At 47.4% G+C, this 71,690-nt stretch overlaps 1 protein-coding gene and 2 long non-coding RNA genes across 3 annotated transcripts; 1 reads left to right on the top strand and 2 right to left on the bottom strand.

The window, feature by feature from the left end:
- Nucleotides 1–11,279: 11,279 nt before the first annotated feature.
- On the bottom strand, nt 11,280–17,516 carry LOC133065622 (uncharacterized). The gene is made up of 3 exons (XR_009694920.1): nt 17,328–17,516; nt 14,662–14,844; nt 11,280–11,348 (listed from the first exon to the last, which is right to left on the bottom strand). It is a non-coding gene; the product is annotated as an uncharacterized LOC133065622 (long non-coding RNA).
- Nucleotides 17,517–24,931: 7,415 nt separating this feature from the next.
- Nucleotides 24,932–54,294, bottom strand: LOC133065621 (uncharacterized). Its single transcript, XR_009694919.1, has 3 exons — nt 54,228–54,294; nt 25,858–25,973; nt 24,932–25,015 (listed from the first exon to the last, which is right to left on the bottom strand). It is a non-coding gene; the product is annotated as an uncharacterized LOC133065621 (long non-coding RNA).
- Nucleotides 54,295–58,222: 3,928 nt separating this feature from the next.
- On the top strand, nt 58,223–59,725 carry POU3F3 (POU class 3 homeobox 3). Its single transcript, XM_061156326.1, has one exon. The coding sequence runs from the start codon at nt 58,223–58,225 to the stop codon at nt 59,723–59,725; it is 1,503 nt and encodes a 500-aa protein (XP_061012309.1).
- Nucleotides 59,726–71,690: the final 11,965 nt, after the last annotated feature.

Genomic DNA, 71,690 nt, shown 5'->3' with positions numbered 1-71,690 from the left:
GAAAAACCTGAACAAAATTTCGGCCACCTCAATAAATTCACTCAGCAGATTCGTCCCAGACATCAATTGATTTCAGATTTCTTTTTTACAGAGTGAAATCTTCTGCTCGTGTGGACAGAATGACTGCCTTACTATCCCAAGGTAGAAGCCGAAAGGGCTGCCTAAAATGACGCTGCACCCGGGAACTTCTGGTAATTCCAGGCACTGCGTTCTGGGTGGTGTTTATTCTGTGCCACCAACACCTGAGTGACTGAGAGTGAAATCAATCCAGGTTCTGTGTCTGGGGTTTCAGCGCTTTATGGACTGGCACGTGTGCCTGAGAAAAATCCGGGGAATGCTCGGCCTTTCATTCCTCCGAGAATTATGCCATTTTCCAAGAAAAGCTAAATAGCTCATTCCTGCCTCACCCCCTCTTCTTCCAGCCTGGTTTCCTGAGGATATTTTTTAGCCAGACTGGAGTGTGTTTTTTAATAAGCTGTTGGAAACTAAAAGAGCTTTAAACCGAAACTTCTACTGAATGATTCTTGAGTGCATCACCCAACGAAGAGAATTATCCTTGTTTCATTTGTCACAGACAAAAAACACATCCACAGGGACAGCGGCCACTCCGTGGCTTTTTACAGACAAATTCTCCAGAGGATAAACCAAAATCCATAGGAAATCTCTCATCACTCTTTCTGTGAGAAGCTAACTAATAAATACCATCAGGTAACGAAGCTGCTATTTTTTTTTTTTTCTTTCTGCATCCCTTTTATCATCAGGAGGAATGGGGAACTTCATATTTCAAGGGCTTTTTGCACAGGAAATCCTGGCATGGCTTTAACACACGCCGAGGTCCCTGGGGGGAAGTACAGAGTAACCCTGAAAACCTTGGGCAGAGCCGCAGAGTTGACCCGGATGGCGTCCATCGGGGCTTCCTAAGCACATAAACCACCCACCTAGGTGGGCGTGCTCCCGGCCGTCTGAGCCCTTGGACCTTGTTTCCAGAAGAGACGACGCCACAAACTGCAGAGCTCAGAGCCCAGATTCACTCCCCGAAATACAAACAAAAGCTTAAATCCAGACAAGGAAAATACTTGGTTTGGCTGAAGTGGACAGTTCAGCCCAGTGTGAACTGGGCAGGCTGAAGAGCCTGAGAATCTATAAAACTTTAGAAAAGACAGACCCTGGTCAGCAGAGGTGGCCTGGCCAGAGATGAAAGTGCTCCCCACCCCTAAGCTAAAGACAATGCCCCCTTAATACATCCCAAACGTTCATGGTGCTTCTGTATGTCAGAGAGACATAGTTTTTAACTTCACTTCTGTGTTTTATGTTCTCTATGGTTTTTTCCTTGGGCTTCTCTGGTGGCTCAGTGGTAAAGAATCTGCCTGCCAATGCAGGAGACTCAAGTTCGATCCCTGGGTTGGGAAGATTCCCTGCAGAAGGAAATGGCAACCCACTCCAGTATCCTTGCCTGGAAAAATCCCATGGACAGAGGAGCCTGATGGGCTATGGTCCATGAGGTCACAAAGAGTCAGACACAACTTAGTGACTGAACAACAACAACAATGGTTTTTTCATAGAGGTGCATTTTTTTTATAACTACTTCACTTTCACTTTTCACTTTCAGGCATTGGAGAAGGAAATGGCAACCCACTCCAGTGTTCTTGCCTGGAGAATCCCAAGGATGGGGAAGCCTGGTGGGCTGCCGTCTATGGGGTCACACAGAGTCGGACACGACTGAAGCGACTCAGCAGCAGTAGCAGGACAATAAAAAATTAAAATGACAACCTTTAAAAAAAGATAAAGCCTCACCCGGCAGGGCAGGAAGCAGGACCAGGGGTGGAGGAGGGTCTCCATGGCCACATTGAGGTGCTGGACACATTCGTGCAGGCCATGGAGGCCTTGCTGAACTGGCCTGTGGACGGGCCAGTCCTCGTTGCCCCCTGGAATCCGGATGGCACTGAGAGCTGGCCAAGCAGGGTCAGAGGACACATGAAATAAACACGTGTTTATTTCATCACACACAGTGATACACGTATAGTGGTGATGGACCGTCACGTGCCTTAGGAACGAGTCATGGAGTCACAGGGAACAATGCAGCCTGAAACCCGTGGACCTTTAGTCCAAAAATGTGCAGGTGACAAGGCGATGCCCTGGGCACGGAAGAGATGTGGGTCCCACAGCACTGCCTTCTGACCCCAGGGTGCCCTTCAAGCAGCCTTCAAGCAGGTGACCAGGGAGAACTTAACAAGCAGTCTGTTTATGGAAGGGTTCTTGGGATGAGCAGTTATCACCCCGGGCTGCAAGCAGCCTTGGGAGGATGGATTCCTAACCAACAGAAAAGTGACCATGTCACCCTCAGGCCATAAGAGGGGACGGTGCCATCATCACACTGAACCCACCATTCTGCTCCCCAGTTTAGGGGCAAACCCCGGGGGCAAAGAGGCTCCTGATACATTTCCGGTGTCCCTTCCCACATGACAGGGGGGTAAAGCGAGGGGTCCGAAGGGGCACGCGGAAGATGTCCAGCCCCCACAGGGCCGACTTTCCTTTCACCTTCTTTTCCCACCAGACCTTAGCTCCCAGAGGACCAGGATACAGTCTATCCCCTGCTGGGTCCCAAGTGCCCACAAGTGCCCACACACAGTGGGCACTCAGAGAGTATTTACCAAATGCCTGCAGAGGAGCAAAGAAGAAAACCACTCGCCCAGGACTTACAGCAAGTAGGTAACAGGCAGCATTTTATAAAAGGTAAAAATAGTCCTTAACAGGGTGTTTCCCTACGGTAAACCAGTTCTTACTTTGACCATTCTGCCCAGAGCAAAACACAGCAGACATATATAAGAAGAGAAATGAAAAAAAAAAAGAAGAAGAGAAATGGAAAAGCATAGAAGAGTTGCTGAAAAGATTATATTTATGCTTTGCTTGGAGTGAAGAAAAGTTTGGGGGAAAGGGACCAAAGAATTTTAAATGGCTTTTTAAAAAAAAATACAAGAAGTACGTCTTTCTCCTAACTTTCGGACCTGTGGTCTAGGAAGAAGGGGACGGTTGCCAGGATTATTAAAGAAACTCTGTGTTGAGCAGTGGAAAGATGTCAGGTTGTGGGTTTCTCTGCCACGGGAGGTTTTGGAGCCCAACGTTGTCTGGATTTGATGACAGGTAATGACATTAACTAATTACAAAACTAATCGCATTTGGAGCAGTGGAAGCTGAGATCATGATAAGCATAATCAAATCCCTGACTTCAGGGCTTCAGGAATGGGAGGATAAGCTTTCTCCCTTTGCAAAGCTTGACCAGATGCTTTTCAGAGCCCTTCGTCTGAGTGTTCTGGAAGCTGCAGACACCAATGAGGGTGGAAACCAGAATTCTGAACCATAGCACCCAGTGGTCTGCTTGGCATCAAGCAAGCACGGGGGTCCCAACTGGCTGAAGATGAGCCTTGCTGACCCCCTGCCATCCAGAGTTCCAACAAGGTAAGTGCCTGGCCCTCCACTTCCTCTCTCTTCCCCTAAAAGCCTGAAGACCCATGCCTCCTGACCCCCATCACTGGTTGGGTCATCTTGGACAAATTCCAACTCATTGGACCCTCTGCTTCTTCCTCTACAAGGCAGAGATCAAAATAGTGGTCCCACTTGCCTCAGCAAATTGACATGAGGATCCAGCGAAGTAGCATTTACTTTTTGTGTTCTGGGCTTCCCTAGTGGCTCAGACCGGTAAAGAACCCACCTGCGACACAGGAGACCCAGGTTCGATCCCTGGGTGGGGAAGATCCTCAGGAGAAGGAAATGGCAACCCACTCCAGTATTCTTGCCTGGGAAATCCCATGGACAGAGGAGCCTGGCAGGCTGCAGTCCGTTGGGTCCCAAAGAGTCGGACACAACTGAGCAACTAAGAGTTTTCAGGACTGTTACTGGATGGAACTAGTGACCATGGCATTTCCATGGCCCAGCTTCAGGCTCTGCTGAGTCCTTAAAGGGCTGGAGATGCTCTGAAGGAGGTCGGCTTCTTCTCTTTCCTCCTCCCAGGGAACCTGGGAAGGAAGAAGGAAGAAAGAAGGTGATGGAGGTGACTGACCACTAGAAAGGTGTCCAGCTTCTTTATTTTAAGGATTCTCACTTTCCTGATAATTGGAGTCTTCGTATCGTAGGTGTTTAGCCTATAATTTGACTCCCTCCTGTCATACATTTTGTATTTTATAGCAGTCTGTAACCCACAAGTGTTGAAAGTGTTAGTTGTTCGGTCTTGTCTGACTCTTTGTGACCCCATGGACTATAGCCCACCAGGCTCCTCTGTCCATGGGATCCTCCAGGCAAGAAGACCAGAGTGGGTTACTATTCCCTTCTCCAGAGGATCTTCCCGACCCAAGGATCAAACCTGGGTCCCTGTATTGCAGGCAGATTCTTTACTGTCTGAACTACCAGGGAACCCAACATTCCTAAAGCCTCCATGTAAAATTTGAAATGAAATCCTATATGTCTGTCAATCACTTGGAAAATGATCTATCCCTTCTTTTATGAATTCATCCCCCTCCCCACCAGTTAAAGCCATCCTCTGAGTTCAACTTCACTCTTCAGAAACCAAGCAATCACTTAAGAAAGGGGAAAACATTAAGAGATCCAGATTTCAATTAACTTGGCCATTGATTTTTGTGTAATTCTGGGGGCGGCATTATTCTTTGGGTAAGATGGGGGGAGGCAAAGAACTCATAGATTAATGAAGGTTCTAACGTGGGCAGTGCCAAGGGCTGGGATATCCGACATCGTGGTCCCCAGGCCCTGCCGAAAAGCAGAAATATTAGGAAAATAGTCTGGAAGAGAGGCCTGCTGCTGACCTACCCGTGACAGTGGTGGGTCTGCCGTTCACTGGGTGAGGAGGGCTTTCTTGTTACATTTTAATGTAATTCATGTATTTGGCATTTCACACAATTCCATCATTTTTCAGTTGGTCAATAAAGTATGCATCCATGTAACAATTTAATGTATTAACTTTTGACTGTACTTCATATCATGTACCTCTCTAGTCAAAGTGATGTTATAAACATTCAGTAACAATGAATCAGTGTTAATCCTAAATCCTTGAGGGCTTCCCTGGTGGTCCAGTGTTTAGGAATCAATCAGCCTGCCAGTGCAGGGGGCATGGGTTTGATCCTTGGTCCGTGAACAACTAAGCCCTCGAGCCACAACTACTGAGCCTGGAAGCTGCCACTGCCGAGCATGCGTGCTGCAGCTGCTGAAGCCGGCGCACCCGAGCCTGTGCTCCGCAACAAGGGCCACCGCCAGGAGAAGCCCTCACACCACAACCAAGAGCAGCCGCTGATCGCCGCAACCAGAGAAAAGCCCGAGCACAACAGTGCAGACCCGGTGCAGCCAAAACTAAAATAAACAAATAAATCTTTACAAAATAAAAATAAATCCTCGCTCCTCCACAATGTGCTTGAAAACACAAATTTTCTGACTCAAAAGCTCTAACATCTGTTAGGAAGAATTTTTCATGTGGGTTTGGAATCTTTGATTTCCCTCCCTTTATGAACCGCACTGGCTTTTGACCTCCAGACATCTGACTGCAAATATCTTTTCTTGTATTCCCATAGTTCTAGACAATGATTTTTGGAAGACAATAAATGTATTCACTGTAGATAAAGATAAATCACATATGTAACCAAACTTGATTGGTTTAGCTGCAACTGTTTCATAACTGTCACATGCGTATCCATCCTAACAAGGGACCAACGGGGTTAGCACATGCTCTCACACGTGCACACACACACATGTGCACACACACACGTGCACACACTACATAAATACCACAGAGGAAACCACTGATACAGATATAGTTTTTAATGCGTTGTGTCACTGACTGTCTTCTGGAGGAAAGAGCCTCTGTGAAAATAGATTTAAAACAACAGGCAGTTTAATCAGATAAGTACACCACATCTATCTCTGTCCCCTGGAAATATGATTTCAGCATAATGCCTGGGGGGAAGCTCACTGAAAGACGAGTCTTCTGAGCAGTAGAGTGAAAGCAACTGTCATGAGAAGCCTTTCCAGGGTAAGGCGATCTGCTGGTGTGATGACTGCGGGGAGGAAGATGATGATCACCATTATCAATAGGCAAACTGTTAGAACTGAGCAAAAGAAATAAGATGTGATTGCAAATGATACAGGCTTCCCAGGTGGCAAAACTGGTAAAGTAGTGCCAATGCAAGAGACCTAAGAGATGCGAGTTCAATCCCTGGGTCCGGAAGATCCCCTGGAGAAGGAAATGGCAACCCGCTCTAGTATTCTTGCCTGGAGAATCCCATGGACAGAGGAGCCTGGCGGGCCACAGTCCGGGGGTTGCAGAGTCAGACAGGACTGAAGTGACTGAGCACACATGCGCCCGGTGTCCCTTCAGGGAAGCGGTTGACCAATCAGAGGTGAGAACTGCAGATAAACTTTCTTCCTCTCCTCCCTCCTCCAGATCAGTCTCCCCTGAGACATCAGAGTTCGTGCTCTGGGAGAATGCACCTGCATTACTGCCCTGTGGCTGCTGTAACAAGCTACCCCAAACTTGGCGGCTCTCACAGTCTGCAACCAGCGCCACTGGCCCCCGTGGAGCTGTCGGCAGGGGCCGCACTCCTCGGGGGACTGCAGGGGAGGGTCCCTTCCTTGCCTCTTTGGGCACCTGGTGAGGCCCACATCCCTTGGCTGGTGGTCACACCATTACTGCCGCCTCTGCCTCGTGGTCACACTGCCGTCTTCTCTTCTGTGTATTGAATCTGCCTCTGTCTCTGCCTCTTCTTATTAAAAGGACAGTTACAACTGGATTTAGGACCTATGCAGATAATCCAGGGTTTTCCAGGTGGCTCTAGAGGTAAAGAACCCTCCTGCCAATGCAGGAGACACAGGTTCAATCTCCGGGTCAGGAAGATCCCCTGGAGGAGGAAATGGCAACCCACTCCAGTATTCTTGCCTGGGAAGTCCCATGGACAGAGCAGCCCGGCAAGCTACAGTCCGTGCGGTCACCAAAGAGTCGGATGTGACTGAGCACGCACACAGATTATTCAAGGTAACTCTCCATCTCAAGATCCTTCATCACATCCTATTCCTGGGTCGAACCTCCACAGAACAGACAGCATGTGAGCTTTTCCTCAAGCTGTCCTTTCTGAGGAACTCAAAATAATGCACATAAATCATCAAGAACTTTGCACACAGCAATGGGAGTAACGGCAGTAAGTAACAATAATAGTTCCCACCGTTTTCAATGAGATTTTACTTTTTTCGGGAGCCTTGCTAAATCGCTTAAAAATAGGCTTAGACGCTGTGGAAATGGAGGTCATCTATTTTGGTAGAATTTTACACTGTGTTGAAAGATTTATTTCCCCCCTCTACAAAACGTTTCCTGCGTGGTGACAATTTCTCAGTAGAATACCTGCTATAAGATTAGAATTAGAAAAAGAAGGGTTTTCCCACAGCAAATGGAAGTGAATTCACTTCATGGCAGGGAAGTTAAATAAATTGGTTAATGCTCACCAATTTCTTAGAGAGGAAACGTGTTATCTGTATCAGTGTTAAATCCTGAAATGAATATGCTTTTTGTGCTGAAACAAATTACGTTTCTGAGAACCGCACCATCCTGGGTCCTAGGAATATTGGAAGAGCAGCACAGCTTCAAGAGGGCAAGGGGAGAAGGGGGCGACAGAGGATGAGATGTTTGGATGGCATCACTGACTCAATGGACATGAGTTTGAGTGAGGTCCAGGAGACTGTGAAGGACAGGGAAGCCTGGTGCGCTGAAGTTCATGGGGTCACAAAGAGTTGGACACAACTGAGCGACTGAACAGCAGCAGCATGGTTTAAATGCTGGATTACAGGATCAGATGCCCCTCCTCCAAATTCAGACAGCAGGACTGTGAGTCACTGATGTGGGAGAAAGAGGAGAATGAGAAGGATTTTCTACTGTACTTCCCAGAGGTCTGTGCAGTTGACCGCTGTACCATGAAAGATTCTGGAGGGTTCACTTTGTTTTGTTTTTATGAGGCAACTTTATTTGCACCATTGTTTCAGAGAATCATGTGACTTTTAGATGCAAGCCTACCTGAAGAGCATAAGTAGCCAACAAGATTGACTATGGCTATCAGGGGAAATACTGGCAAATCTCCTACTGGGACACAACACATTCAGTATTCCGGTTCGAGCTGCTACCTCCTCACATATTTGCAAATCATCATGTCAAAAGTTACAAGACACATTACTGAAGGACTACAACGTGACTGAAGACTGCATGGGACAGTAAGGCCAAGTAAGTCCACGTCTGGCCTATTTAATATACATCATCTAAGTGAATGATTCATATTTGAAAATGTCTCTCATGGGGATTCCCTGGGACTTCATGTACAAAATAATGACTTTCAAAGTTTCCAAACCTAGACTGTCTCCATCCTGTAGCTGTTGGTGAAATCTGCTAGCAATATTTCATCTCTGTTCCCCTTTTCTTTCTTTATATGTAAACACACACATGCATATATACATACACACATATACACATACACACATATTCACATGTGTACATGTATATACATATGTACACATGTGTGTGCACATGTGCATGTATACATACGTGTACACATGCATGCATACTTACATGCATTGTGCACGTATATGTTGTGTGCCCTGTGCACACATGCATGCACATATGCATATGTGCACATGAACACACATATATGTGAGCATACACACACACAACCTAAAACAATGCCTCCAGCAACACGCTGTTGAGTGACAGGACTACTCTCCCTTCCCCACCCCATTTCTCTCTTTATGTCACAGATAAGGACCAAGCCCTTGGGCAACTAAGGAGAAACTGTGAGGGAATCTACTTCTGGAGGACTCCAGCCATAGGAGTCCAAGAACAAAACCATCCAAAGAGTCTTCCAACTCTTCTTTAAATAGTCATCACTCTCCCTGAAAAATTCAGCCCTTTTTCTAGTTAATAGCAGATGAATAAATATTGCTGAATAGTGAAGAAAAGAAAGAGGGAGGGAAGGAGGAAGAGACAAACTAACTGAAGAACTGAACATGCCTGAAACCATGGCCAAAAGTATGACATACAGATGCACATGGAGCCCTGGAAAACCAGCAAACAGCTTCTGGCGTTTCTACTGGCTTCAGTTCAGTTCAGTCACTCAGTCGTGTCTGACTCTTTGCAACCCCGTGGACTGCAGCGTGCCAGGCTTCCCTGTCTATCACCAACTCCCTGAGTTTACTCAAACTCATGTCCACTGAGTCGGTGATGCCATCCAACTATCTCATCCTCTGTCATCCCCTTGAGTGAGTGAAGTGAGTGAAGTCGCTCAGTCGTGTCCAACTCTTGGCGACCCCATGGACTGTAGCCTACCAGGCTCCTCCATCCATGGGATTTTCCAGGCAAGAATACTGGAGTGGGTTGCCATTTCCTTCTCCAGGAGATCTTCTCAACCCAGGGATTGAACCCGAGTCTCCAGCATTGTAGGCAGACGCTTTACCATCTGAGCCACCAGGGGAGTTGCATCCCCTTAATAGATCTTAAATAAACTGACTCTCATTTCTTCACATGGCAAATAGAGATAACACTTATTCACTGCTTTTATACATAGTATCTATGCCACATAGTATAAGACACTTCTATACATAGTATCTTATGACTGAGGAAACATTTGACCCCTACTGGAGTTCTCCACTTGACTCACCCACCCCCCACTGGCGGCAGAGGGGCCCATCTTTCCGCCTGAAGCAGAAGTTCACATGATGACCCTAGGCGTTTGTTTTTTTTAATTGAAGGTGATCACAGGTCTTGATGGACTTCCTTGGTGGCTCAGACTGTAAAGAATCCACCTGCAGGGTTTCCTGGGGGCTTAGTGGTAATGAATCCGCCTGCAGTGCAGGAGACATGGGTTCAGTCCCTGAGTCAGGAAGATCTTCTGGAGGAGAATCCACCTGCAATGTGGGAGATCTAAGTTCAATCCCTGGGTTGGGAAGATCCCCTCAAGGAGGGCATGGCAACCCACTCCAGTATTCTTGCCTGGAGAATCCCCATGGACAGAGAGGCCTGGAGGGCTACAGTCCATGGGGTCACAAAGAGTCAGACATGACTGAGCGACTAAGCACAGCATAGCACATAGGTCTTGAGGGAGGAGAAGATGGCAACCCACTGCAGTATTCTTGCCTGGAGAATCCCACAGAGGAGCCTGGAGGGCTACAGTCCATGGGGTCGCAAAGAGTCAGATATGACAGAGCAACAAAGCGCACATGCACACATAGGTCTTGAAGTGCTAATAAGGGTACACTCTGAGTCATCAACACTTCCCCCTCCAGGTCGCAGACAAAGGAAAGCCCAGCCACGATTCACTACCTGCCACCAAGACAATCATGGCAGAACCTGCTCTCAAACCATGACCTCTCACCCTGCATCCTTCTCACTTCCTGCTACCGGTGCACCTGTACTGATCACCCGAGACAAAAGCACATCACCAAAGGCCCTCAGCATCTCACCAAAGGAAGGCCACTAATCACATTCCTATAAACACATTTCTCAACATGGAGTAGACTTTTAGCAGATGCTCAGTGAATCAGATGGACTATATCAAGAGTCAGCAAACTTTTTCTGCAAAGAACCAGGTAGCAAATCTTTGAGGTTTTGTAGACAATGTGGTCTTTGTTGACACTGCTCCACGTTGTGTCCAAAAGCAGCCCTAGACAACACATCCACAAATGGCTATGGCCGTGGTGATCCCATGAAGCTTAACTTACAAAAGGAGGTAACAGGGACTTCCCTGGTGGTCCAGCGGTTAAGAATCTGCCTGCCAATGCAGGTGATCCCTGGTCCAGGAAATAAGATCCAACATGCCATGCAGCAACTAAGCCCATGTGCCCTGACTTCTGAGCTTACCGTCTAGAGTCTTTGAGCTGCAACGACTGAGGCTATGCACCGCAACTACTGAAGCCCGCACGCCATAGAGCCTGTGCTCTGTAGCAAGAGAAGCCACCGAGATGAGCAGGCCGTGCACCGCAAGTAGAGAGTAGCCCCTGCTCACTGCATCTAGAGAAAAGTCTGTGTAGCAACAAAGACCCAGTGCAGCCAAAAATAAATTAATAAATAATTTTTAAAAAAAAAAAGAGACAACAGGTCAGAGGTAGCCTGTGGGCCTTTGCCAAAACCCCAGGACTTACATCAGCTTTGGGGAAAGTGTTGATGTCAAAAACATCATTTTAAGTCTTCCTTTTAGAGGTCGGGTCCTGCCAGCTCTGAACAGTACATCCAGGCACTTCTGTCCCTGTTCCCATAATCCTCTTGTGAACACCCACTGGCTTCAGAGACATGGGGCTTTCACCCTTCACACACAGTTATTCTGGAAGACAAAACAGGGGCAGAAATTAAAACCAGAGCCCAGGTCTTTGTACCCTACCCAGCATATCAAGTGCCCCTCTTCAAATTGTCCTGGGTGAGCTGTGTACCTAACGAAGAAAATAGGACTATTCTTTCAGTTAATCGTCTTTTAGTAAGGGGGTGGTGGGGTGTGGGAGGGGGGGCAAATTTATTAAAGGCTCTTCTAAAATGCCAGCTGAAAAGGGAAAATGCTCCTTGGCACTAGGGAATCTTTTTCATGTGAAGTTACACGATCACTTCTCATTCTGTCTCTTAAGCACCGCGTGGCACCCATCCATGTATTAGGCTAATAACTGCACGAATCTAGTTAAAAAGAAGCAAGCAATTATTTTAATTAGAGGAGAACAAAAATAACACTCCTGGATTCTGGTTTAAGGGACAAGAAGGAAGTCGTCGGGGTTCAAAAAGATCTCACAAAATATTTTTGTGAAAGGAAAAATAATTAAGGCCAAATTTAGAATGGACTGGCAATACGTGGGCCAAATAAAATGAATGGCACCACTGTGCAGCTAAAACCCATTCATAGAGACAAGCCCCAGAAAGTCCATTTCTGTGTGATACCATTTGGAGGGTGTAGCCAATTTCACAAAGTGAAAGTACACGTCTAGTGGAGACTTCAGCAATCCTTGCGAACCTCTTACACAATCTCTTACAGAGTTTCTGTGTAAACTCTTTTATTAATAAGAGAAAAGGGGAAGGATCTTGGTCAGATGCCTTTTAAGCAGGATTTTTTTTTTTTTTTCATTAAAATTCTTAGAGTAAGTGGTTTGAATTTGTTACTCTGGAAAAATCTGTATAGGAAATCCTTGCTGCTAATCCATTCTACAGAAACGGATGCTATTGGAAGAGAGTTTTCACTATTTGAGTCGAATTTAGTCCGAGGAAGAGATTGCATTAGCAGATTTTCCATCGCCTGGGCCTTCTTGTCTCCCTTCTGGGCATGGCATTTGGGCCATCCTAGTCCACCTCAGGCTTCCAAAAAGATGAAATAAGGGAATTCCCTGGTGGTCCAGGAGTTAAGAATCTGCCTTGCAATGCAAGGAACATGAGTTCAATGCCTGGTCGCGGAACTAAGATCCCACATGCCTTGGAGCAACTAAGCCCGTTTGCACTGCAAAAGAAAGTTCATGTACCTCAACACAAGATTCTAGTAAGGTGGATGAACCTAGAGCCTATTATACAGAGTGAAGTAAGTCAGAGAAAAACAGATATGGTATGCTAACGCACAGATAGGGAATCTAGGAAGATAATTCAGCATAGTATACAGAGCAAAATGTCAGAAAGAGAAAAACAAATAGTGTATATGAACACATATATTGTAATTTAGAAATACAGTACTGATGAACCCATTTTCAGGGCAGCAATGGAGACACAGACATAGAGAACAGACCTGGGGACACGGTGGGGAAAGGAGAGGGTAGGACAAACGGGGAGAGCGGCACTGACATATACACACCGTGTGTAAGACAGAGCCGGCGGGAGCTGCCGTGTAACACGGGGGGCTCAGGCCGGCGGTCTGTGATGCCCAGAGCGGTGGGGTAGGAGGAGGGAACAGGACGGTTTTAGAGGGAGGGGAGGTGTGGATGCCTGTGGCTGATTCATATCGCTATGTCGCAGAAGCCAACACAAAAACATAAAGTAACTATCCTCCAGTTAAAAATAAATGAATTTTTTAAAAGATCCATACGACGCAAGGAAGATCCTGAGTGCCGCAACCAGGAGCCAAGACAGCCAAGTAGATAAATGAATAAAGTTGAAATGAAATGGAAGCCAGTCCCTAGTCAGTGTTGTCCCTTCTGTTTGAATTTATACGTGTTTATTGATCACCTGCTCTCCACCAGGCTGAGACCTGGACTCTGCCTGCCAAGAGCTCACCATCTCATCACAGAGATGAGGCACCGGCCAGGAGACCACACAAGCCCCAGCTGGGAGGGCTCAAGGGTTCTGGCCTGAGCTGATGGCTAAACGGTGGGTTGTCCAGGAGGAAGCCATGGACAGCCCATGCCTGGCAGGAAGAGCAACACAGACAAAGGTTGGCGCGAAAGGACCCCACGTGCACACCGGGAACCAAGGGCGGCTGGAGGTGCTGCAGGGGAGGGGGCAGGCTGGGGAGGACGGAAGAGCCGGCCAGAGCGGCTCCATGTGTGTGTGCGTGTGCGTGAGCCTGCACTTCACCTTGCAAAGCCACCGCGGAGCTCTCTACGGTGAAAAGCTGAGGGGGCCAGCTTTCTATGCTGTTTTCTGGTTGCTGTTGTTCTCTGGCTGTGCTGAATCTTCACTGCTGTCCGGGCTTTTATCTCTAGCTGTGATGAGCAGAGGCTCCTCTTCAGTTGCAGTGCTTGGGCTTCTCACTGCAGCGGCTTCTCTTGCTGGGGTGCACGGGCTCTGGGGTACATGGGCTCAGTAGTTGTGACTCTAGAGCACAGGCTCAATGGTTGTGGCACATGGACTTAGTTGCTCTGTGGCATGTGGGATCTTCCTGAACCAGGGATTGAATCCATGTCTCCTGCCTTGGCAGGTGTATCTTTACCACTGAGCCACCAGGGAAGCCCCACCCACTTTCCATTTTGGAGTGAGCACTTGGATGTCTGAGAAGAGGATGAAATGAAGACTGGGTGTACTAGAAATGCCATAGCCCAGAGGACCACAGCAAGTAGGTGTGGAGAGATGGGTGAGCTATGAGAGGCACAGTACTGAAGGAGATTAAAAAGAACAGGCCGGTGGAGCAGTGATCGAAGGTTCAAAAGGGGGAGATGAAATTGGTTTTGAAGATTCTCACTGGGATCAGGTGTTTATCTGAATGCTTGCCCTATGTCCAGAAAGTTGTCCTCTCACAGGTTCTTCTTCAAACCCAAGACGGACCTTGACAACGGGTCCTAGGATTGAGACTCAGTGACAAAGGTCAGCCTTGAGTACGTAAGCTTACTGCCAAGTGCCATGTAAGAGCGCCTGGAAAACAGTCTAACTCCTACTGACCTTTCCATGGGCTCTCCAGATGGTTCATCAGTAAAGAATCACCTATAATGCAGGAGACACAGGAGATAGGTCAGGAAGATGCCCTGGAGGAGGGCATGACTACCCACTCCAGTATGCTTGCCTGGGAAATCCCATGGACAGAGGAGCCTGGTGGGCTACAGTCCATGGTGTCCCAAAGAGTTGGATAGGACTGAGCATGCATGCAGGTGCAAAACTCACATGAAACCAGTTTTCTGCCAAAAGTCTAATTTGAAATATAGAGAAACCTGGAATGGAATATAATTGTGATGAATACTTACTGTGATGGTTGGCATGATGGGTTAACTTGATGGGGCTAAGGGAGGCCCAGAGAGCTGTTGAAACATATTTCTGGGTGTGTCTGTTGAGGGCGTTTCTGGAGGAGACTGGCCTTCGAATGGGTGGATGGAGTTAAAAGGATCACCCTCAACATTGCAGTGAGAAGCATGCCATTCACTGAACGTCTGCACAAGACAGAAAGACAGAGGAAGGGTGAGTTTTCTTTCTGCCTCACCTGGGACACCCGTCTTCTCCTGCCCTTGGACACAGGAGCTCCCAGTGCTCGGGCCTTCAGAATCCAACCAGGTATATGCTCATGTTCAATCACTTCAGTCATGTCCAACTCTTTGCAACTCTATGTATAGCACAGGTGTATTCCATTATCTTACAATAACTTTTCATGGAGCATACTCTATAAAAATACTGAATCACTGTGCCGTATATCTGAAACCAATATAATACTGTAAATCAACTCCACTTCAATTTAAAAAGAATCCAACCAGGACTTATACCACTGCCCATCCCCCAGTCCTCAACCCCCCAGTAGTCAGGCCTTCAGATTTGGACAAGGTTACACCGTTAGCTTTCCTGGCTCCCCGTTTGCTGACAGCAGATCAAGCAACTTCTTGGCCTCTGTAACTGTGCTAGCCAATTCCTATAGTAGGTCTGTTCTTACATATATATATATATATCTGCAGATATGCAATTGGTTCGTTTCTCTGGAGAAACCTGAGTAGTATACTCAGGACAGGTATTAGTTGCTCAGTCATATCTGAATCTTTGTGACCCCATGGACTGTATCCTACCAGGCTCCTCTGTTCATGGAATTCCCCAGGCAAGAGTACTGAAGTGGGTAGCCATTCCTTTCTCCAGGAGATCTTCCTGACCCAGGATTGATGCTAGGACAAACTACATATAATCACCATATTAGATTAGGAGGAAATGGAAACCCATTCCAATATTCTTGCCTGGCAAATCACATGGACAGAGGAGCCTGGTGAGCTATAGTCCATGGTGTTGTAAAGAGTCGGACACAAATGAGCACACACACATGTATTCATGTTTTAAGTTTTTAAAGAACGTAATGAGAATGCTTCTCAATTTGTTTTATGAGCTAGCTAAATCTTGGTAGCATACCTGGCAGGGATATTACACTAAAAAATAATTACAGGTAAATTTCTTTTATACATATTGTAAAAATTATCAAAACATGTGTTAGCACATAAAATAAATATCATAACCAAATTCAGTTTAGTCCAGAAATGCAAGGCTGGTTTGACATTCAAAAACTTCTTGTATAGTTCATCACATTAACAGAATAAATGGGAAAAACATAGGATCAGCCTATAAATAAGTGAGCACTTAATTTATGGGAAAAATGTTTCAGAGTACTGGAGAAAAGAAGTTCTTTCTATTAATGGTGCAAGGTAAGTGGATATGATGGAAGAATAAACAGACTTGATCCCAACATCACACCATATGTGAAAGTCACTACCATGTAGATTACAGATCTAAATGAGAAAGGTGAAATTATTGATATGATGTTTCCAGAAGATAATACACAAGAATATTTTCATGACCGTCAGGAAAGCAAAGCTTTCTTAAATATGACATAGGAAGCATTAACTATAAAGGAAAATATTGGTAAGTTAAAGTACAGTAAAATTAAAATCTTCCACTCAACCAAAGACACCATAAAGTGAGTGAAAAGTCAAGCTCAGGGTAGTATAAGACATTTGCAATATACATAAACAAAAAAGGATCATATTCAGAATATAAGTATCTCAGTAAGATACTTATAAATCTGAAAGAAAAGATGAACAATACAACAGAAAAATCAGCAGGACATTTGCAAAAGCCCATTCTCAGGATACCCAAATATGGGGAACACATGTAAATCCATGGCTGATTCATGTCAATGTATGGCAAAAACCACTACAATATTGTAAAGTAATTAGCCTTCAACTAATAAAAATAAATGGGAAAAAAAAGATACCCAAATAGCCAGTGTACATGAAAAGATGTTCAACTTATTAGTAAATCTGGTAAGTCAAATTAAAACCACAATGAAATTCAACTATGTACCCCCAGAGAGCCCAAAATCAAAAAGACTAAGAGAACCAAATATGAACGAGGAAGAAGAGCAGCATAACCCTCCCACTTGCTGGTGGGAATAGAAACTGACAAAATCCTTTGCAAAACTGACTTATTAAAGCCATGCCCTGCAACATAGTAGTTCCCTACACATGCAACAGAAATGCACGCACACACCCACCAAAGACATCCGCAAGAAAGCCCACAGCAGCCCTCTCTGAATTAGCCTAGAACTGAAACAACCCAAACATTGATCAGGAGTAAAATGATAAACTACTATTATAAAATAGTAAGCTATGCTATGTAACTGTGAGAATGGAAGGAAATACAACAGGGGAAAAAATACTATAATGACACCCAACAACATAGATATAGCTCACAAACATAATGTTGAAAAGATAAAGACAGACACAAAAGAACAGATACCATATGATTCCATTTATAGAGTGTTACTCAAGAAAAGAGAAAAACAATCTATGGGATCAGATATTAGGACGGTGGCTATCTCTGAGGAGGAAGAAGGGACACCATCACCTGGGGCCATCAGGGACAACGGCTAGGTTCTTTTTCTTACCTGGGGGTGGTTACTGGGATGCATTCCCACCAGGATAATCCGTGGAGTCACGTGTTTCTGCTCTTTGCAGCTTCCATATGTGGAGCCTCAATAAAGAATCCCCAAAATTTTCAAGTGTTGATTTCTTCAGTGAAGCACATGGAGGGACTAACACAGAAAATAGTGTAGAAGATCTTTTTTAAAACCAGTCTTGGGACTTTCTCGGTGGTCCAATGGCTAAGACTTCATGCTCCCAATGCAGGGGACCTGCATTTGATCCATGGTCAGGGAACTAGATGCCACATGCCAAAACTGAGAGTAACATGGTACAACTAAAAATCTCACATGCCCCAGTGAAGATCAAAGATCCTGACGGCCACAGCTTAGACCCGGCACAGCCAAATAAATAAATAGAATATGTCTTAAAAAATAGTAGTTTGCAGTTACCTGGGTTCAATGTGCCCTCCTGATGTTGGCTCCAGAGTAGAAAGTGGAAAGGACCACACATACACACCTGTGACTATAGGTCAGTTGGATCGGGAAAAGTGAATGCCTTTCCCTGAGGAACCATGAATAAAACTGGGACCCTCTGCAGTTGAGCAAAGAGGTGAGGAATGTATAAGGGGAAAAAAAAAATGAAAGAGCCGTTGTATGAAATTATGTCAACAATGAAGGACCTGGAGGAGACGCTTGTATTTCCAGCCTTATTATGTAAAGCGGGATTAAAAGGTAACAAATTGAGGCTGTCTAGGAGGAAATACTTTCTTAGGAAATGGATAATTAACCTCTAGCCAATGCTTTAGTAAAATCCAACTCCTCCCTTAAAAAAAAAAAAAAAGATGAGCTATTTATAGCAGCCGAAACAGCATCCACAGTTACATGGACTGCTATTATATTACAAAGACGCCTCTGCTTCCAGGCAAAAAAAAAAAAAAAAAACTGATAGCCAGCTGGGGTCAGGAAGGAAATTTTCCCTTTGGTGTGGGATTTCACAGCTCTGTTATCTAGTAGTGAACCATCCAGGCACTGTCTGGCATTTGCACCTCTATTTGGACACCTGGCTCTTCCATCCAGGGTGCTGGGCTCAAACAAGCCATTGTCTTCCTCCTGGAAGACACACCTGTAGCCTTGTAGTTAGGCAACACCTTGTGTTTCCAAAAAGTAAACACGAGGAATATAATCAAAATTGGTCCTAACACTACTGTTTTTACATCAACAGTCTATAAATATATGGGAGAACTCAATATACGTGTGAAATAAACAGAGCAGGTATGCCTACACGGAGGTAATTCAAAAGACGGCTCTGTAATTTAGCAGCCTGGATCTCAATTGTTGTATTTTTCGGCATGAAAAACACAGATATTATTCATCAAAGTGATTGTCCTGCGCACTTGTATACCTTATATAATTTATTTTTTCGGGGCTTTTTACTTCAAAGAAATCACTCGCTAATGACATTTCAGACTTTAGAAATTTTTCTGATAGCACACCGCTATTCCCTCAGGGGCAGAATTGTGAATAAGTGGATTTTTTAAAGATCATTAACAGATATTACAAACCAATTCAAACGGAGCGTTTTCCTTGCAAATTACCTTTAACTTTTAAAGCCATTGGAAAAAAAAAAAGAAAAAGGAAAAAAGACAGTGAGTGATTTAATTTACTTAGCCTGTCTACAAATCACAGCTTTGCACTCCATCGGCGATCACATTTTTCAACCAAAAAACATCTCTAACTATCTCTAATAGAGATATTTTTCTAAATGATCACGCTCAATGAGTGATATTTCAAAAGATAGTGATGTTTAGTTTTTTGTTTTTTGTTTTTTTTTTTATCACTGAGCAAGTTGCCCTGGAATTGAGAATGTTTAGTTTATTGATATGCTTGAAGCCAAACCAGTCAGCCCTGCACTGCCTGTATCTGTTGCTTAATTAAAACTTGCAGGTAATTAGCAGGTTTATCATTTCTGAGCAAATGGATGGAGAAGCTTTGGTGGTAGATTGTGGAGTTTTTGAGGTAAGGAGGGGCTCTTTTATTTAATGATCAAACCGTCGTTTCCTGGCTAAAGAGCTAATATTTGGGGTGAGAAGCACCTTTATTCCCCACATACATCAGGCCTAGATTCCTATTTGCATCAGCGCCCCGTTGTGTATGTTTTCTATTCAAAGAGCCCCTGTGGACTTCAAAGTGAGTTGCCTGCAAGGCCGAGCTACATGGGAGTCCTGAACGGGGTCGGATCAGGCCCAGAGCCGGGAGAAACCATGCCAAGACCAGCGCATGCTGGAGCCCCCAAACCATGCCACAAAATTAAAGGGTGTCCCCTGCCTATGCCACCCCACAGCGCATGTGGGAAATGTCCCCAGGCTCGCCAAGCGCTACGCTGGCTTCTCAGGCTACTCCTTATAAATATTTGATGAGTGGCACTCCATTTGTAAGGAACTATGTTAATAAGAATATTCTTTGAAATCGGAATCCAACGTAGGTTTTAAAAGGAGTCATTGTTTGAAGGACTACAGGTTTCTCCTTTTTCCTTTTTAAAGTGCAAAGTCAACTTACCAAGAGTCAAATAAAGGGATCCGGTGTCCTTTTGGATAGTCCATCAACCAAAAATGGGTAGGATTCTACTCTGAAAGAAGTTCTATTTTTGGAAGGGTTTATTAAATTATTGAGGGTGTGTGTGCTTAGTCGTTCAGTCATGTCCCACTCTTTGCGACCCCATGAACTGTAATCCTCCAGGCTCCTCTGTCCATGGGATTCTCCAGGAAAGAATACTGGAGTGGGTTGCCATTTCCTCCTCCAGGGGATCTTCCTGACCTGGGCAGGGGCAGGGAGGGGGCTGGGGATTGAACCCAGGTCTCCTGCATTGCAGGTGGATTCTTTATCATCTGAGCCACTAGGGAAGCCTTAAATTCCTTGTAGCTCAGTTGGTAAAGAATCTGCCTGCAGTGCAGGAGACCCGGGTTTAATCCCTGGGTTGGGAAGATCCCCTGGAGAAGGAAATGGCAACCCACTCCAGTATCCTTGCCTGGAAAATCTCATGGACAGAGGAGCCTAGTGGGCTGCAGTCCATGGGGTTGCAAAGAGTCAGGCATGACTGAGCAACTAACACTTACTTACTTACTTAAAGGAATAAAAATGCTAATATTTCTTGAACATCTCTTGCATGCCCGATATTGTCATTCTCTTCTTTTCATCCTTACCAAAATATTATGTAGTAGAAGGTGAAGAATCCAAGAATCCGCCTGCAATGCAGGAGACCCGGGTTTGATCCCTAGGTTGGAAAGATGCCCTGGAGAAGGAAATGGCAACCCACTGCAGTATTCTTGCCTGGGAAACCCCGTGGACAGAGGAGCCTGGTGGGCTACAGTTCATGGAGTCTCAAGAGTTGGACACAAGTGAGCAGCTAAACAACAACCAGGAAAGTTCCCTGGAACAGAGATACACGTTCCTGGGACCTCACACGGGGGGGTGGCCTCACCAAGCCTTTCATCTATATGACAGGTGATGGTTTCTGAAAGTGCTTCACACAATCCAGGTCCTGCAGACAGTGTCTCATCAACTTTTCCTTTCACTTCAGGCTGGCTTCTCAACATCAGCCTTTGTATTTTCATCACTGTAAGCTTGGTCTTTTAACAAAAATGGATCTAAACGGGAATGATTTTTCATGTAATTGGGGTCAAAACAAAAGTTTAAAAATAGAATAAAGTAAAACAGGATGATTTCCACTCACAGAACATCAATCTGTTTATTTTGTGCTCAGTCAACAGATCTTTATATGGGCTGAGTTGGAAGTGCTTCAGCGAGGTGCTAAGATGTTGGATTTCTGAGCACACTTTACCTTGCCTTGACATTTAGGGTGAAATCAAACTTCCAAATCTGAAGCACAGGGAGGGTGAGATGAATTGGGAGATTAGGACTGATGCATATACACTATTGATAATGGTACCATAACTGATGAGAACCTACTATAGAGCACAGGGAATGCTCCGTGGTGACTTAAATGGGAAGGAAATCCAAAAAAAGAGATACCCAGAAACTAACGACATTGTAAAGCAACTATACTCCCATAAAAATTAATTTTAAAAGATTAAAAAAACACAAACCATAAAGCATGTATGGGGCCAGATGTGATCTGATGCCTGACGGCCTCTCAGACCTCATCCTGACAGCTCACTGCTCTGCAGTACACTCTGTGGAGAGGCTGAGTTGCCTCTGCCTTCCTCCACCCTCTGGCCCCGTCTCCTCATTGTTGCTCTTATTGTTCAGGATCGACTGAACACATCTGACTCTGCAATCCCATGAGCTGCAGCACGCCAGGCTTTCCTGTCCTTCACCATCTCCCAGAGTGTTCTTAAACTCATATCCATTGAGTCAGTGATGCCATCCAACTTTCTCATCCTTTGTTGCCCCCTTCTCCACCTGCCCTCAATCTTTCCCAGTATCAGGATCTTTTCCAACGAGTCGGCTCTTCGCATCATGTGGCCAAAGTATTGGAGCTTCAGCATCGGCCCTTCCAACAAATGTTCAGGTTTGACTTCTTTAAGGATTAACTGGTTGGATCTCCTTGCAGTCCAAGTGACTCTCAAGAGTCTTCTCCAGCACCACAATTGTTAATTTGGTTTAAAGTTACTCTCCTCAGAAAGTGCTTGCATTGCCTTCAAATCCAAAACAGTCCAGCCCTGATAGTCACCCATTTCCACTTCCTTCAGAGCATCATTTCCTCTGTTAGCTTAGTCCCTCATGAAGCATCCATCTCCCCAGCTCAGCTGAGCCTCCAGAAGGTCAGAGATCATCACAGTCTGTCCCCCAATTCATCTCCCAGTCTGTGCACAGTCCCTGGCACAGGGAATATCGTTGGCTGAAAGCAGCTTTACCTGGTGTAAAAGAACATAAAACGCCAGGCAGATACTCTGTCATTGGCTGCTGAGGCAGCTCTTGAACTGAGGAAGAAAAGCTCTCCCTTTTCCTCCCTCACAAGCTCAAGTTCTTTCCCCTGCAATTGATCCCTGCCTCCTCTCTGCCAGACAGACATGCACACCTGATCTGGAAGGAATGCCTGTGTTTACTCCCAGGCCAGGAAGTCTTACCTGTTGGCAGGGTCCTGCCTGCCAAGGAGGCACAGCTCCCCCGTCATCTGAGTGCTAGGCAGCCATGAGTTCAGTGTCCGAGGGGCCAGGTGTGGTTCTCAGGGGCTGCAGGGGCTCCTCTGTCCAAGTCAGCAGCATCCCAGAACTCAGCTCCCATCACCTCCTAAATTGCTGACCCTGATGCGGGGTGGAGTGTTTTGTTTTCTTGATTGGATCACTTCCAAATTAAAGAAGGACTATATAATAGTTGTAACAAGGGAAACAACACTTAGAAATGGAGTAAAAGCAAAGCTAATTCTTTCTCCCCCTCACAACTCACTACCACTCTCTGAAGATTACCAGAGGCAGGCACGCGTACGCCTATATCCCTGTGTTGTATACAAAATGATACAATGTATATTAAGTATATTTATACTTAACATGTGTATGTGTTAAGTCACGTCAGTTGTGTCCAACTGGAGTACAACTTCAGTATAACATAATTATAACTTACATATACATACCTAAGTATAACACATGTATATATAATTATATATTTGCTGTTGTTTTTGTTCAGCCTTTCAGTTATATCTGACTCTTTTCGACCCCATAGACTGTAGCCTGTCAGGCTCCTCCGTGCATGGAATTTCCCAGGCAAGAACACTGGAGTGGGTTGCCATTTCCTTCTCCAGAGGATCTTCCCAACCCAGGGATCGAATCCGCATCTCCTGCATCTCCTGCACTGGCAGACAGGTTCTTTACCACTGAGCCACCTGGGAAGCTCATAACTAGATAACGAATATATAGAATTTCACATCAGCGGGGCTGTGTATATGCTGGGGGGACTTTACTGCAGGATCGCATCTTCACTCAATGGCCGCTTATCTATGTCTGTCACTTGCCCTTCTTAGGTGTGGCTACTCCAGGGACTTTCTGAGAAGATGGGTGGGACCACACAAGACCACAGCTGTGTGCAGCGGTGCTGGTTTCCCCTTCTCTTCGGAAACACGCCTGTCTTGGTCACACAGGGATTCAGATGCATTTTCAGAGAAGCGACACAGCTGGTGTTTGCTGTCGGATGATGGTTTGAGGACATCTGAAGAGGTGCCTGCCCGACCCCCGCCTTGGGGAGGTCCAGACCAGCCCTGGGCACCATCTCCTTGGCTTTCTTTAACTCCCCGGCCCACGGTGCTCCCTTCCGTTTCTTTTTTCTTTTTTTTCCTCGCTTCCATTTCTAACTGGCTCCCATTTCGAGTTGCCAGCCCCTGTATTGCCTCTGACCTTGTCTATTTCCAGCAGCCTTCTCTCAGGAGCAAATCTCAAGGTCAAGGCTTCATTGACTTCCTCTCAGGTGCCTCTGCCCTCCAGTCCTCGGAGAGAGCCTCCCACACCTTCATTGGGTGCCCATCGACTCAGCCCAGCTGTCTCCAGGTGGCCATTCCCTCTGACTCTCACCCTACAGACCACAAACTTGGTCAACACAGCTGTGAGCTGCTGTGTAGGTTTCAAACATATTCAAGGAGTTTATTTCAACCAGTTATTACAATAGCCCATAAAGTAGAGAGGGTTACATATACTGGCCCCTCAAATATATGGGTCTTAAGAACATTAACAGGAAATTTGCTAAAAAGATGTTAAAATGGTCACATAAAAATAGTCAGTTTTGCTGTTAGTGAAAGGAATACACAGTATAGTAACATTGCTATACTTTTTGCCTATGGAAGAGCAAATATTTCTAAGGATGAACAATACTCTGTTCAACAAGGGAGGACAGTGGCCAGATCCTTTAACCTCTCAAAGGTAGGAGGATGTATTGGTGGTACTGCTCTGATCGATAACTTGCCATTCTTGCCTGGAGAACCCTGTGGACCGAGGAGCCTGGCAGGCTACACTCCACGGGGTCTCAAAGAGTCCAACATGACTGAAGTGACTTAGCATGCATGAAAGCTCAACCAAGTTCTCCTCAAGCATTCTCTCCATCTGCCTCTTGAATAGGCACTGCCGTCCCCGACTGTTTCTAGAAGACATTCCCCTTTCCTTGCAGGATGGAGCCCCCTCTCCCAACACCGACGCAGGATCTCCCAGCGCAGAGGCCACCCCAGGAAGCACAGCACTGTCACAGTCTGAAGGAAGTCCTTGCAGCCTCTGGGGTACCATTTTGTCACCCCCTGGGACCACTGCCATGGTCCAAGTCAACTCAAGGCATCTGCTGTGAGTTGGCTTTTTCCCACAAACAGTGAAGAATTTGTGTTGATTCTTCCCCAGAAGGTCACTGGTGACCAGTGACCCTCAGGGGGTCCACAGGGGGACCATGGACAAGTGAATCAGCCCTCCTGGGGACTGAACTCATGACCTCATTAGCACAGGGCTCTCATCAACAGAGCCACATGGCACATACCTCATTAAGGCACTGAGGCAGTATTCTGCTAAATGTTAATTCTTAGATTAACTACAGATGAGTAGAGTTCCTAGAGGGGAAAAAGAAATGAGAGAGATGTGTGCATTCTTTAAAGGAAACGTGGGTCATCAGTAGATGGTCCCTTTGGTTCATTTTGAGATTGAATTTCAGCATCAGAAGGTGACACTCATCGGGATCCACGGTGCCATATTTTGGTTTTTTTTTTCATCAATATCCTGGCCAGAAGACTGTCAGGGAAAAAAAGCAAATGGTGTCACTTCCCCATTTGGCCAAACTGCATAAGGATTCTGTAGCAATTCCTCCAAAGTTCAAGCTTCAAACACAGGCGGCATGAGGGAAAGGGTTCTCCCATCTGAGGGAGAGGTGGTCCTTCCCATATGCGAAGGGCTGGGCCCTCCTACCCCCCCCCCCGCCCCCCAACACCCCACAGAACCCTAATCCCTGTGGCCAGAAGCCCCTCCTCTGGGCCTGTGTCAGTCACTCTGCAGCTCAGTCAGCCCCCCTCCAACCCCCCTCACCTCCGTTTACCTTATCCCCAGCCGGTCCCTGAGGGACCCGTTTTACAAATAGCAACTATGGTTTGGAGCTGAGTTTCAACACCAACTCTGTATCCTGTGTCAGATTACGTCTCTATGAATATTCCACCGGCTGCACAGCTCTGAAGAGACGTTTCCGCTTTCAGGCCATTTCAACTTCAGTCGCTCCCACCCCTGACAGCGATCTTTGAAACTGATAGGGCCCCGATAGAAGCCAGAAGAAATTTTTTTAAAATATTAATAATCATGGGCGAGGTTCCCAGTCTTTGTAATCTTGTGGAAGAGCCCCCTGGAGGAAAGCACACTTGAATTGAACGTGTGCCCACGCGAACTCGTCCATGGAAAAGCCTGCTCGGAAATACATGGATGTTTTGCAGGAGAATTTCTATGATGGGGGAGAGGAGGCTAAGTCAGTCATCTGCACTTACCACCTTTTGCCTCAGGAGCTTGAAAGACCATCTTTAAACACTCAGGTTTGTTCCCACTGCAAGAGAAGCCCCACCGCACCCAGGCATTCAGTGGAGAAGACTAACCTCTTAGGAGCAGCCCAGCTCTGCCATGCACTGCCCCCACCGCGTGCCAGCTCATTGGGGTGGGGGTGAGGGGGCAGGGAAAGTTAGTATCTGCTTCGAGCTGGTCATTTCCTCACCTGTAAAATGATGATAGTCATAGTTACTGCAAAATAGTCACTGTCTCCACATGGAATAAAGGACATCAAATTCTTTATTCGAGTGCCTGGAACACAGTAACTCCTCACTGAAACTTAACTACTTCTAACTGACTTCACCCTGTATGACAGGCTCAAGGTCCATGAGAAAAGCAAATATCATATATTAATGCATATTCATGGGATCTAGAAAAATGGTACAGATGAACCTATTTGCAGGGCAAGAGTAGAGATGCGGATGTAGAGAATGGACATGTGGACACAAGGGGAAGGGGAGTGTGGCGTGAACTGGAAGATGAGGACTGACGCATATACACTGTCGTGTGTGAAGGGAGTCCAGTCTGGTTCTCTGTGACGACCCAGAGGGGTGGGATTGGGGGTGGGAGGGAAAGGTTCAAGAGGGAGGGGATATATATATATATATATATATATATATATACACAATTCACTTTGTTGTATAGCAGAGACTAACACAACTTGGAAAGCAATTCCGATTAGAAATAATAATTATAAAAAAAAAGAAATAATAATTATAAAATTTTAATTCAAATTTTAAAAATGAATAGATAATTTTTAAATTGTTTAAAGAAACTTAACTATTGTAGCTACTATGTGCCTCCTGATCACCTCAGGGCCTATATCTGCATCCCAGACACCCTTCCCTTTATAAACCTAAAACAAGAATTAAGTTGTATGACAACCACAGTGGTATGTCCACGAAGAAGACACTGGTGATTAGACTGACCACAGCCACTTGCAACGAGTGTGCTCTGATTCCAACAACTAAGAGGCAGCAGCCTGCACTGAAAACAGCTAGCCCTGATTTTTAAACAATGCCTTTAAAAATGTTTCCTTCTGAAATGCGCTATAAATGGCATCAGGAATTTTCCAAACTGGCATGATCAAAATACACGATCTTAAAATCATAATTCTCTACAACATACCAAAATCATAGTCAGCCTAAAGATTCTCAGAAATTTGGAATTCTGCATGCCTTAAAAAAAATTCAATTCAAATAAAATCAGTCTAAGTATATTGTTATGAAAATACAATCTGAGATTCTATATTTGAGGAACACTCTTATAAGCATTTAGTAAGTTACAATTTAAAAACTTCTACTCAAGTTCAAGTTGACAGTTAGGGACTAAATAAATAGAAACTAAATTGATGAATAGTATCTCTCTTACAGCTGTGGGCTCCATTTGCTACTCTAATCTCCAGCAGGAAATATTAGCTCAATAAAATAAATACTTTTAATATCTTCTATGCATTTCCTCAAACCATGCCAACGCACTTATCTATGGCTTGCTTAGAAGATTTGTTAAGTACCCCCCCTTCACTTACTTAACAGAGGATGTTTGATGTTCTAACAAACATGGAGGAACAACATGAGGGCACATTGTTTTAAGGCACTGAGCCCTTAATCACTTCCAGTTCTGATTCATCAGAAAAATAGTACTCGAGGAATTTTTTTTTTTTTGGTCACAAAATATTGTCTTTAATTTTGAGATACTTACTTCTTGCCAGAAAATGATACTGTATTTTTGTCCTAATGATGAAGGATGAAAGATGGGGAGAATTCCATTTGGTGATTATTGGACCACAAAGAAGTAAACTGATTCAGAAAACAAATCCCCAGAAGAAAAATAAAACATATTATGTGAGGTGGGAGCACGGAATTCTTGGCATCTATTCAATTGGGGCCGGGATTGGTAATTTAATAACATCCTTGTTTTGTTAATATTTGGGAGTGGGGTAAAGCCCCAGGGCTTTAGCTTTGGGCTAGATTCCTTCTACTCCCTACCATTACCTCAACCAGCAACAGTGTTTAAAGACACAAATCCCAGGGGCCTCACAAAGGATTGTTAAATCACAGGCCTCGGGCAGGGGTTCAAGATGCCATCCTTCCCACGTAAGCCAAAGCGACGAGGGAACCTTGATCTCCTCAGTTCAGCGGGCAATGGGAACACGTCCAAAGAAAGCCCACTCTGACCACTGTCCCCAGAGGCCCTGAGCATCACACCCGATTCAGAGCAGATGGGTGACCTCGTGAAGAGAAACCTGCCAATTGCCACAATTCTGCCAAAGCATTCTGATTCACGGGCTAATTGTGCCACTTTCCTTCAGACTGGTCCTTCTAGCTTCCCCTGCTGGTTGCTGAGCAGAGTTTGGCAGGGAAAAAAAAACAACAGCTTTGGCTTTGGAAATCCTGGCCACACTTGTGCACGTCAAAAAAACATACCTGAGTGATGCGTGTGGTAAAGGAATTCAGTTGGTGCTTCAGTAAATTCTGCCCTTTCCTGGAACCTGGAGGTCATGGACTGTGTCATTTTTCTTTTTTTCCTTTTTTTTTTTTTTTTAGCTCTTTCAAGTTTAAATGAGGGGATAAAGTAGCACAGGAAGAAAATGAAAAGAAAAAAAAAACATTCAAATTGAAGAGGGTGACAGGTTTAATCCAAACTCAGTCCCAAACACAGTTCTGAGTTGTTACTTTCTTCCATAACCTTTTAATTCCTAGATTTATGTAATGTGTAGGAATAAAACAAAGAAAGTGTAGTCGCTCAGTCGTGTCCAACTCTTTGCGACCCCATGGACACCACGCCCCTCAGTCCATGGGATTTTCTAGGCAAGAGTACTGGAGTGGGTTGTCATTTCCTTCTCCAGGGAATCTTTCCGACCCAGGGATCGAACCCAGGTCTCCCGCATTGTAAACAGATGCTTTACCGTCTAAGCCAAAAGTTGCCTTGTAATTACTAAAAATCTCACCAGTGTTATGATCTCCATGATGGTGTAAGAGAAACATCATACGGGTAACACAAGTGTGACAGACAGTGTACTAGTGATGCTGGCAATGGTGACTGTGATGATGGAAGTGGAGGCGGTGATGATGATGGTGGTGGTGAAGATGGTGTTGGGGATTAGTCATTTCCCCAAAAAATGAATTAAACACTTGAACTCACATATTAGAGGCTTGAAAGGTCTCTACTGATCTTCTCTCAGTCTTAGCTTCCTTATTGGGGTCAATATTTGGTTAATCTGATCACAAAGATGTTCTTCGATGAAAACTTGAAAAGCACTTTCAAGAGAAAGGAAAGAAGAGGAGCTGAAGCAACTGTTTAAGAGGTGTGTTTCTCTCCGCCAGTGAGTTTCTGTTCTTCATTATTATTTTCATCCTAATCGTGGGCACTGAAAGCATTGCAGAGTATTATAGGCATCCAAGGAGGCCAAACAGCCAGTTCCTGGAGACTGTCGTGGAGACATGAGACACTGTGTTAGGGAGGTTCAAAAATGTCTTGGTGTTTTTCAGTCACTCAGTCGCGTCTGACTCTTTGTGACCCCATGGACTGCCAGCACGCCAGGCTTCCCTGTCCTTCACCATCTCCCAGAGTTTGCTCAAACTCATGTCCATTGAGTCAGTGATGCCATCCAACCATCTCATCCTCTGTCACCCCTTTCTCCTCCCGCCCTCAATCTTTCCGAGCACCAGGGTCTTTTCCAATGAATCGGCTCTTTGCATCAGGTGACCAAAGTTTTGGAGTTTCAGCCTCAGCATCAACCCTTCCAATGAATATTCAGGGTTGAAAACGTCTAGGACAGAGAAATATGCCCTGTAAGTGCCTATTACGATAAATAGAGAGAAATCCTTGTCCTGTATGGTTTTGTGTAACTGAGGATGAGATCCTCATAGGCAGTTTATTTGCATTTCTCTTCCCCCACCTTCTGGGCTCAGAGTAGGATTGAATGGACCAGACTACTGTGTAGTCAGGTGTGATCATGTGACTTTTTGACCAATGAGATGTGAGGAATGACAGGTGTCACTTCAGGACAGAAGCTATAGAAGTCAGCACAAGCTTCCCCAGGTCCCATTACCTCCTGCTGTGGTGAGTGTGGAATCAGGTACAGCAGAAACCCCGGCATTCTGCATCCATAAATGTCTACAATTGAAGGACACTCTTGCAACCGACAAGGGACAAGAAATGGGATCAAGGAGCAAACTTGTTATTGTAAGTCACTGAGATTTTGATGGCTATTTTCTATTTTCACAGCATAACCTTCTCTACCCGAACAGATACAACTGGCAAAGAGCCAAAACAAGAGAGTTGAAAGTCAGTGGTGGTCACATGGGAAAGAAAGAATCTTTCTGAGAATGGACCAAATCCTCAAAAAGACTCTGTGATCGAATTGCTAACTCCGAGACATTTAATCGTTCCCTAGCGAAGGTCTATTTGAGACAAAAAGTGCTCAGGAAAAAGGTTTGACATGACCTGCAAGCAATTGGAAGTCACCATAACCCACTCGGACGGCAAGGTAATTTGGCATCTCCTTGGATGAATTTTATTTCCAACAATAAAGCACCTTCTCACCACTGTCCAGCAGACAGATTCCTTCTCATCTGCAGAACTGTTCATTTAAAGACGGCACTGCTCAAGATATAAGCCTCCTTTAAGGAACTCTACTTTTAAGAAAACCAAGTCTCACAAAATTAGTACATTTCCACATTCAAAGTGAGGTGGCAAATGTGAAAAGCCATCTGTGCCCACCCTCCCCTCCACCCTTCAGACTTCCCCACCACCCAGAGCTTCAGCTCTGCATGAAAAATCTAACACATGCAAAGCATAGAGGCTCTTTGAAAATTTGGCCCAGTGTGTGTCTTCTATGTGAGTCGCCGTCTCACAGAGTCTTGCCAACAACAGCAAAGAGGAAAGAAAAGGAAAGGTTTTCTTTTCTCTGAACTTGGGATTGAAACATAAAACTCCTCTCTTCTAACGGGCTGAATGGCTCCAATTTTCTACACTCGGGAGGACCTCTTCGTCCCCACTGCCTTCATAATATCCACATGGCTTTTCAGTGCGCATTTCTTCCCTCCCAAGTGAACTGCATGGCAGCAGTGGTCCCAAGTGGGTCACTGTCGAGGGGCCCAGAGTCCTCAGCAGCCCCCAGGATCATCGTAAAGATGAAGCAAGATGGACGATCTGAATACTCTTTGAAACACTAGAAGCACTACATTCACAGCATTATTTCTCCCATCACATCTCCCGGGTCTGCTGCGTCTGACATAAGCTTTAAGTGTTCTGCAGTCTCTAAGTGCAGGGCAAAGTCACATTCACTGGAAACATCCCAGCGCACAGCTCACACAAAAACTCTTAAGAGTTGGGTGTTGGAATCTCCAAGAATGCAGAGAGGTGCAGAGAATCCAGTGTTCCCCAGGGTGAAACCAACAGTGGAAAGGGGAGAGCCCCAGTCAGAACCTGCCTTCCTCTCCCTTGATTCAATGCTTACATAGAGCAACATTCCACCTGGGGGTCCTCCTGGGACCAGCCAAGTCTGTTTCAAAAGGATGGGTGTGGATGCACCATTTATTTAGCCATCAAGAGACGGTCCTAAACTGCCCCTGCAAAGTGGGCTCATCAGAACTCTTCACCTAGAGTCTCTTGGATGGACCCAAAGCCCACCAGACAAAGAACCCAAGAAGGCAAGTGAGGAAGAACAGGACAGGGTCTGCGCCCGTGAGAAGAGGGCAGGACTGAGCAACTTCATAAAAGAAAAAATGAGGGAGCAAGTCCAAAAGAAAATCGTATGAAAATTAGTTGCCTGTCATGAAATGTCCGATAGCTTGGGACAACTCTAGTGGAAGAAGACAACAGACCATGTCCATAAAAGCAGAGAGAACAGGAAAAGATAAGGATGCAGGGATAAAGGGTGGTCAGTAGATGCATGAAGGACTTTGAGAGGGAAACTTGGTGGTGGGGCAGAAAAGAAATAACAGCAACATCCCTGGGAAAGAAAGGATCCTTGGAGCAAAGCAAAGAATAGCACATGTGGGCATGAGATGTTTGATTTTAAGTATTAAAGGAACATGAAAGTGAAATGAAAGTGTTAGTCACTCAGTCGTGTCCAGCTCTTTATCACCCCATGGACTATAACCCACCAGGCTCCCCTATCCATGGGATTTTCCAGGCAAGAGTGCTGGAGTGTGTAGTCATTTCCTTCTCCAGGGGATCTTTCCGACCCAGGGATCGAACCCAGGTCTCTTGCATTGGCAGGGGGATTCTTTACCATCTGAGCCATCAGGGAAGCCCAGGAAATATTGAAAGGGGGTAAGGACCAAAGGGAAGAAAATCCATAGCAATGGAAGGGAAACAAAAAAAAAAAACCAAGAGGTTTGAAATGGCCAAAATGATTTCTGCAAAAATAGTATATCCACAACTGTCTCCTTAGAAAACAAGTTGAAAAGGTATCCAAGGCACCAGAAACATCAGCAAAGGCCAATTCATCTGACTCAGGTTAAGAAAGCTGATAAAAACCATGAGCTACTTTAAACAGCATAACTGAAAGACGAGAAAGGGAAGCCTTCTAATATTCAAAACATATGCAGGTTTCTAAATAATATTTTGGTTGCAAAACTCCAGGTTTCTAGCTAAGCCTTTTTCTCTACTTGCTTTCCTACTTTATGTACCCCAAGATGTACACATTCATCTCCAATAATTGACCAAAAAAAAAAAATCTTTGCAAGCTCTATCTTCACTTCTTTGCAAATGGCATCACAAGAAATTCCTCACTTGGAAAAACACGTCCAGACTCCTTTAGAGCATTCTTTGATTTTGATCTCCTTGAACCATCCAATTTATTTTTTTAATTTAGCTCTACTTAATTTGTTTACTGAGTTAACTGGTTCACCAACTTAACTGGAATTTATAGATGAATTATCACTCATTTTGGTCTAAACAGCCCAGCTGTTTAAGAATATAGACACATGATGTACTTTCCTCAATAGTAATTAATTTGCACTGCTCCCTCGCAGCAGATCATTGACAAAATGGTTTTTCTTAAATTCTGGATCTACAAGAGGAACCCTCAGTATGGCACAGCAAATACCCATGAATTCCCAAGGTTGAAGGAATAGTTTTACAAGCCAGGCCACTTGATCTACATAATTTAGTAGCCCATGCCTTTTCCTATGGAGACTCATACTTTTAAAAAGCACATTACCTTATCTCTTTTAATCACTTTTCTCATCAGAATAAAAAATATATTTTGATATTATAAGGAAATATCCAATTGATAATATAAGGAAAAATGGAAATTTGAGAACTTGTGTAGTATTCTCAAAATGACTAGTCAACAAAGGAAATGTTTCTATATTTAAAATGATAATGCGTTCCATCTCAGAAGGTAAACATATAGTTTAGGCAACCGTCCCAGCCATTTTTGCAAAGTCATGGTCCTGTTTTCTAAATCACACCTGGAGAAGAGTTGTAGAGATTTCCAGCGTCAGTGCCTGCACTGGAGAGCAGAGAGGGAACTGAGCAGCTGATTTTTCTCTCCATCCCGATGCCTGTTTCATATTTACTCAGCAAAACTGCTCTGGAATTCACATAAATAAATAAATAAATACAGAAGTTCAAGAGACAGAAGAAAATGTTCCCTAGGCACAGACCCCAGACTAGAAACCAAGCAGGGGGGTCTCAGTTCCCACCTGTGCCAATGCATAACTTCTCCCAGGTGGAACTCTACCCCCAGTTCTGAATCGTGCTATCCAGCCCCCAAATTACCATGATGGACAAATGAGGTTTCCAAATCCGAATAAGGAATGTACTTAAGTATGGAGGAACCACCCAAGCCTTAGGGAAAGGACTTAGGAAAGTCTGGATAAGGTGCCTGGCAGGAGTGGCAGAGATCTTTTTTCATTGGTTTATTCTCCATCACCTTCCATTTCCTGGGATGTCTTAATGATCTTCTGCAGAGGGGAACTAGGAAGTCATTGTCATACTTTCAACCTGTAAGGGTATTTCTTCTAAGGTGCTCTGGACATAATTTATTTCAGTTCTTCTTGGAAGTCAAATAGCATTAACGCCTATGAATAAACAGATACATTGTTGATGGAAGGGGTGATGGTTCACCTAAGCCTAAATCACCACGGCATGCCATTCAATTTTATTTTGGTTGCTTTATCCATGTACACAGAGAGTTTCCCCTGAGAATATTCTGAGGTAGAAAGCTCAAATGTCATTTAAAGCCCAGAGTGGCTGTTCTTCCCTGGGGATGAGTAGGGGGGGGTGGGGAGGGAGAATCAGAGGCAGCCAGATATGGAGCTTCAGGGTACAAAACTTGGTCACTCAGATCTCCTCTAATGTAGACAAATGCCGCTGAGTGTTGGCAGTCTTCTACTTCACTTCCTTCCAAAGATGAGAACGTGGCATCATTACCCAAATTGTCTCAGACCTCCCCTTTCCTGGGGTTGCCTGAAACACAGGCTAAACCAGAGTTTCTTTCCATCAAGGTGAACAACGGGAAGAAGCAGGTTCATAACTCAGTTGCTTCAGGAAACATTCAGTGTAAGACATAGTTCTTCTTTGGACAAGGCTTTGGAACATTACCGTTATGGTCTTTTAGGGGAAAAAAATACAGTTTTGTTTCTTTCCTCATCAAAATTTGGTCTGTGATATTTCAATACTTAATCACGTCTCTTTTTTGATCATTTCAGTTGGTCATGAAAAGTTCTGTCAGCCGTTAGAAAGAAGAATTAATAATAAATAAATCCCTATGTTCTCAGATTTCCTAGTGTCATCAGGACACGTCATGATGTATATGATTTGTCAGAATTGGTATGAAGTTCGTGACCACAGACATCTCCATAGAGGACCCTCCCCCAGAAAAAACTGTCTCCGTGGGGGCTTGAACTCAGAAAAAGTTATCACCTCTGTTGTACTGAATGAGTTTTTAATAAATCTGCAATATAGAAAAGTATGTGGGGAATGAGAGGAAAGAAAGGTAGAGTGGGTGCCGGCCTCTGAGGCTGGAATCTGGTTTGCGGCATGTGTGTAGAGTTAGCCCACCCCGGCATGATCCATCTCAAGGGTTCATTAATAACTAAATCTGAGAGAATCTGTCCAATAAACACCTTTCAAATTAAGAATTTTTGCACAATAGATCATGTCAGCTTCAGAGGTTGGGGCTCTATGACACCGCCATAACTAACTATAAAGTGAAAATTTTAGAAAGCCTTGCGGATGTCAGAGCTACATCATGTGAAATATATAGAAATTGAGAGTTACTGTATTTCCTGAGGCCAGGAGTGCCCATTACCACAATATTCTACTTAGAAAAGGTCCGTCTCGCCTGGCTGACCATGTCCCTGCAGCCTGGCGCTGTGCTCCTCTCCCAGGGTAACCACTGGACAGGCCCCGGCCACCCTGGCTTTCTTCATTTGCCCAACTCCAAGGAAGGAATTCTCTCTGACCTTGGGGTTGAAATATCAAGCCGAACCTCTTGGAATTTATCATTAGCCTGGCATCTGCGCTCAGCAATAGAGCCTCTGAATTCAAAACAGGACTGTTTCCTGGCTCAGAACTTCAGCTCCAAATTCCTTGGGCTCAAAAACTGATGGGAAAACAGATCTTCAGCATTCTTCTGATTTAAAAATCATTCAAACTGACAACAGATAAGAAATTGACAAGGAGATGCGAAAGCCTTCATTTACATAGCTGTCTCTCTTCCTTCTACACAGTGAAGAACAGAGCATCCTTAACCTTGGTTTTCTCACTTCTCTCAGTTTAAAGCACAGCCCATAACATTAATTAAAGTGTGTGTGTGTGTGAGCTGGAGGGTAAAAGTTATATTTCATATGCTGTGCCACATGGCATTCTAGAGGAACTGTACAATTTTTAGGTGTGCTTTTTTTTCCCCCTCAACTTGCTATGTACTCAGCCCTGCTTGCTCCTCAGCCTAGCCTCATGCAGAAACTCCACAAGAGCAACCTAAAAATGGATGCAGTGGGTAGAACAAATGCTGAGGGCATTGGTGGCTTAAGCATGTTGATAGATGGAGTAAGTTTCTGGCTGGAAAATGCAGGTGCTGGACGGGGCATCTGAGGTTACCTACTACAATCCTTTTGTTTCACAGATAGGTCCTGCAGGAGGTGGGTTCAATGACTAGTAAGGGGTAACCCCAAGTATTTCTTATGATTTCAAGTCTTTCCACTCTACCAGGACAATTAGCCTCTCTGAGATACAGACGTAAGTTAGATCTCTTTCGGGGGGAAAGTTATCTGCTTATCTACACTTCCTAGTGTTTGAATGTCAACTCAGGAGCGTCACAGAGACCCTGAAGTTTACCTCTGAATGTTACTGGGCCCATGGTCCCCGAGTTAAGAACTAACATAACCAAGGAAGCAAGTCTCCTAAGTAGAAAACAGTATTTTCAAAACTAATCTCTTCTAGAACAGAAACTAGAGTTAATGATGCAATCTATAAAATTCAGGGGGAAAGAAATTCCAATTGAATTAAGCCCTAATCAATATTTCCATACTTCTAGCGTGTGTTAAATAAAAAAAAAAATGCGTAAGAGAAATTTAAACCTACACGTATTTTACTAGCGATTTCACATATGGACCTGGAATATCGTTTCTCCTAATATGGAGATGGCTCAGCAGTATTTAAATGATTCCTTATTCCAAGTTATATAAATATGCACCAGATGTATCTTTTGTAAATGTTATGTTTTTCAACTTCTCAGCATTTGCAAGTAGTTGAAAGCTATGTCAGGCATGCTTTAATGGGGCATAAAAGTGTATTGTATTCAAAGAGATGGCACAGCTCTGTAATAGGTGAAAATACAAATGTTGTCAATGGATACATTCTCATTTTATTGATTTACACTGCATAATAGCATGCCCTGTAATCTCCTTTCCCTGCAAGTTCTTTACCAATTGAAATATAACTAGATATTTAAAAATCATGCGTACATTAATGGATTCTCTAGATGACAGAAAATTCAAAACACAGAATTTTATGACTAGAAGGCAGCTCAGAGATCAACTAAATCCCATCCCCTGATTTAAGAGACGAGAAACTGAGACCAGAAGGGTGACATGCGGCAACCACATCAGTAACCTACTTGCGGCTTCGTGCATGAATTTCTATACTCTTAAATATAAGGAACCTTGCTGAACTCTTTATACAATCTGCTTCTTGACTACCTAAACAAAAAATAGAAGGAACAGTAAAACATATATCACTTATTGATTTCCTGTGACTTACTGGGAAGAAGCAGACGTGATCTATATGCCGCAAACTGTCAAATTATCTTATGGGAAGTAAATATAGGACGTGAGTGCCAAATGCTAGGATTAAAAACTGTCAAAGAATATCATAACACTATTCCTCCAATATAAAATTCTAATGGACTCAAGATTAGCTTTTTCTACTTTTAAAACAAAAGATATAATAGTGAATTCTTTTCAGAACATTTTCTTGGAGGTTAAATATTATATCAAAGATGTTAAAGAAATACATTCAAGGCATATGTAATTGACTGTCCATCTCGAAAAGAGTGCTTTTTTAAATAAAAGTTAACACAGGTAGATCCTTATTGTAAAACTCTTTTTATTATTTTTCTCTCTCTTTGCTGGGGAGAAAGCAAACCCTATCTCTTGTAATTTATGTGACTTTCTAACATCTCTAGGCAGAATGAGCATTTGAGGGTGTGCACAGGTATATATATGCTGACTTCGCCTAGCTCATTTTCCCCAAATTAGTTTCCTCTGTCACATATTTTTTATAAACTGCTTTTAATTCTTTCTTGGAATGAGGCAGCATATTAATTAACTAATAACTAATTAATTATTTGGTGAAAGTCATTTTCTGAAAGCCAAGTAACCTTTTCACTTTGACCTTTACAAATAACATTTCGCCCTTTGGGGACCAGTGGCAGCAAGGAAGATTTCATTTAGAATGAAATCATTACGGAGGTTTTTTCAGCGTTGGTGGCTTGGTCTCTCGTGGAGCACTGGTGTTTCTCAGGGCTCCACAGCCGAGTCTCTTTCCTCTCGGGCCCCAAACGAAACCCCATCTTTTCCCTCTTGCTGGGAATCAGGCTTGCACACTCTGCTCCGTGGCCCAGATTCAAGGCACTCCCCGAGGGGCACACAGTCCAGCCTCGCTGATTGATCCCTGGGTTGCCTAGAAAAGCTCCATTGTCTCTGAATGATGCTGGGACCAGTGAGAAGGTTAAAGACAGGGGCTCAGCCTGTGACTGCGAGGCACCCACACGCTCTCTACGAGGGTGTTTGCGAGCGGAGCACAGAGAGGAGCGGAACCAACCCACCGGCTCCTCCATCAGCCTGGAAAGCAGAGACGCCTAGAGACGATGCTTCTCATCCGCAGGTCAGCCTCCTCCCCTGGGTGCCCGGATACAGAGCAACAGACACACCACTGTTGTCTATTCAGCGCAGCGTTTATAGACACCCACTTTTGCACCTTCTGAGGCCCTTTAACTTGTTACACCTCAGTATAAATGGAGCATCCAACCTAAATCGTAATACTCATTTCTGCTTAATCCACAGAGCTTTGTGGAGCCTTATTCTGCTCTCACAGTCATGGAGGGCTGGGAGACGGCTGGCTGGTACTGGTGCACACAGAGGTCGTGAGCATCCTGATTGTGATGCAAGACTCTTGGGGGTGCTGCAGTCACAATTGTCACAAGGCTGCTTTCCAAGCACAGAGATGGCCCTAAATGGGGGGGGGGGGGGGGGACAGCTGGGGATCTTCAAAAAGGGGAGAATGCAGCAGGGTCTCAGAATTTGCAAAGCAGTAAAGCATCACTGGTAAAAAAAAAAAAAACACAATGTCTCCAAGACAGGTGACTGAAGTTCAGACCTGGGTACCACCACTTGGGACATTCAGCAGGTGACTCAGCCCCTGGGAGCCTCAGCTGGCTCACCTGTCAAACTGGGGTACACGTTGCACTTCACGGGGTGTTTAAAGGCTTAACCAGGACAACGCACACAAGATGCGTGTTTCAATACTTGGTACGTGGTAAGCCCGTGGTAAAATGTGGTCGTTGTTATTACTGCTCCTGTTGTTGTCATGGAAATTCTCTTTTGAGTCTTTATGCTTGGGGATGAGAAAAGATTTGACTTTCCTCTCATCTTCCCTAACTCGGAGGTTAAGCACACGCTGCTGAATCCTGGTGGACCATCCACCCTCCAGGCCACGCAGAGGAGTTCAAAATGGAAGAGAGGGAAGAAGGTGCCCAAGGCCTGGGTTAGAATCCATCGTCTCCCACCAGCAGTGGCTCTGCAAGCATGGGTACCTCGCCTTCATGACAAAGCCAAGGCCACGGGTGGCAAGAATATTTTCAGAGGGAGTCAGAGGGACATCTCAGAGGTGGTCACTCTCCATGGCCCAGAAAAAGGGGGCGAACAATGGCATTCCGACTGCTGTCTCAGTTCCCTGAGAACAAGAGGGGAAAACTCCATCCCCCTTGGAGTGATGGCAGCGAGGGGGCTGTCAGGTTGGGTGTGGGGGAGTCTATACTCTAAAACCTCACCCCGCTTCAGCGTGCTCCCCGAAGACCACGTCCGCCCACCACTGGGCAGCCAACAAGGGTTCCTTCCCGGCATCCCCTGCCCACTGCCACCCCAACACTCCTGGGTTTCTCCAGTGCCCTGGGGAGCCAACTCAATGCTTTCCAACCCCTACTGGGTACCTTTCACATCTTTAAAGCATAAGGCTTGGCAAAAGAAAATTTAAAAATAGACAACTCTATATTTGATGCTTAATGCGTGTATCCCTTAGGAAAATCTATATGAAACTTTTCGCCCCTCTCAGAAAAACCAGTTTAGCTGCTAACCAATGCTATTGAATTGACTGAGACTGCAAGCTAGAAGTAGTTCGTGCACACAGCCCAAGCTGGTCCAGCATTGCCTGCTGAGACCCAGAGGGCAGAGAGCATGTGGGAAACTGTGCCGTTTCCTATGAGCATGAGAAATTTGCTTTACTTGTACAACAAGGGACCCCCCACTCTCACCACACACACACGCACACACACACATGTGACAGCTAGGTCTGGTGGGGTGATGCTGTTTAATACAGGGGTAAGCTCTGTGCAACCTGAGGAAAGTTTAAAAAAAAAAAAAAAAGGATAATTCGTGTTTCTGCATTTATGTTTTGTTGTCCACTGATTTTGCTTCCAGGGCAGTCCACCACCCTGGGCCTAGTGCCTCACAAATGAGACCTTTCCTTCCGGCGAACACAATGGTGGCTAATGTATCCAACTCACCAAAGTCAGAGTTTCACAATAGCACTATTTTCAAGATGCTTTTATATTTATTAGAAAGGGTATTTATTTTTTAATCGCGTCAAAACTCTTTGGATGTCTTGGGTTTTTTTTTTTTTTTTTTTTCCTTTTCCTTTCTTTAAGGACCCCGAATTTTGGGTTAAGGGCAGTAAATAGTAGCCAGTCCTGATTGGCCAACAGCTGTTTCTTTATGGGAACCTTACTTGCCAAGGAGCTGGACAGCGATACCCGCTTGGTATTCATGGGAAGTACTTGCCGAACAATAATGACAATAATTGCCTCTGATTCTTGTGTTTACAACACTGCCAAAGTATCATTAGGGCCTTATTTATAGATAATAATGCTTATTAATCACAAGTATTTGAATTTTGGAATGTATTAGATTAATATTCTTTTGTACCTCAGTTCTGTACTAATGCTGTGAAAGACATTTACTGAATGCAGCTCGTTGGGAATGCTTATTTTGAGCTGCAAAATAATGTGTGTAATTTGCAGGTGAAAGATAAAGAAATTACATGGCTACCTCTCAGCAGCCTGCACCGTGATCAATGGCCAACGTGGAGAATTAGGCCCTGGCTCTAAAACGAGAAAAGAAAGAAGCAAAAGAGCCATCCCTAGAGGTATTATTTCCCAAAAAAATCTTGTAAATTCTTATGACAGGAGAACTTCCTAATAATAAGTCTATTATCTTGTTTTGCCATAAATCTTTGGTGGATGGCATCATTGTATTGAAAGGGGTCTGCGGTAAAGACTAATTAGTGATTCTGCAACAATTCCATGTTGTGTAAGTTTTGGGAGGCTCAAGGGGAAAAAAAAAAAAGGGTAGGATGACTAGTAACTGGAAATAGCACAAGTACGCCTTGGGTTTAACTGTCCAGTTGCTACATCTCCTTCATTAATTCATTAAATTTTTCTAGATGCTTAATTTTTGTGCAAGCAAACATTAACGCGTTAAGTATTTCCTTATTTTTATGTGCATCTAGAAATACGAAACATGAAAAATTTCAAAGGATGATCACACTCTTTCTAGGATTAACATTAATAAACAATTTCTATTTGTGTAATAAAACAACTTTATAAATAAATATTAAGTATTACTTGCCCATAGTTTTCACCTAGCCACTCCATCCTGACATTATAGCAAATACGAAATCAGTGATATTTTTTTTCCGCCTAGCACACATTATTTGTTCTTGGAGTAGCTTTATGTGTTAGAATAATAATACTTCAGTAGTTTAATTAGATGAATGCAAAAAAAAAGTAGCTCCGTAATTTTCCAGAAACTTTTGAGAAAGAAAGCAAAGTTTATGAATACAAATTCTAGGTGTTGTTTTTAAAATAATACTTGCCACTAGAAATCTTTTTAAACATTTGCCCATCATTAAGATTTACTAATGTTCTTTAAGCTGAACCCAAATCATGCTCAACCTTATCCTACTTTACCAAAGACTACTTTAAAACAGTCTATGGGCCTAATTACCACCTACAATGTACAATATTGTCCTGCCATATTTTTGTCCCTCACATAAGGGTAAAGAAACTGCACCTTTGAATTAAAATTACACTGAGAAAATTGTCCTCCCTACAAGACCCTTGAAAATGTGTTCAGCACGTGTTTCCAAGTCCAAGCATACAGGATTCTAACTCATTAAATGTATAATGCTAACATTTTAATCCACTGCTAAATGTAAATAACTTCAGCAATCCCAGTTGGGCTATTTAACATTAATTTAATGTATTTTATAATACATGTGTGTGTCTCCTCTCACGGGGCTAAGTAGAAAGGTGAACAATTATCTAATAACTTCCATCAATGCACTCCACCAAACCTGGTAAGTCAGGCCCCTCCTCTCTTTTTATTTATTTGTCTAGTAACTATCTCACCTTGAGGTCCATTCAGGTGTGTTCTATCACTCCTAATCAGTACAATGAAGAATCAGGCAAGATCTTCTAGAATCTGTTGCTAGCTTACAAATTTAATCACTATAGATAGCCAGTCTAGACTGTTCAAATTTCACTCTCTCTTCTTTCTTTTTTTTTTTTTTTAATAGCTAGGCAGAAGGGTATGCAGCAATGCCTGAATTCTTCAAATAATTAGTTAAATTCTCTCACTTATTTTGCCTTTGGTAGACATTGCCTAGTTCTCTCTTTAAAAGATGAGAGCAGTTGGATGAGGCAAGAGAATAAGGTTTTGAGAAAGCATAGATGCACCTCACCTCAACGTGTATCACTGATGCTGTCTAAACAGTGAGGCTGAGTACCTGAACCCCGCCTCCCCGCAGAGGCCTCTCAGAACCTCACTAAAGCAGACTCACCCAACTGCTCACAGACTTAAAAAAAAGCAAAGTGGGCGAGAGGGAAAGGAAAGGCAGAGAGGGAGGAAGAAGATGGCTAGTCCATGAAACTGGAGTTTCAGTATGAGACTATTAAGAAAATAATTCACTTCGAAAACTGCTTTCACAGAATAAGTTGGTCTCCACCAATATCCAAGCAGTTTTCTAAGAGCCTGGTTGGCTATGAAACTTGATATCTGTCAACATTTCATAGTTGCCCTGAGTTAATAAGCTATTTTCCTTCTTTGCTGTAACCGACAAATTTTTTAAAAATTGTATCTTGGATGCCTACCTTCTGGGGAGTTGTATTTGCTATGTTATAGTTCTGTCTGCTTTCCGGCCACAGAACACCAAAGTATTTATTCTTACAAATCTTTCTATATGTGTAACTTGAGCTTACTAAAACAGTGCTTTACTCACTTCATTAATTAACTCGACAGAAAAGATGCTTTTACACTTTTGGAGTGAATGACTCTTTATCCAAATTTTTGAATACACATTGTTCAATTTTAGATCATTATATAGCATGTGTCTTTTCCTACCAAACCACACTATCATGTAGAAATCTTTCTAAAATAAAAGCCTAACTTATGCTTACAGTTGATTTAAAACCCCATCTAGAGTAAAATTCTTTTACTTTTTTCAAGAATACTCTTTAAAAAAATTTTTTTCATTTATGGTATTTCCATCATTTTAACTTCAAATTTTAACAGATTAAAAAACAAACCTCAAAATAGCACTTGGGCTAAACTGATGTTTTTATTTTCACAAGCTCATCACTAATATTTAGATGCCACGGATGAGGCATCAATCTTTGAAATACTCTGAAATAAACAAGCAATAAATTACATGTGGGAATAAATGCCATCATAAACACCGTATATATATTTTCAGTAAAGAAATACACATTTACATAAACATAGAAAAGCTGATAAAATAATTTGTAATGTCAGTAAAAATAACCCACATGAAAGAGCTCCTTCTATCATGGTCTTCAAGAAAATTTCAAAACTTTATCATTCTGATTCTTTTTATCAATGAGACAAATAACTCTTCAACCATAACATTAAGGTATAATGTTTCTTTACATTTGCTCAGTGTGAAGGAGCACTTGGAGTCTTGCCAATGTATTCATTTTAATAAAAAAAAAAAAGCCTTTGAAAATACAAAAATTCAAAACAGTATCTAAAAAGAAGCAAATAAGCAACATGCCATCCCATATTACACAAATCATCTCAAAGATAAATATGTGCCTCCAACTTGCTTTCCCATTTCGAATTATCACTAGACAAGTGAAAGTCTTTTAATGATAGAAAGGGCTACAGAATTAAACTACTTTAAAAATGTTTTCTATACAGCAGAATGAAAAATAAAACTAATGTTCTTTTTCACTGCATGCCGAATTTAATTTTTGTCATAAGACAATAGCATTTCATTTGCAGGGGGAAAAAGATGAAAAGTACCTGAATTTAGATAGAATGTTTATATTTTAAATTCTTAAGTATGATGCCTTTTTTATTTATGTAAAATGAGTTGTTTGTAGTATTTTAAAAGGGAGCATGCTGAAAATATTAATATAGTGCATGGATTTTTTTCTACTGACTCTTATGGTGTCATCTAGGGCTGGCACAATTCAGATTTCAAAAGAAATTTTAAATTTGTTTTCAATAGGGATAAGATTTGCTCTTTCTTTTATTTTAGGACTATCTGTGATAGAATGTATTGTTAATCATAGAAGTTTGGTATATTACACATGGGCATGTTATATGCAAATGTATTCAGTTGGGGTATGTATATATTTTGTTATGTTATGTACATAAACATCTACCCTTGTGCATATGTATATTTACATCATGTATAAATATGTGTATATTACCAAAGGGTCTTATACTGAAGGGGAGGAGGCGCTTTCGGGGGACTGCCATACAATATTTTAGTTAACTGTTCACTGAGGCTGTTTTCTATGAGAGTAATTAGGTTTCCTTTTTTCACAGTCCCCAAGGTGGGTGTTTATAGACATGGTTTAGTTATTACTGTTTTCCAAAAGGCTAGTTTTTTAATCTTACGTCTACATATGCTTTAAATAAATTAGTGGTTGCCCACCCCCTACCTTGTCCTTCTCTTAGGAAGGCCTATGGGCAAACCTCTTGATAAATAATTCAAAGAAAAGCTAAACTTTGATTCCAAAAAACAAAGTTCATCTAGTTAAACACTGACATCTTAAAGATGTCATCTTAAAGATGACATCTTAAAGAATGTTAAATATTAACATTCTTTACTAAAATTTAGCTGTCTATACAATATCTTATAAAAAGGAGTGACAAAATAGTATGACGCTACTGGTAGGTGAGGGTCTTTGGAGGTAAGTGTGTGCAAATTTTACTTAGGGACTTTCTCCAGAACAGGAGGTCTTACAATGAATTGCCGCTGAGTGTTAAACCACCTAATGTCCACCTAAATCCAAGAAACAAAAAATATATACCACCAGTATTCCCAAATTATTGAAAATCCTTAGATGCAAACATTAGGACACAAAGACATAAAGTTTATTTTTAGGATCCTCTGAAAGTCATGTTATCAAAAACACAGTCGGGCAACTGGGTTCATCTTCTCAATGATGGAGAGAAATATTTAGCCTTTTTCTGAATTCTTCCTGCCTTGCGCTCTCCCTTGAGAGTTGAACAATCTGGATGGGGCTGGTTAACGTCGTAAGTAGAAGGAATTTCATTTGGCCCAAGTTTTCTTCTATTAGTCTGCTTTTCTCTTTTCTAATAGGAGATAACTGACAGCCCTGTTTTGTATGAAATTATGGAAATCAGAGACTGGAGGAAGGGGGAGTCATTATTTCAGAACTGAAAAGGTGTGGGTGTCTTCACTCCTCACCCCCCCTCAAAAAAAAAATTTTTCCCATCACTAGAAAGGAGCCAGGAAACTGGCCGGCTTAAAAAGTGATTTTTCAACTGGTTCCTACTTTTACTCTATGCTTCCAAACATAAAAACAACCTCCACGCAAGCCCTCTTCAAGGCCAAGACCCGAGAGGAAGCAGATACCCAAGCCCCTGAAATCCAGTCTCAAGGGCAAGCGGGAGCCTGGGAAGGATCTCGGCCGCATTTCTCAGCGAACACTGTCCCTTTTGGGCTCCCCCGGCTCACGTGAGTCCGGGGGTCCGTGAACATCCCGGACCCCAAGAGGGATCTCTCGGGTCTCAGAAGGGATGAAGGCGAGGGTGGAGACACCTGCGTGGGGGCGGGGGAGCTCTAGGTGGCAGATATAGATCTCCAGGCTGCACCGGCGCATTCTTCACCACCTCCTGCCCTGCCCTGCCCTGCGCGCGCACCGCACGCCCACGCACGCCGCCCGCGCACACGCACAGCCCGCAAGCGCGCACACGCGCGCACACACCCCCCAACGCACACGTCGCGCGCACAGACACACACATACACACACACCGATCACGCATGCGGCGCGCACACCTACTGACCCGGACACACACTCCGCACGAGCGCACACACCCCCACCGCGCGCACAGACGCTGCACACACCCCCGACACACACACCGATCACGCACCCACACATACAGACCCTGACACACACACCCGGACACACACCCCGCACACGCACACACGGGCGCACACACATACCGATCACGCACACCGCACTCACACACACACATACCCAGACACACATACCGATCCCTCGCACGCACGCACACCCGCACGCACGCCGCTCCGAGCCGCTCTCCTCCGCAGGGAGGCCCCCAGGTGCCGGGCACTGCCGCGCGAGGGGACAGCGATGCTCTCTGGACTCCGGACCCAGCGGGCCGGGAACAAGGCGCTGGGCCGCGGGTTCCAGTGGGGGTTGCCAGGCGCCGACCGTAGAGGGGCTGGGAGCCGGGAGGAAGGGCCGGGGAAGAGCGGCCGGGCGCACCCCCCGCCGTCCTCCTGCCCTCTCACCCTCCGCGGCCGCCGGGCCGGGCGCGGCCGTGGGCAGCGCGTGAACCCCACGCGGCCGGGCCTCCACGGCTCGTCCGGCGCCGGCCTGCAGGGGGCGCCGCTCGCGGGGCCTTGGCCTCGGGCGCGGAGGAGGGGCCGGGTGGCAGGCGCCGAAGCAGGCTCGGCCCCGCGTCCCCGGAAGGTGCGCGGAGCCGGGAGGCTGGTGCTCGCCCACGGGCTGGTGACGGCGCTCTCACACTTGTCACCGCCTAGCCCGCTCTCGGTCGGGTCCCGCGGCAGGAGGGGGCATGGGCGCTGCCGGGGAGCCCGCCTCCTAACCGGTGGGCTCCACCTGCCTGCTCGGAGCTCGGGGTGGGCAGGGGAGCTCGTCTCTCCGGCTTGGCCGCGCGGGGGCTTCGGAAAGTTTTCTACCACACGGAGGACGGAGGCGGAAGAAGCGCGAGCCTGCTGCCAGGCTGGGACAACCGGAAAGCACCAGAAGCGTAGCCAACCAGCAGCACCCCCCGGCGTCCCCGGCAGTCACCCCCTTCCCTGGCCCGGCGGGCCCTGGACCGGGAGCCGGAGAAAACTGGCAGTCCCGCCGACCGCCTGGTGGGCTCCGCGCCGCGACCCGCGGGAAACGCGCACCCTGCGGCGTCGCTGGAAACCGACAGCGGGGTCACGATCCCAGAGGAACGGAGCCGCGTCCTCGCAGGGCACGGGGATGGGGGGAGGTCCAGGGCCCCTGCAGATGCTCCGGGGGGGCACTCAGGCCGAGAGTGCCTTCGGAGCGGAACCTCGAACTCCAGGGCTGCCCACGTCCCTTTCTCACTCCAGATGTTCAGCTGAGCTCGGGGTGAGGACTGTCCCCCGTCCCGATCTGGACCCAGCAGCCAAGGCCAGAGGTCTGCAGATTTTTTTTTTTTTTTTTTTAAGACCCACCCACATCTTATAAATGTGAGATTGTTATCAGACGGCCCAGATTACTTAAAGCGTACCATTTCTCCGCGATCCAATTTTATTAGGATTTACTCTCATTTGTGCTGGGCTTCTCTGGGGAAATAATGCTTTGATTAATGTAATCCTGGCCCAGGATCCGCCACATGCCCCTCGCCCCTCTCCCAGGAGAAAGGGCCTGTTTGACAAACAATAACAGCAGCAACTCTTGCAATCTGGCCCACACCTTCGGGGGCGGCTAGGAAGAAGGTAACACGCGATCCCACGCCGTTTGCTAAGTGCAAGGGTGAGAGGAGGGAGCGGGCTCTGCGAGGGGCGAACTTTCCAGACGCAAAGCCCCGGGGCTCCGAGGCGCGGGGGCTCCTGGAGAGGTACCCTCGATGGGCGCGCGCCTGGATCCTGTGCGCGCCCGCCCTCAGCTCGCTCCGACCGTCTGCCTCTTTGTCCCCAGCCACAGGCCTCGGCGACCGGGGAATCTGCGCGCTCCGCGTGGGCAGCCCCTCGACCCAGGGTGCGTCCACAGCGCCCACGCGCGGCCCCCAAGCACTTCGAGAGCAGATCTTAGGGGAGAACCAGGCGCCGACCCGAGGCGCCCCGCCGCTGCCAGAAACCTGGAACCCGGGGCCGAGCCTCAGCGGCTCCCCTCCTCAAAGACGTCCGCACCCCTCCGGCCGTGCACACACGCACACAATGCGGATGCGCGGGGGCCTGCGCTCGCCGCTGCGGCTGGCCGAGAGCGGGCGCCCCCTTCCCGCTCCCCTTCCTCCGGCGCCGCCCGGCCCCCGCCCCGAAGAACAGCTCAATTACGAAAGGAGCGCAGGAAGAAATCATGGGCTCCGAGGCGCCCGCCGACGCTCCTCGGGTCCCCGTCCCCGGCGCCCGGTCCCCACCCCCACCGTCCCCAGCTCGCGGAGGGCGGGGGCGCGGCGGGGCGAGGGGTCCTACCCTGCTCCGCCAGAACAAAGCCCACCGCGGGAGCTCGCGGCCGCGCACCGAGCCGGTGACAAAGGCGGGCCGGCGGCGCCGAGCTCCACGGCCAGGCTCCGGCGGCGGCGGCGGCGGCGGGAAGGAGGCCTCTAAGGAGATGCCCAGCCCTCCCCGGGCTGCGGCAGGTCGCCGCGGTGTCCCCGGTGGCCGGTTAGGGTGACTCAGCGTTTCCCTGCTCTCCATCCCGCACCCGCTCTGGTCGCCCTCCCCCCAGTGCTGCTGGACCGGCTCTTCTCCGTCCCTCCCGCTTTCTCCCCCACCCACTCTTCTACCCTACTCTTTCTTCCCGGTCCTTTTGCTTTTAATCGCTTTCCATTTTTCTTTTTCCCTAGAAAAGGAAGGCTAATTCGACTTCTGAAGACCGCTCTGGTGTTCAGATAACAGTCTCAAAGTCCTTGAGGACAGTGTTTATGGAGACAAGGGGAGTAGTGGGTCCCCTTCATTTTATTATGCAAACGGTGCTCTCAATAAAATAAAATGCAGTCTAAGGAAGCGGAGCTCGGCCTTGGGAACCCCACAAACCGCTGCCCTTGCCAGAGAAGCGGCTTCGCAGGGTCGCACATCACAGCAGGAGGCGGGCAGGGGAAGAGAGGCCCCCAAGGCGAACCTTCCTAGGGAACGCCCCAGTCTGGCTCCCTAACCCTGGAAAGGAGTCGCTTGCCAGATCCCAGCGCTGACATCCTAGAGTTTTTCAGATTTAGGAGATTTTAGTAGTCACTGTTTTTCCAAGTGAATTTTTACTTGTTTCATTTCTGCGATGTGAATTTCAAATAAAAGGAACACAGCCTAAGCCATTTGGACAATACATGTCTTGACTTCCAGAGGTTTTCTGCACTCAGATATAATATTAAATTAAAATCTGACGTCTGACTAGCAGCACTGTAAGCTTGGGATCCTCCCCTTAGGCTCTACTGGGCAACCAAGCTCCCTACCTCAAAATCTGGGGGGAGGAGGTGGGCCTTCAAAACTGCAAGCAGACACAAAACTTTTAACTGGGGACTAACCAGCCCCAGTTTGCATGAAGCTACGGTGAGCAAGTTCTACTGCCAAAGTCTCTTTGCCAGATATTTCAGTGCTGAAATGATATTGCTGCAAACCTAGGAGAATCTGAAATAACAGATACCAATGACGACTGGAACTGTATTCTAAAAGTGAACAAAACAGCCGACCTTTCTTGAAGACCCCCTAGGGCTGGTGGTCCAGGGTAGGAAGGGAGCAGGGCAGTGAAGTGGGAGTTTTCATATTCACAGGAGAGAACATGCTACAGAAGCAGCATTTGGGGAAAATGCCCAAAAGAGCAGCCTTCAGCCTGATGAGCTGTGATCTGCACCCAGCTCCTCAGACAATAGCTAAGTTCAAGTGTCAAAAAATCGAATTAAAAAAAAAACACACACACAAAAAACCACCCAGAGGCACCCAAGTGTAAGAATTGTTTCCTAGTGTGCCACAAAGACTCATCCATCAGGGGACTACCTAGTTCCAACTCAGGAGAAGTTGTATAGGGAATCTGGGGGGTTCTGAGCCAAGGGTGTCCTCAAGAAAGAGAATTATTTCTGTTAAGGCCACAAGCTTGGGTGGGGGGGGGTGGAATCCAACCACCCCCCTGACAAAGCCGAGTTAATATTTTGTTTTTCAAAACACAGACAGAAAAACACCAAGTTGACCTTGGAATATTTTTCTAGCTAGACCTACCCACATGTTTTTGTTAATATATCATCATCGTCATTCCAATCCATCAGCTGGGCCCTCAGTTACCTAGCCCTTCGAATTTAAATTCTAAGAAGAACATTGTGGGGGCTGGGGTTGAAGGGGGACAGGCCAGAATAGTCCATCATGTCGTGTCAGCCACGGCTTCCGTAGCGATTGGTAGCTTTCATTACCAGACTTGTCAGGTGCATAAATGCAGCTACCATGGGCAAACTGTGGGGAATGGGCTGTTTTTAAAGCACACACTCAATTGCCAACTTATCACGCCTTCTTAACTTAGGTCCCACAATCTGCGATAGTCTGTAGTTTAAAGCTTTCCTATAGGCATCAGAAGTAAAGCTGCTTGCTTTAGGGTGAGAGAGCACGTGTCTGACTTGATCATTGCTCCTTCCAGCCCGTCTAAGAAAACCAAGTGCTTGCTCCTTTCCTACGGATCAGATCAGTCATTATCAAAGTGATACGAAGAAGAACGAGGGGGAGCCATTGGGACGCTTCCAAAAACTTAGCAAGACGGAGAAATAACTCACCCACCGCCAAGCCAGGCGACAAATGCTGTCTCCACCCAAAAGCCACTGTTGAAGAACCCTTCCCTTTGTATACAGCACACAGTGTGGGTAGAGAGTGTATAGAACGTTTTAATTTGTAAATGCTAATGGCAGTGTGCTTCTACACTGCCACGGTATCCGAAGAAGCACTTTATTGCTCTCAAATGGGAGCAAACGAGTAAATACCCACTTTGTATTTTGTACACTTGACCCAGGTAGTGTTCTTCATTCTCTCATTTGGCAAAAGCAAATTCACCATCCCCAATAATTAAAAGTCTGTAGCTTGGCCCGGCTCTTTGGATCTTAATTCATATCCATCTTGATTGTTTTCACTTCCAAATCGTTATGGAATGTTAACACGGTCTCTATAATATGTCAGTTCTCGAATTAACTTGTTGCTTTACCCAGAATTATTATTTTCTATTTCCTTTACTTTAGATAACCTTAAGAATGCAGATATCATGAGAAACAAGCTTTTCTTTTCTTACAGGCTTTTTTAAAAAGTAACTTTGCAAAAAAGGAACGTACGCAGCAGCCAAGATAGGAACGATCCCAGATCTCGTGAAAAGTGATACCGAAAATCACACTCCAAATATGTAGAGTCCTTAACCATTGTTTTGCAAAATGCCCGGCTAAATAGAAAACATGCCTTTTTCCTTAGTAATTTAAAAAATACATTCAGCAGCTCAGGGCATGCAAAGTAACCTAGAGCTTTGAAGCACTGGTCTAGTGCCTGTGGATCTCCCCCAGAAATCTTTTGTCTGAAATGTCCAGAGAGCTGAAGAAAAAGCAATGTTTGGGTTCAGATTACACGTTTCTTCCATTTTCTACTTTGTGCTATTTGCACAAACCTGCCTGTACATTTCCTGACTCTAAATGTGAGAGCTGGCGGATAAAAATCCTGGAATTAAAATCTTTTTCAAAGTGCTCCCTTGCATATGTTACTCACATAATCTCCAACCCTCCTAGAAGAAATACCACTTACATCCAAACCTTGACTTTCGCAAGTTAGTTTCAAAGGAAAACTTCTGGCTGGATGCTGGCTGGCTTAGAGTCAAGTTCGAAAGAATAAGGTGTCTTTCCCCGTCCTGCAGAGCCCGCAGCCCAGGGCCCTTCCTCCAGGCTCCGCGACACACAGGTGCCCGGAGCTGCTGAACCGTGGAAACCAGTTTCTCACTTCCAGTCACTCACAGCTCCCCTTTCTGAGTCAAGCTTTCCAAATCTCCTTGGGAAAACTGTTAGTGACAAACTGACTAATTCCTCAGAACCGGGTAGCATTTGCCCTTCACTATTTTAGGAAGCTTTCCTTGAATCTTTTCATCCTTCACCACAATAAAGTTCAGTCTTCCTTGGCTGTATCTAAAAATCTCTAAGGCGGAAACCCTGAGTTCTGTGAAAACTTTTCTGCAACTGCATTAAGTCGTATTGTGCTAAAAAGTTTCAAGCCCACAGTGACCTCTTACCGTCGGCTATTTCATATTTGCTTTTCCCTAACAAGCCCTTTCAAGGATAAATTCAGAATCTTGCCACAATCAGAGGAGGTGCCAAGATTTAAAGGTGCCTTTATATACCGAATGGAGTAAAAGAGATCCAGGAAGCCTCGACTAAGTCTCCAGGAGCTGGGGTTTTATTTAGAAGTCAAAGCCTGCCTCAAGTTGAAGACTGTTGACCATTTAATAGATAATACCTTTAGAATACATCTTTCTCTTCTTGACTGTTTCCCCAAAGATACAACCTGAAAGGTAACCTATGGAGTAGGTTACCGCATACCCCTAAGAATTTTGCACAGCGTTTCGGCTTTCACTGCCCAACTCTGTTTTCCATACTTATATCCTCTTCACAGAAAGACATGGAGGAATACTGTTTTAAGCCGGTTTTCCTTTCCCAGGCCATTTCACAGATGGGGCTGAGTGGGAGATGGGGCAGTCATTGTCCCCCTATTTTAAGGCCCTGTGTTAAGCAGTGAACTCGCTCCTGGTTGTGAATATGCATAGAAAGGTAGGGACCATTTGTGCATTTGGCAAGTTTAGCTTTTGAAAACAGCTACATTTTACAGCGTACCTGCTAAGACGAGTCAGCGCGCCCCCTGCTGACAAGTCAAGACTTCGACTCCCGAGCACTTCCAAAGTTTATTTTGTTCAGTAAACCGTGTCATATAAAATTAACAACAACCAATAAAATTAGCTTATATGTTTCAACTGTAAAAGTCCAAAACAAAATAAAGCTAGTTTTGGTGGCGCTAGAAATCTCTAGCTTGGCTTCTTCTCTTTGGCTGAGCCACGGTCCTTTTATCTAAAGCCCAGTGCACAAACATATAGCTTAATGTGGCCAGTGTTCTTCCTTTTCTTTCTCTCTCTATGGCAACCAATATGCTCTGCTCAGAAATGTTCCCCATCAAGGAAACAAATGATCTTCAGGGAGCAGCTCTATATGGCATCTGGTCCAATGGAGCACAGAGAGTTAACCTCAGTCAAAAGCGACGCTGCCAAGCACGCAAACAGGGAGTGGAAAACTGGCGATCCTTACCCCTCCCCAACTGAAACCTCTTCCTCCCTCCTGACAAACCATTTCATTGATTTGGCATCAACTGTTTCCAGAGAAATTACAAATTTCCAATTGCAAGGTGTTCTGGAGACAAAAGTGCAATCATATTCCAGCTATTTGATGCTACTACCCCACCACCATCACCACTCCAGAGGCTCGACTTCCTCTAAAAAGAACAAAACCAAGAATCTTTAGCATCCTCTCCAGCCCATTTCACTAAAGTAAGGTGCTCACACGGGCTTGGACTTGGCCTAGCTAATTCCACCATCCAATTTTCTCTAATTATCTGCAACTAGCAAGTAACTGTACCCTTCATTTTTACTAAAAGCCAGGGACCAGAGGCAAGGGGGTGGGGTGGGGGGAAGCAAGGGCAGCTGTCAAGAATAGCAAACACAGTAAACCACTAAAGCTCCAGCCTCCTTTGGGAATAAAGTGTAGGGTGTCCTGGTTAGTTTTGATTGATCACCCTCTTTCTGATGGACTTTCACTACCGAGTGGAAAGGCTGCAGTTTGCCGCCTGCTCGCCAGACGCGGCGATAACCAAGGGGGCACCGACTTCCTGCCTGTTCTTCCTCCCCTGCTCCTTCTTCTCCACCTCTCTGCCCTCCCTTTGCCAAGCCCCCCCCTTCTCACTCCACCCCTCTTCTCCCAGCAGGAGTCCCCCATCCCAATCCCAGGCAGGCACACGTAGTTCAACACCTCAGCATCAGCTACAGAAAAGAGGCTTCTTCCTTTCTAGTCCAGATTCTCTGGGTGGGGGGGGGGGGGGGGGAGAGAAATTCAAAAGCAAGAAATATGTATACTACTGCGTGCTTCATCATCACTTCTTTTCTGGGGCCTTCCTATTGCCCTAACAATCAACAATTAAAATTAATAGCACTCTCCTCCTCCTCCCCAGGAAAAAAAAAAGTAAAGTGCCTTGGGGTGGCGATCCCTGGAAGGAGTCCACCTTTTATGTAATATTTTCGGAGGGCTGGGTTTTTGAACTCTCCCCCCAACACTGTTCCTCTTCCTTTCTTCAAAACAGCTGCCCGTGAGCCCTCTCTCGTCCCAAGCCCTGAAAATAAGCCCCCAAGCCTACGAGAGCCTACCGAAAACGAAAAGGAGGGGCAGAAACGAGAACGCAGGGAAAGAAAATGAAAAACACTTACCGAGCAAACTTCCAGGATTACATTTTAAAATAAAGGAAGAAGTTTTATTTTAAAAAAATAAATAAGGTGACTGGTGGGGGGAAAAGACATATTCTCAACTCCCCAGAAGCGGTACCTCCTCAGTCTTCTCTTTCCTCTGACTCCTCTAAGCCCGGCTCTCCACTCGTCTATTATTTTCACCAAAATATATGAAAATGTATGCAAATGAAAGTCAGCACTAACTGTTCTCCCCTTGTTATATACTTTGGATTTTTTTTTTTCCAGACAAAACAATCACACTCGGCAGAGGGAGGGGGCGGATGGGTGGGGCTGGGGAGCGACTGGAGAACTAAGTACGCGGAGGCGGAGGACCGAGGGGACCCAGCTCGCAACAGAAGTGCATTTCTGATTTCGAGGAGCACGGCGTTTTGGGGGGCTTCCCGTACGCGCACACACCCTCCTTGAAAAGAAAGAAGTGGATGTGTTTGCGGAGGCGCTCTCCCGTTTCATCAGGCCACCTGAGACTGCTTTTGAAAGCGTGTACTGTGAAATTCATAGCGGTAATTTAGACAAAATCCTCACTGTATATTAATGAAAGGGGCCCCGTGGCTCTGTTCCTACCCTCCCCATTCAGTGTAAACAAAACCACGAGACTCTCTCGGATTTTGAGTCGGATCCAAGCAAAATCGGCAGGAAAGGAAAACACGGGGTGCTGGCACCGACTATTCAAACGCCTGCACCTGGAGATCTTAGATTTATTGAATGAAATCTGTGTTCCATCTTCCATATATACATACACGCATACATAAATAGGAAAGGGAACCTTAAGGGCACGCAGAGGTAAAAATCCGTTCTGTCTGGGGTTTGGTTACCGCTGCCCTTCAGATCTATACCTTTGCAATAATGGATCCCCTAAAACCCACCTAGGAGGGCATCTCTCCCCCTGCACGCAGGAGAGGGACCATATCACACACAAGTGCTCCGCGCCCACCATTCATCACGAGACCTCGCAAAGGCTTCAAGGCTGCGGCTAAGCTGGGGAGCTCCAGACCTAACCGAGCACCAACCCCCCCCCGCCCCCGCCCCGGCAACTAACTGCGCGCGGCACAGGAATTATTCGCCGGAGAAGGGCAGCCCCCAGCACCCCAGCAGCTCAACGTCTGCGTCCAGGACGGCCGGGTGCGGGGTGCACGCGCACGCACACTCATTAGGGACGATGTATTTATTGAATGTCCGAGTCGGGTTAGTTCACTGGAAATCCCCGAGGAGGGTTCAATTTGCCCTTGTTTTCGTTGCCACTTTCTCTTTTTTCTTGGTTCGCTGAGGCTCCTCTGTGCAGCGTTTCCGCTCGGCCGCGTCCCCCACCCCCGCTCCTCCCGCCCACCCCGCGCGCTCCCCCCGTCCCGGCCCCCTTAACTCTTTCCGCCGGGCTAGACTGCGATCGCGCTCCCCGCCGCCAGCCCCAGCCGCGCAGCAGACCATCCGAGGCCGGAGAAACAGAGAAAGCCCCCACCGTGCCTAAGAATAGTGAGCCCAGGCGAAATACCACTAAAAGCCACCGCACCGAAATAAAGAAACGCACACCCGCACCCGCGCCCGATGTGAGCGGTGGAGGGCGCGGCTGGCGGCCCGCTCCCCTAGGCCGCTCCCGCTGCGGCAGGCTTCCCGACGCCTCGGGGCGGGTGGGGGGACACACTTACGGTGTGTCTAGGGGGGAAGGTCGGCCGATCTCTCCGCCGCCCGTGGGCACCCCCGACTCGCAAGGGCACGCGCGCTCCTCGCAGGAATCCCGGCGGAGGGGCGGGGGAGGAGAGGCGGGGGTGGGGAGCGCGCGGCGGGCTGCGGTCCGTCTCGCACGCGCGGGCCCCGCGCCGGTCCCGGACCGCCGGTCTCCCAGGCGATGGCATCCGAGACCTTAAACAAAGGGGGCCGCCGCCGCCGGCGCGAAGCGGCTGCGGAAAGTCGCGGTGGCTGATTTCCAAGGAGCGTGGCTGCGACCCGGGCTTTCGGCGCCGCGAGCTCCCTCTTCCCACCCCCGCCTCGGTAGGGACGGGAGACGGCCAGAGGAGGGAGAAGGGAACTTTGAAGCCGCTGGGGACACGGCTGCCTATAGGTATTAGCGTGAATGGCGCGTCCTTGCCGCGCGCGGTACCAATCTCCGGGATGCGGTGGGGGAAGGGGAGGGCGGCACAACGCAGTGCCAGGTGGACTGTGGAGGTTGCTATTTTTCGCGATTTTTCCCTCTACGATCTCCCTGTGACTCCCTCCCTCCCCTGCCTGCCCCCCCTACCTCACCCCCGCCGTCTCTCCCTTTTCTTCTCCGCCCCCCCCCCCCCCCCCCCCCCCCGCCTTCCCAGACCTATCGCGCTGCCCAGAGCCCAGGAGGGATGGCCAACGTCTCGGCCGGACACTAAGAGTTAAGATGTGGCGGAGGGGGCGGCGGGGGAAGGGCGGGGAGGAGAAAGTGGCGAGCGGGAGGGAGGTGGCTTGGGGAGGGTAAGGGAGGGGGAACGACAGATTTCCAGCTTCTACGACGCTCTGCCTAAATTAAAAAGCAACCAATCGGAACCGCCGGAAGGGGGGCCGCGCGTCCTGAGCCAGTCATTCCGGGGCTGCCAGTCACCCAGCGGGTAGCCAATCAGCGGGGGCCCCGGTGCTCGACTTCCTTGTGTTTGGGAAAGTGTGGTGGTGGGTGCGCGCTCGCGGCGGAGGGTAAACATTCGACAGTCCCCACTCGGAGAGGGAGGGACAGAGAGAGGACTGTCAGATCGGAGCCGAGCCGGCGGGCGAGAGAGGGAGAAAGAGAGAGAGAGAGAGGGAGGGAGAGGGAAGGAGCGAGGGAGAGCGCGCGAACCGGGGCGCACGGCGAGCTCCCCCGGCAACTCCGCTCCGGCACGGCCAGCGCGCGCGCCGTCGGTGCAGCCTCCGCGCCGTGCGTCGTGCCCACTGGAGTTGGTTGTGTATCAAGGATCCCCTATATGCACACACACACCTCCACCTCCACCAATGCACTCTTCTTCTTCTTCTTCCTCCTCATCCTCCTCCAGACCTCTGCTGGGAAAAAAATAAAACACCAACCCCAACCGTCAGCAGCAAGGTAACAGAGAAACGCGACCTCGTGTTTTCGCCTGTGCAGCCTTTTCCTTGTTATATTTGCCTCCTACTCTCTGCCCAAAAGGAAAGATGTCCCATCAGACTGTGACTGTCGTGAGGAGAATGAAAGAGGACTCTTGTTTCAGAGGCAACCGAGAGCTCCGGCAATAGCAACTTCAGAGCAATGCACCAGCGCGAGAAGTTTTCCTAGGACAGAGCAAAGTCGAGCCGAGAGGACCGGAGGGGGAGAGCGGGAGCCCGCGTCTCCGCTCGGCACGCGAGCGGCCAGCACCACCACGCCTTCAAGGACAAAAAAAGTTTTCCTCCTCCACGGGGAGACGAGCGAAGGGCGTTCCCGAGGAGGCGGCGAGGAGCGGCCGATCGTCCGTGCTGTGGTCCAGCAGAAAGGAGCGGCTTCTTTTCTTTGTTGCCTCCCGTGAAGTCTCCACTTAGCAGGTGGACCGGGCCCTGCGCCTCGGGCAGAGTCCGCGCTCCCCCGAGGACCGGAGGAGGAGGAGCGCCGGTCGGTGCGCCCGGCCCGAAGAGCCCCGGCGCAGGCCCGCGCCCCTCCCGGAGAGCCCCGCTGGAGCGAGCCGCTCGCGCCGGGGCTGGGGGGCGGCCACGACCCCCCCTAAGGGGGGCGGCCACGGAGCGCGCCCCGCCGAGAAGCGAGCCCCCCTCCCCGGAGCGCGGCTCCTGCGGCGGCGGCTGCTGACCAAGGCCGGCCAACGACCCCCGCGCCCTGCCCAGCGGCCTTGCAGCTGCACCCGGCGGCCGCGGCGGCGGCGGCGGCGGAGGCGGCGGCGGGGCCGGCGGGGGCCCGGGGCGGGGGCGGGGGCGGAGCGGGGGGAGGCGGCGGGAGGCGGGGGGGCGCGGCGGCGGCGGCGGCGGTGGCGGCGGTGGGGTGGCGGGAGCGGAGCGGCATGGCCACGGCGGCTTCTAACCCCTACCTGCCGGGGAACAGCTTGCTAGCGGCCGGCTCCATCGTCCACTCGGACGCGGCGGGGGCCGGCGGCGGCGGGGGCGGCGGGGCTGGGGGCGGGGGCGGCGGGGCTGGGGGCGGCGGGGGCGGCATGCAGCCGGGCAGCGCGGCCGTGACCTCGGGCGCCTACCGAGGGGACCCGGCCTCCGTCAAGATGGTGCAGAGCGACTTCATGCAGGGGGCCATGGCCGCCAGCAACGGTGGCCATATGCTGAGCCACGCGCACCAGTGGGTCACCGCGCTGCCCCACGCCGCCGCCGCCGCCGCGGCAGCAGCCGCCGCCGCCGTGGAGGCCAGCTCGCCGTGGTCTGGCAGCGCCGTGGGCATGGCCGGCAGCCCCCAGCAGCCGCCGCCGCCGCCGCCGCCGCAGGGCCCCGACGTGAAGGGCGGCGCGGGGCGCGAGGACCTGCACGCGGGCACCGCCCTGCACCACCGCGGGCCCCCGCACCTCGGGCCGCCGCCGCCGCCGCCGCACCAGGGCCACCCCGGGGGCTGGGGGGCCGCTGCCGCCGCCGCCGCCGCCGCCGCCGCCGCCGCCGCCGCCGCGCATCTCCCGTCCATGGCCGGCGGCCAGCAGCCACCGCCGCAGAGTCTGCTTTACTCGCAGCCTGGGGGCTTCACGGTGAACGGCATGCTGAGCGCGCCCCCGGGCCCGGGCGGCGGCGGCGGCGCGGGCGGCGCGGGCGGCGGTGGCGCGCAGAGCCTGGTGCACCCGGGGCTGGTGCGCGGGGACACGCCCGAGTTGGCCGAGCACCACCACCACCACCACCACCACGCGCACCCGCACCCGCCGCACCCGCACCACGCGCAGGGGCCCCCCCACCACGGCGGCGGCGGCGGCGCGGGGCCCGGACTCAACAGCCACGACCCGCACTCGGACGAGGACACGCCGACGTCCGACGACCTGGAGCAGTTCGCCAAGCAGTTCAAGCAGCGGCGCATCAAGCTGGGCTTCACGCAGGCCGACGTGGGGCTGGCACTGGGCACCCTGTACGGCAACGTGTTCTCGCAGACTACCATCTGCCGCTTCGAGGCCCTGCAGCTGAGCTTCAAGAACATGTGCAAGCTCAAACCGCTGCTCAACAAGTGGCTGGAGGAGGCGGACTCGAGTACCGGCAGCCCCACGAGCATCGACAAGATAGCGGCGCAGGGCCGCAAGCGCAAGAAGCGGACCTCCATCGAGGTGAGCGTCAAGGGCGCACTGGAGAGCCACTTCCTTAAGTGCCCCAAGCCCTCTGCGCAGGAGATCACAAACCTGGCCGACAGCCTGCAGCTCGAGAAGGAGGTGGTGCGGGTGTGGTTCTGCAACCGGAGGCAGAAGGAGAAGCGCATGACGCCGCCCGGGATCCAGCAGCAGACGCCCGACGACGTGTACTCGCAGGTGGGCCCGGTGAGCGCCGACACGCCGCCGCCGCACCACGGGCTGCAGACTAGCGTGCAGTGAAGGCCCGGGCGCCGCCGCTGTCACCCCCGCCGCCCCCGCTGCGCCGGGCCGGGCCGGGCCGGGCCGCCCTCCCCTCCGCCCAAAGACAGGCCTGCCGGCTCTCGGGGGAACGGAGAGGGGCGCACCGAGGAGACGCTGTTTGAAGTCCAAGGAAGGAGGGGCGAAGCAAGCAAACAAAGCCTACGAATGCCCTGACAGTTTCATATACACGTAGATGACAAAACCGAGAGAAAAAAGGGCGATCCTGAGGTCTCTTTCTACTGTGGTGGTGTTTCGTTTTCTTGGTTTTCTTTTTAAAGAAGGGTGGAGATGCCAAGCGCACCAAAACTGCACTCTCGAGGTTTTTCCCACCCTGAGAAGTCCAACACGGCGACGGTGGATAGCACTTAGCACCTGCCTCGTCCTCTCCTCTTAAAAAAAAAAAAAAAAAAAAATTTTTTTTTTTAAAAGCATACCCTTCTTTTCCACCCCCTCTCTCCAAAGGGCCCCCTCCAGCCTGGAGAGATCCACCGTAACTTTGTTTCCTGAGAGCGACCTGAAGGCCTGCAGGGCCACCGGGTTTAATCAGGGGTGACTCTGTGCTCCCGGACCCCGTGATTCTTGTCCATATTAAAGTCATTTGGGGACAAACAAATTGACTATGAAATGGGAAGGCGAAAAAAAAGAACACTCTACAGAAGACAAGAAATATATATATATATATATATATACACACACATGTATTCACAGCTTCTGAAATTAACAAACTGATAGTAAAGCCAAAAGAAAAACAATACCTATCGTCAAAGTAACCTTGGAAATAAAAGTATCAAGAGAGAGCAGAGGGACAGGGACGGGCGAGGGAGCAGGAGATGCCCACCGGCCAGTGAGAGAGGCCCCGGCGCATCCCGGCCCGGCCGGGCGGACTGGCCACCAAGCGAGGCCTGGCCACCAACTCCGGCCTTATCTGCTGCCGCTCCGGTGGACGACGCCTAAAGATGCCACCGCTAATATTTTTTTTATTAATATTTTTTATTTTTTATTTCTGGACTGACTCAGATGGAGGGATTTAGAGAGACAGCACTTGTCCGGACTCCCGCCTTCACCCGTCGCCGACTCTGATTGAGTGGGCGCTGTGGACGTGCTGATATAATACTGCCGTTTCCATGCAGTGTTTTTGGTAGGTTTTAATAAACAGACTTTTCAAAAGACGGCAATAGAGAATTGTTAGATCCGTTGTTGATCTAAAAATATTTGCTTTATATTTTCATTAAATGACTTCTTTTAATATTTTATTCAGAATACTTATGAACTGCTGCAAAACGGTAATTTATTTTTCCCCAGATCTTGTATTACGTGTTTTTTTCAGACGAGCACAAATCAAAATGAAATGAAAATATGGACAGTTGCTAGGTAATAAGGGTATCTTTTGATGTGATTATTTGATTGTAATTTAATTTGAGTAGTGATTCCGTAAGAGCTGATCGAGAAAATAAATTTGTTAGAATGAAATAGTCTGTGTCTGATGCATAAACACTGTGTGGGAAAGAAAAAGTCCTTTAGGAAATATTTTTTTACTAATGCAACTCCTTAAGGGATAGCGCTGAGGGAGCAGAGTCTGTTCCACCTAAGGCATATTTGCAACTCTAGAATAAAAGACGATGACAGAAACAGATAGTCATTGACATAGTAGTCCCTCCTTGTTAGCCTGTTAATTTCACAATATTCCCCCCTCACTTAATTTTAGTGAGTGTTTTTAGTGTTTGTTTGGTTTTTTTTTTTTAGGTGAAATTGTCTAAATGCTAGTCCTTTTGCCCAGAGATACCTGTGTCTTTTATCATCTTTAGCAGCATGCTGGACTACATCCCCAGTAAAAAAATGTGCCAATTGGTTATTAATGGTTAATACAGAGTCTGCCCCATACCACCAAAGTTTAGCCTTTCTTTTTCCACTCATTTCCTCCCCACCACTGCCCCACCATATTACTACATCTCTTTCCTCTTTTTTCTGAAGACTAACAGTTGTGAAGAATAGCTTGCAAGTTGATGAAATATTTTTATATAACTTACTTCCCATGAATAACTATATGTAATTAATTATAAATTATTAAGCCATTTGGGGAGGGTTTTGCTTTGTTTTTCTTATAATGGAAGAATATTGCTCTAATATCCTGATTATGGTCCACACTGCATTACCCTCAGTGTGAGTACCAGCTTAGACTTCAGAGTCTAGATTTCTGTGTTTTGGCCTTTGCCCAGTATGATTCTATACTTTCTTTACTGGTGCTGGGGGTTTTCACTTCCTGCTCATTCTCGATGCATCATGCCAAGCGGTCACATTTATCAAGTTAACATATCAATATTTACAACATGGGAAAATGAAAGTGTAATGCCTCAGGTTGTAAGTAACAAGACGAAGAAGTCTCTGTTGAGTCCTTTTGTAGCGTACTTTTAAAAACAAGTATTTGGGGGTGATAAAGCAGTGATTTGTATAGATTAATTTCCCCCTAATCTCATTGAGCTGTCACTCACTTTTTTCTTCTTCTCTCATCTACTCCGTCTCCCTGTAACATCGATGCACGAGTTAAAAAAAAAAAAACAGAAAACTGTGTGAGCAACAAGGAATAGTTATTTCTTCCAGACAGACCCTGTGTCACTTTCATAAATCAAGCCCAGCCAGATGGCCGTGTATTGGGTTGCATTATTTTAAACACCAAATCGTACTAAAAATCACAATCATTTTGATTTGTGAAATCTGAAAAAGGCCATATTTATTAAACAGAGGGCAAGGGAAAAATGAAAACAAGAAACCACAATTTACTTTTCTTTGCCTTCTCGGTTCCTATTTCTCTTGCTATTGTAATCTCTGTGCCCAGCAGATTTACAACCTGGGGGAGACGTGGGGGGGGGGGCACAAACTTCATCAATTTTTGAGGGTCTGTGTGCAGGGGCAAGCACAGAAGGCCTTATTGGAAAGCTGAGGATTGGGTGTGGTTGTTTATATTGGGTGGAGGCTGCTGGCCCATGAGGTAAAATCCTATTTTCCCTTCAGGACTGGTAGTGGTTGATCAGACAGAGAATGGGTCTATTTCAAAGGTTAGGAGGCATTTGCTTACTTGATTTGGCTGACAACAAAAGAACTAACATTGGATTTCACACTGTTTTCTATTAAAAAGTAACCACTGCTGTTTACTTTGGAAGAAGCTCTGATGTAGAGGTAGAAGAATTCAGAGAAGCTGGGAATGATAGTCCATTTTATTTCATTATTTTGTATTTTTTTAAAGTGAGCTCATGCTTGCACTCCGTATTTTTTTAAAAAAAAATCAACCTTTTGAATGTATTTACAAAATGAAATTCATGGTTGGAAAACAAAAGAGGGCAGATACAACTGATCAGTTTTGTGCTAAGGCTTATATTGTTACACATGTAAATAATGAAAACATTGTTATATATCACCAGATCTTTTTAATGAATTTGGTCATTGTGTTCCTTTGTAGCGCAAGTGTCTTGTGCTTCGTCAAGTGTCCGTTTGTTTCCTCCATTTCAACCCACCCCCACCTCCCCTTCCAACCCCGAGGAGTGACAAAGTTCTGTTCCATCAATCTGGCTAATCCTGAGCTAGGCCCATTTATAGTTTGCAGTCTCCTGTGGTTTCTGATCAGTTGTCCAAGCCACAGCCATCTCATTCACCCAGCCATCTTCCCCTGCAAGTATGGGTGATAAATCATTCAAGGTGTATTTAAAATAGTCACTTTGCTGTTGTTGCTTTGCCTTTTTTTTTTTTTTTTTTCGCTTTAAGTACTTACCCAAGGACTACTTCTTTGTTCCAAAACAGAACTATTCATTATTGATCTTAGAGATTCCCTCTGCTTTCCTGTAGCTCACAGTGTTTGCTCATCACCATGCTCATAATCTGTTTTGTATGAATGGTTTTCAACATTCAGAGAATAATCGGTTCTAATATTAAATGCAGTATATGCTATTGATAGTTTTATCGATAAGTGTAATATTTTAAATAATTTTAACAATTAAATTTGTTTTTTAAATTATATATTTGTAAAGTATTTATCCTGTTGGAAGCAACAATATATTGTTGTATTTATTCGTTTATTTTTATAATAAATGATCAACCTCTTCAAGCTAAATCAAAAATGACACTTTTATATATTTATACAAAATGCATTTTAAGAGATGGGCATATTTGCACCAATTTGTATGTAAATAGAGTGAGATCCATCAATAACTTGTAGCTCTCAGGACTAAATTGAAGGAAGAAACATTCTCTCCACATGGAGTTTAGTTTGCCCAAGTTCCAGGGTAATTAATCAAACTCTAAAATGCATGCAACAAGTATTGGCACTGGATGCAGACTTGAAATTAATTATTTAGGAGGTGGACCTGGTTTTTTTCAAGGCAGAAGGATAGAAATGAGAGAATCCAGTTCTTTCATGAATTGCACGTGGCTGACTGGACCTATTAGAACAGACGCGATGTTTCAGTGATAAAACCTAGTACCTGGCTGTGCTCAGGCGCCTGTGGTGGGGAAGGACATTGAAGGAAAGTTAAAAGCTCTAAGTTCCCGGTGATCAGAAGCAAGGTGACGTAGAAAAAGGAATTTTGTTGTGTGTTTTGTTTTGTAAAGAGATCCTCTTAAAGTGTTTTTGAGTGCAGGCTCTCTCTCCCCAGGTCTCAGTACAGGTGTGGTGGTGGTGTTGGTTGTAGCCGGCGTTGTTGTTGTTGCGTTGTGAGAGTCATACTTGTAGGCAGTGTGGGGGCATCCCTCAGCTGTCCAAGTTCTCTCGGTGGCTTGGTCATCTCAGTTGCTCAGGGCGGCCGTTCCGAGGAAATCGGGGGGCTCTGGGTTTGCCTCCAGAACTTTCCAGACTAGGAGAGGAAGCAGAGCGGAGGCTGGAAGAGACGGTGGGGGCGGGGGCGGCGGAGATAGCGAGAGGGCTACTTGTGTAATAAGATTCTTTGATTTTGTTAGCCTGGCTCATGGCCTATTAATTAGATTACTCTCTCTTTCATTCTTGATTTCACATCCGTGTTTGTTCCTGTCTCCTAAAATGTGGGCGCGAGTGTGGCGAGCAGGAACCAGTGATGTCACTGCCGGCCGGCGGCGGCCGCCTGGCCTTCTGGAGGGCTCCGGGCCGCGTTCTTTCTGAGTCGGGGCTTCCTCGAGGAAGAGCCCCTCTGGAAGTGACCTCAGAGGGGTCTGGGAAGAGGGCAACTGGCAGCGCCGCGGCGGCCGGGTGTGCGCGGGCCGCGGGCCCCGGGGTGCGGCCGCGGGGAGGGGGCTGCGCGGCGGCCACCCGGCCTCTCCACCCTGGGGTCTAGGACCGGCCTCAGGTGGAGGTGGGGCTCGGAGGAGCGCAGGAGGGTGATGCCCGGCCCTAGGCCTCGGGCTTCAGACGCCCAGAGTCCCCCGGGAACGCAGCGCGGGGGCCGGGCGCCCGGGCGGGGCCGGGGCGCTCGTGGGGCGGGGGGTGGCCCGACCCTGCCCGGCCCGGCTCTGCGCGGCGGTCCGGCCGTAACAGCTGCGGACAGTCCCACAAGCTGTTTTCCTCGTGGCGACCATTCAGCAAAACGCACGATCCTTTCTCAAAGATTTAAATTTCGCGGATGAATTACCATACACCGGTTGCTTAGCAACTAAATTCAAGCAGGGCTAAGAATATGCAAGCTTTTTGTATTCTCATTAATAAAAATGCCACTCTGACACAGCAGCCCGACTTTGGATCACTGCAACTTCTGTAAAAGCCGTAGGAGAATACAAACCGATCCTGCCATTTAATTACAGATCAAAATGGCTTGAAACGCGATGTTTTGTTCATCTATCTTCCTAAAAGCGATGTAAAAAATAACGGCTTTTCAAGAGCAGTAGTAAATTCTTTTTTTTTTTTTTTTTTTGATGGAGTTGTCTATCTGGGTTACTGATCATTGTCATCTGAAACTTTTGGAAACAGGTCGAAATATCCCACTTCAGCAACATTTCTGCTCTCTCCCTAGTCCCCATCCTCTGATGCTGCGCTCCGTCCCCAGCCAGATAATAACAATTAATATCATAATTCTGGACCAACTCGGGCCTCAGGAGCCCTTGAGACGAAGGACAGTTGGCCGAGCAACCGACAAAACCAGTAGCTGGCGAAAACCTGAGAACTTGAGGACCAAGAGAAATATGAACTTGTGGAAGTTTCCTGGGAGGGCTGGGGGGCTTCTGAGCTCAAAGGGGCTCAGGCTCTGGGAGCCTGGACACCTCGTCTGGGAAAGCACAGGATGGAAAGGAAGGTCTGAATCCCTGTCCTACAGGTTTGCGGATTTCCCCTTCTGGGCCCGGCCTCTTCTGCCCAGAATTCGGTGACCGTGGAGCTGAGAGGGCTGAGCGCAGGGCCTGCTGACGGACCCTCTCCAGTCCCCGTGCCCAAGGGCCCTGGAGGAAAAGTAAAGATGCAGCTGAACCTCGGGTCTCCAAGGACTGGGCCTGCGCCGGAGACCAGGGCCTGGGATTTCCATTGTAGGCACGGTGTGTCCCTTCCTGAAGGGTGTCTCGTACGGAGGGGATGCACAGGGTCCAGCCCCGGGCTGCAGTCCGAGGAAGGAGGGGGAGCAGAGGTCAGCGGGGCGGTCCCGGGGCGCAGGATGCTGGGCGGGAGGCCGGCGCTTGGTAGAGTTTGGGCCGCCAGGCCTGGCCGGGAGTGGGGAAGGCGAGCGCTCCACGAAGGCTGGGGTCAGCCGCGTCGCGGCCCCCTCCCGGGGCGGAGGGTCCCGGGCCAGCGCGGCGACCCAGAACGGGCGGTGGGCGAGCGCGGTGCCGGGAAACAGGGGATGCTGGGCGGCCGATGGGTGTCCAGGCCGCCAGCCAGGAGGATCGCGCCTCCTTCGCCTCTGAAGCTGCCGCAGGAGGCAGTGGTCAGCTCTAAAAAGATGGGGGGCGACCGGGGAGCGGGGTGGGCAAAAGTGAAACTCCCCATATTAATTCCAGCAGCATTCCCAGGGAGCTATCCCCCCTCCCCATCGCACTTTAGCGAAAGTGAGAACTGAGAGATCACTTTTCCTTGGTCAACCTGGACCCTGCAGGATCACAGCTGCCTCAATTTAACCCGATTTCTTTCTAATGAATATTTTTGAAAAGTGGAAATTAAACCAAAAGTTGAATATTTGCTATATTAAGTGCCCAGAGGCATCAGAGTCCTCAGGAAAACGTACATAATAAACAGGAAGCCATTTATTTACAAATATAATTGCCCTCGACAAGCCACATTCCTTGTACGTAATTCATTAATGGAATTTGTTCCTTCTCCTGCCTTTGGAAAGAGAAATTTTAGCTTTTAAAAATATCTGGGTCTGAGGAGGGGAGGAAGAATGGTTAGTTTACCTGTTCCTAGGAAAAGAAGCAATAGTGTCTGGGCCAATTCCTGTCTGTAGAGATGTTAAATAGTATAAAATATCATTTAAAAGACATGGGGAGGCCTTTGTGTGTATGCGTTTTTTACTCTTCAGAAAATTAAGTTTGTTGGCAGTGGTTTCTGTCACCAGAGTTGCCCGGTGAAATTGCACTGGTAACTTAACCCTAGTTGGAGGTGTGTGTGCATGCATGCGCTTGTGAACAAAACTAAACTTTTAATAACTTGAGCTGGCTGAGAATATAGCAAAATCTGACTGTAAACCTCACTTAGTTGCCAGAGTTTTAGAAATGTCTGTGGCAATGTGCCTGCTGCCCTCGATCCTTCCTGACCAGAGTCATACCTGGGGATGGTGCTGGTTCTCAGTTTTCTTATCCCTGGTGTAAGCCAGTGTCATTTCCTTGGAGAGCTGCATCTAGTCTTCATTAATTGGGGATGCTTTCTCTAAGAGAGCTCCTTCCCCAGCGAACTGGGAGAGGAGCATCCTTCAGGAGAGAGGTGATACCCAAGGGGAGGAAGAACCCAGTGTGAGTCTCCGGGTGACCCAGAGAGTAGTGAGTAAACGTCAGAAGCACAGGTAGGTTTGGAGCTTCCTGAGGCCCCCCAAATGAGACATTAACAGAGGACATAAAGAACAAGAACTGATTTCCACTTTTCATTGTAGCTACAAAATAAGGGGATGAATACTGAGAGGAAGGCAAACGCATCTTTTTAATTCAGAAACAAAAACAAAAGGACAAGGGCTGTTTTGATGAAGAGCTTCCTGGGAGATCCAATATTAGTTCTGTCCTGCAGAACTGGCTCCCTCCTGGCTGAAGGCAAGTCCATTTAGTTGACTGGAACACTGCAGACTGAAATAGAAGAGATACTCGCACTGAAATATCAGGTGCGCACACCTGCCACCCTCAGTCCACCCAGGTTCAAGCAGGCCAACTTGGAGGTGTGAAGAGGTCCTTCCACTCTGCCCCTGTGACAGTCTCGGAGGGAGACAGTCTATTCTTCATTCCTGTTTCCAAGGTTGAAAACTCTCTAGCAGAGTTTAAAATGAAAAATAAATTAGGTCTAATTACAAAGTACAGTATCACCCAGAAACTAACAATATGAAAACAAACATCTTACCAACTTGGGTTTGAGGCTGTATAGGTTACAACAATCCGTGAACGAAACACCACCTAGAAACAATTTTTCATTAACATTTGGGGAAAAAAATCTTTCAAACTTGCTCAGGCTATCCTACTGATTGTGTTTTACACCCCTACAAGATTTTTTCCCAACAGGGCTTTAAAATGCTTTGAACCTGATGTCTTTAGCTCTTCCAGGAACTATTTTAACGAGAGAGGGAGGCTAAGCAAATAGCCTTAGGTCCAGTGAGGGGAGAGGAGGTGGTGGAGACTCAAGGCTCAAGCCTGCAGCCCACACCTAAAATGGGAGTTTTGATTTTCAATGGTGGGAAGTGCCTCACAGCTCAGCACTCCCTACATGTGTACCTGAATTCATAGGCTGTCCTCTGTTTATCAAAAAGGAAGGCCTGCAGGTCTGTAGGCAAGGTGGGTGGAAGTGAAGAGAGAGACCAAAGACGGATCAGTTACCTACCCTTTTGTCCCTGGGCCTGAACTGGGGCTTCAAGGGTGGGGGTTGGGGGGGGGAGGACGGCGGGGGGTGGATGGCCTGGGAAGCCCCCCAGGGAACGAAGTCTCCACCTTTATTTACATCACCCCCATCCCAGCGAGAAAGCCAAGTGCTGGCTGACTGAAGCAAATTGGTAACCAAAGGAATCCCTGTGTGCATGTGTTACATAACGCACAGAACTTTCTGTGGGGATAGGCCCTCACCCAGGTGACTATGTGTAGGCAGAAAGGCCTAGAAAAAAGGAATGAAGACAGATTAAATGGAAAAACTGTGAGAGATGGGAAAAGTGTGACCACGTACGACTATGCGTGCAAGCCCATGTGCATGGAAATAGTCATAGCTTGCACCTCCTCTGTGCCTGTGCTGGAGCATCCTTTAAACACCCTGCCTCTAGCTGTATTCTGGCTAAAGAGAACTCGTGCCTAATCTGGGGGCTGGAGGAGAACCTTCCTACCTAGGAACACCAGGCCCTGGCGGCCCTGGAGCCCTTAGGAGCCAAACTAGGTCCCAGCTGTGTTATCCTTACCCCGCCCTTTTGGTCAGAATCCTCAAATCCTGACTGTGGGAGAGCAGGTTATCCCCTGCCCATGGCCCTGCGGTGCGCACCCGGTCACCTTGGCCTGGGGCAGGAGAGCAGCTCTTTCACCAACAGCGGGAGGTGGCCTGCTGCCGCCCGAGGTCACATTCAAAAAGCCTGTTTTTCTGGAAGAACCTCGCCCCAAAGGCGAAGGTGGTGCAAACCGTGCTCATTTGCCCCAAGCACCAAGGGGAGACGTACGCCCCCAGAGGACCAGCACTTGGCAGGGGGCGATGTGGAGCAGGACGGTTGATCTGGCAGCTCCCCTGCACCCGGCTCTCTCTGCAGGAGTGAGCAGGGGGAGGTGGAGGTGGTGGGCCCAGGAGTGGGAGCCGCTGACAGGCAAGCAGGCTGCTGAAGCTGTAACAAAGGATTTGTGCCAAAGTAGCACCAGGGATCGCCAGAGGATTGCACACCTTCCAGGCGTGTCCCCAGCTCCTGAGACAGGAGTCCCTTGATTGTCCCTGGGGCTCTGTGGACGTGCCGGGGCTGTACGTGGTGCGGGGCCCTCTGCACGGATTCTCCACCTCGGCCCTGTGCTCCTTCCTGCAGGCCACCTCGGGCTGATCCCCGGGCGGGCGGGCGAGCGCTGGTCTTGTTGAGCAAGCACCTGGTTGTCCCGGGAAGGTGCTGGGCTGTGGTGGGGCCTAGGGGTGCCTGGATGCCAGGCGGCGAGGCCCGGCACGCCTCCCTGCCGGGCCAGACGGAGCACTGGAGCTGGGAACTCTGAGGGTTGAGTCCCCAGGGCCTTGCAAGGGAAGCCAGCGGGACACTGTGGAAAGGACGCCTCCAGGACATGCTCTTGGGGCACTCGTGGAGGCAGGTTGCCTTTCCTGAGGCCTGACCTGGCCATGCGGAGCCCTGGCGGTGACCCTGCACCCCAGCGCGGCCTGGGCCTCCAGCTGCTGGGGGTGGGGGTGGCAGAACACACGGGATGCCAACCTGTGCCCTAGCCCCAGGGTCTGGAACAGTTCAAGGCAGCACTGGAGAGTGGGTGGGTGGGTGGCTGGGGAGCGGGAATACCTCAAAGTTCTGTGACTTCACCCTAACTGTCCCCACTGGCTTCCCTGGGAACTCGGGGGGCTTAGAATGAGACAGGCAGGAAAAGAGCAAAAAGCTCAGGGTCCCAGTTGAGGACACAGAAGCAGGTGGAAGTACCCACCACGGGCAGAGGCGTCCCTGCACCCGTGGGAGCACAGAGTGGGTGATGAAGGCAGAACCTTGGGAGAGAGGTGGGAGGGGATGTAGTATGTGGATATGTGGTCAGTGGCCATCTCTTCACTGGCAATGGTTGCCGACCTGAGCACCCCCGTGGCCAGCACCCATCTTTCCAGGCCTCCCAGCCCCCAAGCCGCCCAGAGCAGAGAACCTGCCAGAGTTGGCTGCAGCCCTCAGGCCAGGCCTCCAGATGCCTCAAACCACCCTCACCTCCTCCCGCTGGCCTAGGCTGGGCTGGGGCTGCGACCCCACAAACGGCCCCTGCAGTGGGGCCTGCTCGGAAATTCCAGCCAGTCAGCCCAGCATGGCGAGAGGGCTGGAGGCAGTGAGTGACACCGGCTCCTACCCCTGGCTACATACAAGTGCAAATGAGATGCATTTTGGCTGATCAGTCCACTGTATTTTCTGCAACTTAATGTGTCTACGTCTTGTCAACTCCTCTAGTCGGGAAGAATAGCAGAAAATTTTACAGAGAATGTTTTCTGTGTGTGTGTGGTTTCCAGCTTCCATTCCATCCAGGGGGATGGGTGAGAGAGGAGACGAAGGGGAGGCTTGCTGACATGAACAACATTTGTATAAACCCTCCTCAAATGCAACTTTCAGCCACAAACAAGAAAGGAAAAGGAGATGGGAGTGGGTTACAGTGGCTGACAAGAAACCTTGATGAAACTTAGGTGGGTCTGGAGGGGAAAAGTTTCCCGCACTGTTTTCTTTTCAAGAACAAAATTCAACTGTATTGACTTCGGTGGAGGAGACAGAGCAAACCCCTTCCCCCCGGCTAACCTATCTTGAACCATGTGTTTGGGTCATTTAGTGGAGGCTTATGGGGTGGGGGGGGGGGCAATTTTCTGACACCAAAGGAGCCCTATGTGAGTAACGTGTTTACTGTCCTCTTTCTATGTCACTTTTGAAAAAATCTCTAAGTGAATAAACTTGCCTCCAACTCTCACCCCCACCACCAGGTTTCCTGGGAAAGCAAGTTCTCTCAGACCTAGATGATGCCGGCCTTCTGTGAGGTAAGGTGGGAGTGATGGGGGTGGGGGTAGGACCAAATGGCCTCTGGAATCTGCCCAGGCCACCTTTGGGGGAGCTTTCTTCCAGCATGGAGCCCTGGGACCTGGCAGGACACAGGGCCAGCTCCAGCCTCCACTCATGCCTCT

Source organism: Dama dama, chromosome 11, assembly GCF_033118175.1.
Source record: "Dama dama isolate Ldn47 chromosome 11, ASM3311817v1, whole genome shotgun sequence".
NCBI lineage: Eukaryota > Metazoa > Chordata > Mammalia > Artiodactyla > Cervidae > Dama > Dama dama.
The sequence above is the reverse complement of the archived record's forward strand: the minus strand, read 5'-3'. Positions and strand labels throughout refer to the sequence as shown.

Coding starts and splice junctions, on each gene's coding strand:
- POU3F3 (XM_061156326.1), top strand. CDS start 58,223: ATGGCCACGGCGGCTTCTAACCCCTACCTGCCGGGGAACAGCTTGCTA.